This window comes from Leucoraja erinacea, chromosome 30 (genome assembly GCF_028641065.1).
Source record: "Leucoraja erinacea ecotype New England chromosome 30, Leri_hhj_1, whole genome shotgun sequence".
Taxonomy (NCBI): domain Eukaryota; kingdom Metazoa; phylum Chordata; class Chondrichthyes; order Rajiformes; family Rajidae; genus Leucoraja; species Leucoraja erinaceus.
Window position 1 is genome coordinate 16998844 of NC_073406.1, and position 72089 is coordinate 17070932.

General features: G+C 44.6%; 2 protein-coding genes across 4 annotated transcripts; one reads left to right on the forward strand and one right to left on the reverse strand.

Annotated features, from left to right (window-relative positions):
- Window positions 1–949: 949 nt before the first annotated feature.
- LOC129711707 (trypsin-like) lies at window positions 950–17511 on the reverse strand. Of its 2 annotated transcripts, none has more exons than XM_055659575.1 (4): window positions 16322–17511; window positions 6324–6717; window positions 4519–4785; window positions 950–2346 (listed from the first exon to the last, which is right to left on the reverse strand). In XM_055659575.1, the coding sequence occupies exons 2-4, from the start codon at window positions 6597–6599 to the stop codon at window positions 2200–2202; spliced, it is 690 nt and encodes a 229-aa protein (XP_055515550.1). In that variant the 5' UTR covers window positions 6600–6717; window positions 16322–17511; the 3' UTR covers window positions 950–2199. The 2 variants fall into 2 exon arrangements, with proteins under 2 accessions (XP_055515550.1, XP_055515549.1); XM_055659574.1 differs by lacking the exon at window positions 16322–17511 and having other exon boundaries at window positions 6324–6465; window positions 6567–6837.
- A 2255-nt stretch (window positions 17512–19766) lies between these two features.
- LOC129711706 (trypsin-like) lies at window positions 19767–32381 on the forward strand. Of its 2 annotated transcripts, XM_055659573.1 has the most exons (5): window positions 19767–20357; window positions 20872–21019; window positions 21109–21253; window positions 29943–30209; window positions 31653–32381. In XM_055659573.1, the coding sequence occupies exons 1-5, from the start codon at window positions 20297–20299 to the stop codon at window positions 31800–31802; spliced, it is 771 nt and encodes a 256-aa protein (XP_055515548.1). In that variant the 5' UTR covers window positions 19767–20296; the 3' UTR covers window positions 31803–32381. The 2 variants fall into 2 exon arrangements, with proteins under 2 accessions (XP_055515548.1, XP_055515547.1); XM_055659572.1 differs by having other exon boundaries at window positions 19767–21019.
- The last annotated feature ends 39708 nt before the right edge of the window (window positions 32382–72089 follow it).

The window sequence follows — 72089 nt, forward strand, 5'->3', positions numbered from 1 at the left end:
CCGTCTGCTTTTTTAATTGTCTGTGTGGTCCCCACTGATGAATGAGCTGACATTATTGATCATTCTGTGGGCCGAGCCGAGAGCTCAGCATTCTCTACGGATCTGCGAGTGAGAGGCCAAAAGCAATGCGAGTAGGGAATACTTATGAAGTCGGGATAGCATCTTAGAGAGCATTGAAGAACCAAGGGACCTTGGAGTACAAGTTCATAGATCCTTGCTGGTGGCAACACAGGTCTATACAGTGGTTAGATAGGTCTATGGGAATAGGTGATGTTTCGGGTCGAGATCTTCAGACTGAGATTCAGGGGAAAGGGGAACGAGAGATATAGACAGCACATAGAACCAATGAATGAAAGATAGAAACATAAAAATATAGAAAATAGTTGCAGGAGTTGGCCATTCGGCCTTTCAAGCCAGCATCACCATTCAATATGTTCATGGCTGATCATCTAAAATTAGTACCCTGTTCCTGCTTTCTTCCCAAATACCCTTGATTCCATTAGCACTAACAGCTCTATCTAACTCTCTCTTGAATACATCCAGTTATTGGCTTGCACTGCCTTCTGTAGCAGAGAATTCCACAGATTCACAACTCTCTGGGTGAAAAAGTCTTTCCTCATCTCAGTACTAAATGGCCTACCCCTTATTCTTAAACTGTGGCCCCTGGTTCTGGACATCCCCAACATCGGGAACAATTTTCCTGCATCTAGCCTCTCCAATCCCTTAAGAATTATATATGTTTCTATAAGATTCCCTCTCATCCTAAATTCCAGTGAATATAAGTCCCGTCGATCCATTGTTTCATCATATGTCAGCCCCGCCATCCCGGGAATTAACCTGGTGAGCCTACGCTGCACTCCCTCAATAGTAAAAAGATATGCAGACAACGACACAGAGAGGGCATTTCGAGTATAGAAGTAGGGGGGGGGGGGGGGGGGGGGGGGGGGGTGCTTCAACTTTATAAAGCCTTGGTTAGACCTCAGCTGGAGTTCTACGTGCAGTTCTGGTCAAAACCCTATAGGAAGGGTGTGATGGCACTGGGGAAGATGCAGAGGGAATTCACCAGGATGTTCCCAGGGATGGAATATTCAGCCATGAGGAGAGGCTGGACAAGTTAGATCTGTTCTGGAGCGATGGAGGTTAAGAGGGGTCATGATTGAGGGATAGAAAGGTATGACGATTACAGATAGGTGAAACTACAGGAAACTTTTCCTCATACGAGAGGCAGACATAAACAGAAGACATGGAATAGAGGCTAAAGGTGGGGGGAAGAAATTTAATGAGGACATGAGGAGAACCTTCTGCACCCAGAGAATGGTGAACTGCCTGAGATAGTGGTTAAGGTTGTGTCACGGACAGCATTTAGGAAATGTTGAAATAAGCACTTGCATGAGTTTTACATATAGGGCTATGGACCTAAGGGTAGAGGTGACAGGATTGATAAGGAAGGGTACCCACACTGGTCAGTGTGGATGAGTTGGGTTGAATGGCCTGATCCTGTGCTGTATGATTCCATGAAGAGGACAGTGGAATCCCTGTAGAATGCATCTAAGGCCCACAGTGGCTGGATGGTTAACCATTGCCTAAAAGCATCCGAACTGGGATTTAACAGGTGAACATTGGGCATCCATTAATGTGTCCATTGGCCCAGAAGAAAAGATGCAGTAAGCAAAACGGATGGGGCTTATGCTACCTGTTCAACCCATTGCAGCGAAAGATAATGTAAGCTGTAGGACATGGAGTTACAGCTGCTGAAGGTACAAAGCAATCGTGTGGTGAACTAAAGCACTAGCATGTGATGTGTATGATGATGAAAGCTGCTCCTTCCACTAATAAAAGAGGAAAAAAATAGCCTGGTCTTCAAGAGAAATTCATTCCCGAATTGACATTGGCAAGTGGAGGTTCCAAAAGTTTCACAGCAGGAGATTTCTCTTGTCAACAATTAACTCCATGGGTGTCAATTCTGTTTAACTTAATGATTATAATTAAAGACAAATTGTTAGTTGCCAGATTCAATTAATTTTTTTTTTTTTTAATGCGTGAATAATTGTGTGTTGCAATAATTGGCCCAACAACAAAAGGCAATTTTGGAAAATTTAGTGTGGATTTTAGGGCTAATATAAGCAAAAAAATAATAATTAACCAGGTATCAGCTAAAGTATTTCCATAAGTAACCAGGAATGGTGAGTGTGGCTGTACTCAAAGTATTATTTTTCTTTTAATCCACCTGATGTACTTGGCTACATTTGTGTAAACTCCTGGGTATTTGTAATGTGCACAACTGATACCCCAGGAGACAATTCCTTGAATGACTCCATCACAGATCAATGGCCCTCCGGAATCGCCCTGCAAGGTAAAACAGCGTTTAATTAGAATCCAGGTGAGAAGACATCAAGAAAGGTACAGAAGTGTGAAAATGCACACTTCCAGATTCAGGGACAGTTTCTTCCCAGCTGTTATCAGGCAACTGAACCATCATAACACAACTAGAGATCAGTCCTGAACTGCTACCCACCTCATTGGAGACCCTCGGACTATCTTTGATCGGATGTTACTGGCTTTATCTTGCACTAAACGTAATTCAAGATATTCCCTTTATCATGTATTTGTACGCTGTGAATCAAAGATCCTATAGCGAGCAAGACAGTCCACTCGACAAAAAAGACGTATTACGGTCATGGGCAGATTCATGGGTAATTTTCGGCCCCATTTCCGTCTCCGCACCAAAGCGGAGCAAAGATACTAGTGCGGAGACGGAAGCCGGTTACGGAAACATCCTCGTAAAAATAAAAGTTAGTTGGTAAAAATCTTCTCCTCATTTTCAGAATTATAATTTATTAACACAAACTGTTTCCCCGCAACGTTGATTACACTGCGAGTCGGGTCGGGTCAGGTTACTGAAATGTAGAAAAAAAGGCCCACGTTCCGCTCCGTTGCGTACTACACGTCAGCCCATTGCATTTAGCAGGAGTGGTCTATCTTGCTCCGCTATAGGATCTTTGCTGTGAATGGCTCGATTGTAATCATGTGTTGTCTTTTAGTTGACTGGATAGCATGCGACAAAAGCTTTTCACTGCTCCTCATTACATGTGACAATAAAATAATCTACACTGAACTAAACTAAACTAAATTTTAGATTTTACCTTCACCATTAGAGATCTGAGTCCGTGCAGACCAGCGATCCCCACACACTTGGGACACACAATTAGCTATTTTACCAAGCCAATTAATCTACAAACCTGAACGTCTTTGGAGGGCGGGAGGAAACCGGGGATCTTGGAGATCTGCAGGGTTTCCTCCAGGTTCTCCGGTTATCACCCACATCCCATAAACTTGTGAGTTGGTAAGTTAATTAAGCTTTGCAAATTGGCTTCCTCGTGTGTAGGGAGTGGATGCGAGTTTGGGATAACATAGAACTTGTGCGCTCGGGAGATCAGTCGTCAGTATCGACTCGATGGAGTTGAAGTGCCTGTTATTTGAGAAGATTCTACAGCTTCTTCCTTTCCCTTCCAAAAGTACCAAATCCTCCCGTTAATTTGAACAAAAATTAAAATGCTGGAATAACTCAGCTGATCAGGCAGCATCTGTGGAGCGAATGGACAACATTTTGGGACTAGACCCTTCTTCAGTCTGAAGAATGTTCCCAACCAGAAACATCGCCTATCCATTCCCCTCCACAGATGCTGCCTGACCAAATGAGTTTGCGTAAGATTTCAGCACCTGTCTTCCAGCATCTGTCTCATCCTGGTGAAATGTTGGTAGGGGATAGAACCCGAAGTTGCCGTTAAACATTATCACAGCCAATCTCCCCGTGTATGCATATTACATGCAGCGAGAAAACCTTGAATCATTTATCCTCTCCGACATTGAATCTACACGTTAATTGGAACATTTCATAGTCTAGCAACTTAGCGCAGCAGTAGAGTTCAGCCTTACAGTACCAGAAATTGGGTTCAAACCCGGCTAAGGGGGGCTTTCTATATGGAGTTTCTACATTCTCTCCGTGACCGTGTGGGTTTTCTCCAGGTGCTCTGGTTTCCTGCCACACTCCAAAGATGTACAGGTTTGTAGGTTAATTGGCTTCGGTAAAAATTGTAAATTGTCCCTCATGTGGGTAGGATAATGCTAACGGCGGGGATCGTTGGTCAGCACAGGCTCGGTGGGCCAAAGGGCCTGTTTCTGTGCTGTATCTCTAAATGAAACTAAACAAAACTAAACAAAACTAAACTAAACTATACTAAGCTAAACCTAATGCAGAGATGACCATTAGATTGCAGCAGTAATGCATTCCTCATTGGGGGTTTGCAATGTGCATTCAAATTGGAGCTAGCTTTGGTCTCTGCCACTGTGATGGATGTCCCCGACCTAGCTGTTTCTGGCTTCTGCACAATCGAACGTGATGCGTCTTTCTGTCAAACTGCAACCTGAATGTGAAACATTCTACAAACCGTGCAGATTTGCTGCCATGGTGAAAAGAGACAGTAACTAGAGGACATTTGAAAGGGCAACGTTACATACCTGACAAGAGTCCTTGCCTCCTCTGGAATAGCCTGCGCAGATCATGTAGTTATTCACTCTTCCATTGTAAGCGGAAGGTCTGTTGCACTTATAGACGGAAATGATAGGAACTTGAACAGCCATGAGCACATCTGACAGGCTGTAACTGTAAACAGTGGTGACTCCCCATCCTGACACTGTACATAACGTACCTGCAGCCACCGTTTTACGAGAAGTTGGAATCGGTATGGGGCTGATATATGCATTCTGATTTGCTGGTCTGTTCATCTGATATATTTAAAAAAAAGTGTTACATGTTTTTTATTAACCTGACATATTACATTTACTAAATTAATTTATTTAAACATTAGTCTGAAGTATCAAACAAAAGTTTGTATTCAAATAACACCCACATACAGGCTTCCGCATATGAGGAATGGTAACTCATAGCGGACGTACTGGCGATCACATGGAAGTGTAACAAAACTCAGAAGACCTGCTAACAAATCCCTAACATTGGCCTGGCCAAGCTGGCCATCTGTGAGTCACAGTGCCAGATGGAAGAGGGCTCTGCTCCAGCCGGCTGCCTGCCCCTTTTCCGGGGTTACCTCCATGCCTGGGTGGTGCTAGAGAGGGTCTACGCTCTGTCCACAGGGACATTGGGGGATTTCCAGGACCGCTGGGCATCCTGGACAAGGATTGTAATATGGTTGCTTAGTAGTTTATTTAGTATATTTGATTGTCTTGTATTATGGAGGTGGGTTCTATTTTGTTTTATTGTATTGTAAATATTATTTTAATATTTTAATAAATATTTTTGATTAAAAAAAAACAAAAAACAAGTCCCTAACATACAACATTGAAGAGTGCAGCTCAGGAACAGGCCCTTTAGGTCTGTGCAGGACATGATGCCAAGAGCTGTATAACTTCACGAGGGACATAGAAAGGGTTGATGCACAGTCTTTTTTCCTGGGGTAGGGCAATCGAGAAGTAGAGGGCAAAGGTTTAAGGTGAGAGTGGAAAGGTTTAACTGGGATCTGAGGGGCAATTTTTTCACACGGAGGATGGTGAGTATATGGAACGAGCTGAAGAAGAGGGAGTTGAGTTAGGTACAATAACAACATTTAAAAAGTTTAGAGGGATATGGGCTAGATGTGAATAAATGGGACTAGCTTCGATGCGGCATCTTGTTCGGCATGGACGAGTTGGGTCAAGAGGCCTGTTTCAGCGATGTATGACTCGACGATGTCCCGCATGGATTTAGAATGCACACAGACACAAGCAGAGCACACACAACCCACCCGTTCACCATGAATGCAGGCAACGTGACTGTGCTCTTTCCCTCTCTCCATTCACCTTTAGACTTTCGAGATACAGCACGGAAACAGGTCCGTGCCTACCAGCGACAGTCCTGTACACTAGCACTATCCTACATTCTGCGGACAGTTTACAATTTACAGAAGCCAATTAACCTCCAAATCTTTGGAGTGCGGAAGGAAACCGGAGCACCCGGAGAAAACCCACGCAGTCACAGGGAGAATGTACAAACTCTGAACAGACAACACCCGTAGTCAGGATCAAACCTGGGTCTCTGGCGCTGTGAGGCAGCAACTCGACCGCTGCGCCACTGTGCCACCCCCTCCCTTGTTAGCCATTCCCTCTTGCCTTGAATCCTCTACCACCATGCCCCCCCCCACCTCCCTCTCCCCACAGCCCCCACCCTGCACGTTAGCTCTTCTCTAAGTGGGACTGCTGGGCGCTGGCATTTTCAATTGCTTCCCCATCAGGCTTGGCCCCCAGCACAAGCCCACGTCAAAATAACTTACCTTCAGAAGCATGATGTCGTGTTTGAACGTGGCCGGTTGGTAATATGGAAATATGATAAGCTTAGCGATTCTGTAGTACTTCTCATTGCCATCAGACTTAGACAAACTGTGCTCTCCCAAGACAATAGTGATGAGGTATGGACTAGGATGACAAAAACAACCACAGGTTACGTTGTGCAGCCAGAGGCTTTTAAAATTGATTTCCCACTTAAATAGATGTGATTTATGTTGGAAGGAACCTACGGTTTCACACAGTGAGCTGCAGAGAGGATCCATCTGCGGTTAATTAAACTTCCACTGCAGTAATGCACGGATCGTATCTGCAAGGAGGCTTGATATGGAATAGAGTGAGGGGCTGCCTCAGATCCTCCAATAATTCTGTCCTGGGCCAGACCTGGCAAAAGGAAATAGAGTAATACAGTGTGGAAACACCCTTCAGCCCGACTTGCCCACACTGACCAACATGTCCCATTTACACGAGTCCCACCTGCCTGTGTTTGGTCCATATCCCTTTAAACCTGTCCTATCCTTGTACTTGTACGTACTTGTCTAAATGTTTCTGAAACATTGCGATAGTCCCTGCCACAACAACCTCCTTCATACACCCACTACCCTTTGTGTAAAAAAAAGTTGCCCCTCAGGTTCCTATTAAATCTTTCCCCCTTCACTTTAAACCTATGTCCTCTTAGACCGGGCAAGAGACTCTGTGTGTTTACCCAATCTATTCCTCTCATGATTTTGTACATTATAAGATCACTCCTTAACCTCCAAGGAATAGAGACCTAGCCTGCTCAACCTCTCTTTATATCTCAGACACTCGAGTCCTGGCAAGAATCTCGTAAATTGTTTCTACACCTTTTCCAGCTTGATACAAAAAAGGAAATATCTCCAACAGGCTGAGACCAATCTTGCTCTGGGGAAAAGTTGTTGTTGGTTGAGTGAAATGGAGTGAAGCTGTGAAAGGCAGAGGTGTAGGAAATGGCCTGAAAGTCTGGTTGTGTGAGTGGAGAGAGAAAGACTGAGCCCATACAAGGTGTGGTCAGCGACAGACAAAGCAAGTTTACAGAATTGTTGAAGTCAGCCATGAAGCTGAAATGTGCCTAGATACTTGGTATTGGTTTATTATTGTCACACATAGCGAAAGACAGTGAAACACTTTTATTTGTGTACTATCTCGTTAAATCAAATCCTTCTATAAATGAGTACAATCACGCCACACCAGGTAGTGCAAAGAGTAAAATACCAGAGCACGAAATATATTGTCATAATGTATAGCATTACAGTTACAGAGAAAAAGTCCAAGGTTCGCAATGAGGTAGGTTGGAGGATTGGGACTATACGCTGATTTATAGGAGAACCATTTAGTAGTCTGATAACAGCAGGGAAAAAGTTGTTCCTGAATCTGGCAGTACCTGCTTTCAAGATAGTTGATGCGCTGTTGTCTACTCCAAGAGCCCTCAATTAATTTACTGACCTGCATGTCTTTGTGGGATGTGGGAGAAAACCGGAGCACAAGGAGGCAACCCGTATGGTTACAGGGAAAGCATGCAAACTCCACGGGCAGCAGAAGAAGTCAGGATTGTATCTGAGTCTCTGGCACAGTGTGGTGGTGTTATAATAGATAAATGATTAGCAAGTTCACCTCAGTCACTGCAATCTGTATTGGAGATTTTATGTCATGGATTCATGGATATGCGTATCCATAAATCTAATTAACTTAGTGGATAATTCTTCTGGGAAAATGGAATGGGGAACCCCAAGGTGAAGAAACAATTCACTCATCTTTTTTACATGTTGTGATTGTACCTGTCTACCACTTACTCTGACAATATACAACTACAATTTGACTTGTATGTTGTTAGCAAATCAAAATAAATCTATTGCATCCGCCACCTTCAATGTGATTCCACCACTAGTCACATCTTCCCATCTCCACCCCATTCTGCTTTCCGTAGAGACTGCAACTCCTCAGTTCACTCATTCCTTCCCATCCAAACCACCCCCACTCCAGGTACATTCCCCTTCAACAACAAAGATGTAACACCTTTCCCGACATCTCCTCCCTCACATCCATCCAGGGAGCCCAGCAGTCCTTCCAGGCGAGACAGAGGTTCATGTGCACCTCTATTAACCTCACCCACTGCACCCATTGATCCAATGTGGCTACCATGACATATGGCAAGACCACACGTGTTCAGGCCGCCAAGGGCTGCTGGATCACCTGGTTGTTAACCATTTTAACTTGCCTTCCCATTCCCATACAGACCTTTCTGTCCTGGGCCTCCTCCATTGTCAGAGTGAGGCCACATTCAAACTGGAGAAACAACACCTCACATTCCACTTTGGTAGCTTACAACCTAACAGTACAATCATTAAATTCGTCACTTTCAGATAACTAACCTACAAACAATCCCCCCCCCCCCCACCCCAACCCCATTTTCCCCTCTTTCATTCCCGTTCCCCACCTGGATTTGCACCCGTTTCTCTTTCACACTTCCGTATCCCCTTCCACCTATGTTCCTTCCTATGGATTCACAATTCGTATCTCTTCTAACCTTATCTCACACGTTGTCTCTTCTTCTCAGGCCTTTGTCCAACCTTCTGTCAACCTCCCCCCCCTTCTGACCTGTATCCACCCATCACTTGCCAGTCTTTGTCCTGCCCTTCCTCTTCCAGCTTTCACCCACCTCACCACAATCAGTCTGATAAAGGGTCCCAACCCAAAACGTTGCTTATTTATGTTCGTCAGAGATGCTGAGTTACTGCAGCATTTTAAAAAGAAAAATTGTATCTGACATTGACTCTTGTAGAACAGTTGTAGGTAGTTGCTTGTTGGTCGACAATGTACAAGTGCTCTATATTCCGAGGTTTATCTCCCAATGCCCAGTAAATACACAAGGGAGCATTGTGTCAACATAGACTCATAGAACAATATAGCGTGGAAACAGGGCCTTTATCCCAACCCGTCCATGCTGACCAAGTTGCCCAACTAAGCTGGTCCCAATAGCCCGTACCTGGCCCATATCTCTCCAAACATTTTCTCCCCATCTAACTGAACAACAGTCTTTAAAATGTCATAATTATACCTTCCTCTGACAATATATGATTACATTATGACTAATGTATTGCAAACAAATCCAAACAAATCTATTTGAATCAGACATTCAGAAAAGTTGCAGATATGAATAGATGTTACTTGCTTGTTGTACAATGTACAATGGGTTTTCACATGCCTGGTACTACACATGTGAGACCACAAATAACATTCACTATAGGTTCACAAAATAGGAAGATAAGAATAGGTCTCAGTTGAAAAAATGTTATCAAACAAAATTGTAAATTGTAAAGTGGCTAAACGTCTGGATGTAATTTTTAGGAAAATAAAGCTGTTGTTCAGGTGAAAGTTGCCTTACTGTTATATTCTGGCCATCGTCGCAGAAACAAAATCTGATGATTTGATCTCAGTTACTTTGACTGCGAGACTTCTCTGTTTAATGCAAAGTGAACATTGGACAATAAGCTTGAGCAGTAGCAGATAAGTGTTGTCCTTGGTCCTGTTCCATATCGCTGATAAAACCAACTGTTGCCTCATCTCCACCTCGGAGTAGAGCATTTGTAGTTATATCAGCCACCATCTCCGAGCCACCACAATTTCTGACTGGACACTCCACGCCCCAGAAACCTACATCAATTTCCCCACTTTTCTCATTCCTTTGGACTTCTGCAGTGATACATAATATTTAGTGATGTGTTAATCCTGAGTGCATTGATCATCAAATTATGTTTTCTTAATCCATTATACTCTTTGTTCATTCATAGGTGGGATTTCAACTCACGTATTCGTTTTTTACTCATAGAGTGGTAGGTACAAGGAACATTACGATAGTGGCAGTTAAGGGGCTTTTGGGTAGGGATATATAGGGAATAGATGGCTGTGGAGGTGAAGTCTTTGGGAATTTTTAAAGCAGAAATTGACCCATTCTTGATTAGTAAGGGTGTCAAAGGTTCCGGGAAGAAAGCAGGAGAATGAGAGGGAAAGATAGATCAGCCATCATTGAATGTTGGAATAGAATTGATAGGCTGTATGGCATAATTCAGCTCCTATGATAAACATGACCTTATGGAATGAAGAGATAAGGATTCAGTGCAGGCGGCAGAGATTAGTGGAAGGTGGTATCATGTTCAGCACAGAAAGTGTTCCTGTGCGGTGCTATTTGTTCTATGTATGTGTTCTATGTCCTTGCATCAGTGGCTCAGACCTCTGGCTATTAGTTCAAAAACCTAACCATTATACTACTAGGCCCCTCACAGATATTGGCAATATCTGAACAGACCCCACTATCCTAGGATATTTGAACGTAGGACACTTAAGGGCCTGTCCCACGAGCATGCGACTCCATGCGGCAAGCGTGACCTAAAGGGCCAGTCCCACCAGCATGCGGCAAGCGCGACCAAACCAGAAGCAGGGGCCGCGCGGAAGTCGAGTGAGTGACATGAAGTGCGAGCGAAGTCCGCAGGAAGTTCGGCGTGACATACGGCGCCGAGGCGGCAGGCCGTTGCCGCGCAGAATTTTTGAACACGGTCAGTTTTTCGTGGCCCCGCGCGATGTCGGGACCAGCTCCACACAACTCCATACGGCTCCGGCGATCGAAGTGGGACCGGCCCCGCGAGGCCGTATGGCTCAAGCGACCACGTTAAGTCGCGCTTGTCGCATGCAGGCGCATGCTGGTGGGACTGGCCCTTTAGGTCGCACTTGCCGCATGCTCGTGGGATAGGCCCTTAAAGCTCACGATGTCCGTGCCAAACATGATACAGAGTTAAACTAATCTCATCTGTCTGCAGGTAGACACAAATGCTGGAGTAACACAGCGGGACCGGCAGCATCTTTGGATAGAAGGAATGGGTGATGTTTTGAGTCGAGATCCTTCTTCAGACTTGACATCTGCAGTCTCATCTGCCTGCAAATTATCCATATTCCTGGATATTTATAAATTGAGTTGAAGCAAATATTGTTCTTTCCCTGTTTCTTATGAAGTTCTTGGAAGTTTGACAAAAGTATTTTACTGGTTTAAAATTCTATATATCTTTGCAGCCCTTACCTATCTAACCCTAATGTTCTGTCATCTTTGTAGCCACGTTCCTCTCGGGCACTTCTATTTTTGGGGTTCAGTTTCCCTTTGACCTTCACCATGCCAAATGCACCAAGTTAAAGTTACTGTTCCAATCCATCAGCTTGGGTGCATTCCAGTGGGCTAACACATCACAGAGAGAATCAGTAACATTCCCTGAACTTTGGATATTGACTTGACATAGAGCAGGTGCCGGGTCCCATCTCCTTCAAGCAACAGATCGTATTCCCAATGACTTTGGTACCAGTCATTGGTACTAGAGATCAGACAGTTTCTACAAGGATCTAGGGTCCCTCAGGGGAAAGTCTCTTTCTCTGCACATGCAACATCCTTTAACCTCACACGTATTGTGACAAATAAAAATAGCCCAACGACATGAGGGTTGAGATAATTCTAAGCACATGTAAAATATTGCTTCTGTTTAGAAGGAAAGTCTTGATGGAATGAAGCAGCATTGGTGTGCAACAGGTGGAGCTACTACTGCTCCAGTGACTCAGATTCGATCCTGACCCCGGACGCAGTATGTATGTGGAGTTTGCACGTTCCGGCTGTGATTGTATGAGTTTCCTCTGAGTGCTCTGGTCTTATCTCGCACATCGCAAAGTCCTGGATGGTCGATTAAATGACTGCTGTAAATTACTCCAAGTGGGGTGGGTAAGAAGATCAGGTGAGAGTTGGAAGGCAAGTGGCAGCTAATAAATGACAGAGAAATAAATGGTGGAGGGGGCAATGGGATTGGTAGGATTGCTTCAGGAGTCAGCAAAGAGTTAATGGGCTGAATGGCCTTCTTCCATATCGGAGAAAAATATAAGAATGCCATTCAACATTAATATGTCCTTCACCAGGTCCCCCTCAGAGGGCAAGGATCGACAAGGCACTGGGAGCATGTTCCTCAAAACTGGTAGGATTTAAGGGAAATGCGTTCAGGTTTGAAAGGGAGATGTGCGAGAGTGCGGGCGCTGGAACCTGAAGATCTCGACCCCGCGAAACGTCCCCTGTCCATTCCCTCTCCAGATGCTCCCTGATGCGCTGAGTTCCTCCAGCACTTTGTGTTCTGCTCAAGTACAAAGGCATGTGATTTCCCTTTCAGGCTCATCACCAGCAGACACATCTCAAACCCAAGGGGATGCTTCCCTGGAAACTCAGTAACACCTGGAAACGGTTGAACAGTGCATCCAGAGCATTTTCTTGTGGACTGGCAGGAGTTTTGAAAAGTTTTCTTTATTTCCAAATGTCTGCACAGCGGCGCAGCGGTAGAGTTGCTACCTTACAGCGCCAGAGACTCGAGTTCGATGCCGACTACGGGTGCTGTCTGTACGGAGTTTGTACGCTCTCCCTGTGACCGTGTGGGTTTCCTCCAGGTTCTTTGGTTTCCTCCCACACTCCAAGGGCGTACAAGCCTGTAGGTTGATTGGCATGTGTAGGATAGTGTTAGTGTATGGGGCGATCGCTGGTTGGCGGGGACCCGGTGGATCGATGGACCAATTTCCACACTGCATCTCTAAAGGCTAAAGTCCATCTTGCCAGTGCTGAATACATAAGGATATTTTTTAACCTCCTTCATCCTTTTACCTTTTAATGCCATCCATCTACAACCTGGGAAGACCCCCTTAGATCCATCTGCTAGGGAGCATCTCTATTCATTTTATTAAATTAACATGATTATCAAATGTATCAGCCTTGAAACTTTGGTTAAGTTCCAATACAATGGACTATTATTTCAAAAATTCACGTGACTTCAGTTTGGTTGTGGATTTCAGAATAACCTTCTCCACACATATTTCAAACTATCCAGTTTGTTCAACATGAAGCCCACCCTTGCACGTGGAAGCAATTGGTACATTGTGTCCCTTCCAACTCCCACTGGAAGTTAATGGTCTCAGCACATTTTCTTTCCCCGATTTAAAGAACGAACTGCAGGAAGAACTCAACGGGACACTGGGGACTCATCCACTGAATGCCAAAAACCATTTGCTTTTTTGCTCTAGAGCCCAGCATCTGTCGTATTTTCTTCTTTCCCCGATATTCATTATTCCTACATTATAAATAACTTAAACGTAATGGGCATTTGCAGTAAAGCAGTTCACATCCAAATAATCGATGGCAAAACAGCTTCAGTCTTCCTCATGAGTTATCAAACTGGAAAATTATCAAAAGTAAACATCCAAATGGGTTCCTGGTTGGGGATAGAAGCATTTCAAGGAATGATTCCAGTTTGCAGTCCAGTCAAAGGTTTGTCATTGATCCCACTTGCGTGACAGTGGTGGTATTGGCATTCGAGACACAAGAAAGAACAGATACTGGTATCTTGAGCAAAACACAATGTGCCGGAGGAGCTCAATGGGTCAGGCAGCATTTGCGGAAGGAATGGACCATTCCCCCTATAGATGCTGCCTGACTTGCTGAGTTAATCCAGCACTTTGTGTGGGTTTATTATTGGTTTATTATCGGTTTATTATTGTCACATGTACCAAGCTGCAGTGAAAAACGTTGTTTGCGTGCTATCCAGTCAAATCATACTATACATGAATACAATCAAGACATATACGAGTGAAACAGTTAGTGTGAAGGGAAAAATAACCTTTTGTATCTTGTGCCCGAAGAGAGAGAAAGAAGAGGGAGAGCCAGTGTGAAAATAGTGGACTCATGGGCAGCACGGTGGCATTGCAGTAGAGTTGCTGCCTTACAGCGCCAGAGACCCGGGTTCGATCCTGACTATGGGCGCTGTCTGTACGGAGTGTCTACATTCTCCCCGTGACCTGCGTGGATTTTCTCCGACATCTCCGGTTTCCCCCTCACACTCCAAAGATGTACAGGTTTGTAGGTTAATTGGCTTGGTATAAAATGTAAAATTGTCCCTAGTGTGTGTAGGGTAGTGTTAGTGTGCAGGAATCGCTGGTCAGCACGGATTCGTTGGGCTGAAGGGCCTGTTTCCGCGCTGTACCTCTAAACTAAACTAAACAATCTTGGCGAATGCAATATATATTAGCTTCAGGCGGCTATGTCCTCAGGCATATCTGAAGACACTTCCCTGACCATGGAGCACTGCTCAGCTGCAATGGACTCTTGTTAAACAGATTTTACTACAGCAAAGAATACCATTTCTACAAGAGGGAATAAGTATAATTGCCTTTGTAGATTGCAGCAGGAACGAGTGTCTTAAGGCAAACAATCTAATGGTTCAGGCAAAGCGTAACTTGTGCTGTTGAAAACAAGCTTTTGGACAAGTAGGGGAGTGAAAGCTTATAAGTTTCACTTTTGTTCATCAGGCACAGTGGCGCTGCTGCTAGAGCTTTAGTCACTCAGCACCAAAAGCCAGGGTTCGAACTTGACCTTGGGTACTGTCTGTGTGGAATTTGCACGTTCTCCTTGTGACCGTGTGTGTTTCATTCGGATGCTCCGGATTCTTTCCACATCCTAAAGACACGGATTGTCGATTAACCAGCCTCTGTAAATTGCCCCTCGTGTGTAGGGAGTGAATGAGAAAGTGGGATAACATTGAATTAGTATGAACGTTTGATCGATGGGTTGGCGTAGGATCGGTGGGCCGAAGGGCCAGTTTCCAAACTGTATCTCGTCACTAAACTAAAGTCTGTGCTTGGAGCAATTGCAAAATACACCTTCCCTTCGAGGCTTGGCAGATTTCGTTTTTTATTGGAATTACCTAACTCTAACAGTCCACCAAAAGTATTTTCCTTTGAAAGTAACTAAATTCATGAATATGTTCACTCCACTGACAAACAAAAGTCAAAGATCTTTCATACTCTTTAATTTCCTCATTCTTATCCATGTAACATTACGATAAGTGATCATGATAAATGAAAGTAGATACGATTTATCGATGATACTATCATTCATAAAATGTCTACTCGTGTCCCTTGAGTTTTACAGCCACATGGGACTGCAAGTGCTGGAGGAACTCGTCGGGTCAGGCAGCATCTGTGGAGGGAATGGACAAGCGACAATTCAGGTCAGATCAGTCTGAAGAAGGGTCTGGTCTCTCCATTGATGCAGCCCGACTCATAGAATTTCTCCAGCACTTTATTCTTTGAACTGTATTTGGGGCAGACCTGTATGTAATCAGTTAAAATCACTATGAATGCCTAGAAAGAAACAATGTACGACACAAAAAGCTGGAGTAACTCAGCGGGTCAGACAGCATCTCTGGAGAAAAGGAATAGCTGAGGCTTCGGGTGGAGACCCCTCTTCAGACTGAAGAAGGGTCTTGACCCGAAACCTCAGCTATCCCTTGTCTTCAGAGATGCTGACTGACCCGTTAGCTTACTTCAGCCTTTTGAGTCTATCTTCGGTTTAAACCAGCATCTGCAGTTCCTTCCTACACAAGAAACAATCACATATTTTTTTAATGTGGAAGCTAATAAAAAATAAAAATCAAGTTTTGCCAAGCCTTATACCACAGTGTGTAGGACGGAACTGCAGATGCTAGTTGAAACCGAGGACAGGCACAAAAGCTGGAGTAACTCAGCGGGTCAGGCAGCATCTCTAGAGAGAAGGAATGGGTGACGTTTCAGGTCGAGACCCTTCTTCAGACCGGTTAGGGGATGAGCGAAACGAGGGATATAGACGATGATGTGGAGACATAAAGAACTGAATAAAAAATATGCAAAATCCCTGGTAAGTTAAGGGCCCGTCCCACTTGGGCGTCATTCGCGCGTCATTTACACGTCACGATGCACGGCGCGCGTGTTGTGGCGCATGGCGTGCATTACATGCGCGTGGTGACGTAGGCAGCGACGAGCAGTCGCGCGCGGCGTCCCAGGATTTTGGAATTCACAAAATCTTCGCCCGCAACCTGCGTGACGTGCAAATGACGCCCAAGTGGGACAGGCCCTTAACCCTTCTCCTTACCTTGTGCAATACCCATTAACACCAGAGTCTTTATGTATATAAAAGTTCCCATTGTGTGGTATCTGCAACAAAGACAGAACAGAAATGTTTAGACACTTACAGCTAGCTGTCTCAGTAGCTCAGCAAGTTCATCTGGAAAGCAGTTGATTCATACACACCAGTTAAGCTTTTAAACCCTATTCTTGTTCTCACTCCAATGCAATGCCGTACAATACCATTTATTTGTCATTTGAACCTCACATGAAGTTCAAACAAAATTTGGTTTCTGCAGCCATACAACAAGAAAAGAACCAAGACACACACCAACACAATTTACACAAACATCCATCACAGTGAATCTCCTCCTCACTGTGATGGAAGGCAAAGTCTTGTCTCTCCCCTGCTCTCTATTCTTCTCCCGATGTCAAAGTCAAAGTCAGATTCAGACCAGTGACTTGGTCTGGGAATAGGGCAAGTCAAGAGTGTTTAATTTTAGTTTAGTTTCGAGATACAGTGCAGAAACAGGCCCTTCGACCCACTGAGTCCATGCTGACCAGTGATACCTGCACACTAACACTGTCCCACACACTAGGGCCAATTTATAATTAGACCAAGCTAATTAACCTACAAGCCTGCACGACTTTGGAGTATGGGAGGAAACCTGAGATCCCGAAGAAACCCCATGCAGGTCACGGGAATAACGTGCAAACTCCTTACAGACAGCACCCATGGTCAGGATCAAACCCGGGTGTCTGGCGCTGTAAAGCAGCAACTCTACCGTTGTGCCACCGTGCCACAATACAGAATTGTCGTATGTACTGGTAACGGATCAGTGAAATGCTTGCTTTCTACAGTTTAACAGGCCCGTAAACACAGTAACAAACAGATAAATATATAATTATCAATAATACAATACATTCTTCAGACTGAAGAAGGGTCTCGACCCGAAACGCCGCCCATTCCTTCTATCGAGAGACGCTGCCTGTCCTGCAGAGTTACTCCAGCATTTTGTGTCCATCTTCGATTGAAACCAACATTTGCAGTTCATTTCCTCAGCATTGACTGCCGTGGATCTCAACAAACCCCATCAAATATGCCAGAAGCAAACTTGAAATGAGCCATAAAGAGAGCAGAATGACTTAGTGAGTCAACGTTTACCATGCCCTACTTTTTTTAACCATTATAACACAACTATATTAAATTAATCTCCATCTAAATACTTTCTTGTTTTCCAATGAGATAGACATACCTTAAGAAAAGGTCGACGTTTTAAGGACTGACCAACCAGTGTTGCACTCTTTGATCCAGTTTGATGGTTACCCTAATGCTAAAACTGACAAGCATCATTCTTGCTGCCATTATATATGCCGGTAACAAGACACTGCTGCATTACCAGGGTAATCCTATTGTTCCTGCTCTGTCCAAGGCTAGCCTGAGGGCTAAAGGAACTCAATTGGACCCTCGTAAATGTATGATTTTCTGAACTAATTCTAGAGTTACGTCCTTTATCATGAGTGTGAGGGCGGGGAATCCAATTCCATTGTATTATTCCGGAAAAAAATAAGGCGTATAATAGGCAGGCACCTAGCGATTCTATCATGCGATGCTTCTGTGCCCTGCTCGATGGAAGGTCTTTGGAGAATCAGCAATTGGGGATTGATCGCATGAGATTCATAGATTCATAGTCATAGAGTGTCGAAACAGGGCCATCAGCTCAACATGTCCCATCTACACCAGGCCTACGTGCACTGCAAACCTATCCTATCCATGTACCTGTCTTAATGTTTCTTAAACGTTACAATAGTACATGCCTCCTCTGGCAGCTCATTACATAAACCCATCACCCTTTGTGCAACAAAGTAACCCCTCATATTCCTATTAAATCTTCCCCCCGACCCTCACCTTAAATCCATGTCCCCTCAAGTTCACTTCTTTCCTTCTGACTCACGAATACGTGGAAGGGTCCAGACAAACATAGCCATAGACTCACAGAGTATACAGCATGGAAACAGGCCCTTCAGCCCAATCTGTCCATGCCGTCCAAGTTGACATCCTGGGCTAGCCCCATTTGCCTGCATTTGTCCTCTGAACCGTTCCTTTCCACATTGTCATCCACTCATTCCTGGAATAATTCTTGTAAACCTCCACTGGACTCTCTCCAGAGCCAGCACATCCTTCCTCAGATATGGAGCCCAATATTGCTCACAATACTCCAAATGCCGCCTGACCAGCGCCCTATAGAGCCTCAGCATTCCATCCCTATTTTTGTATACAAGTCGTCTCGAAATAAATGTTAGCAAAAAAAACTGTTTGAAAAACTTGCTTGCACATTTCCTTTAAACTTTGTCCCTCTCACCTGAAAGCTAACCCTCTGGTCTTTGTCAATTCTATCTGGAAGAAAGATTCTGTCTATCCTATCTATGTCTCTTATAATTTACAATTTTCTATCAGGTCTCCCATCAGCCTCCGACGCTCTAGACAAAAAATATCCAGCTTTGTGCAACATCTGTGGTTGGGTTTGTTTGGAGAAGGTCGACTCAGCCAAAACTTTGCTGTGCTTTGGGCGGCTGCACCGACTGTGTGAAAAGGGAGGCGGAAAGTGCAGTGAGTAGTGCAGCTGGCAGCTAGAGAGGGTACGGTGGGCAGTGTAGGGAGCAGGAGAATTGAGAGGGAAAAAAATGGGTCTGTGAGGAAGGAGATGAGTGGAAAGGGAGTGAACAGAATTGGAGAGAGTTTAAGGGAAGAGGGAAACTGAGGGAGAAGGTTGAGGAAATGTGTGTGGGTAAAACTGGTAATCAATGACATTTATGTATGGTGATGGAGTGTGCGTGTGTCTGTTTATACTGGTACGATGACACACCACTAAAAAGAATAGCAAAGCGATCAGTACAAATGTAATCAATCCACAATGTCAGTTATATGCCCTTATTAGTCAAAGTCTACATTGGAGATACGAGATACTGCGGATGCTAGAATCTTGAGCAAAACACAAAGAGCTGGAAGAACTCAACAGGTCAGGCAGCATCTGTGGAAGGTAATAGACAGACCACGTTTCGGGTCAGAACTCTTCAAGATGGGTTTAAGTAATATTGTCTGGATATTTCCTTCCACAGATGCTGCCTGACCTATTGAGTTCTTCCAGCACATTGTTCATTCTTGCCTCATGTTAACATTCTACTAAAATTGTTCTGCTTTGTTGTGACTTCTGGATTCAGGTTGACCGAGGCCTGCAGTTCCGGGAAAGAAGCAAGTTACCAGGGCAACTGCCTCAATTGCCTTGGAGTTAGTCTGTCCCATGTATACTGTTCCTTCCTGCTTTGTTTTGACCCAGCTTGTTTAGAAGGTCAAGGAGATGCACCCACCTCGGCGCCAATCCCCACTGCATGCGGACGGGAGGAAGAAAGTACAACCTGTCTCTAAATGAATGGACCTTATTGCAGTTGTTGTGTTTCAGGCTTCGGTAGAAGTTCTGCCATCCGTACCTTTTGAAATAACTTCCGTTAGAAATCTCTTGAAATTAATTAATTTATTCCGTAACAGGAGACAGGTGATTCGAAGACAAAGCTTTTCTTCACTGAGTTTCATCTCTCAGAAAAAAAACGACTGTGGCTAAATGTGTGCACTCAGCCTGCAAGAGCGACACACCCCTCGATTGCAAACTCTTCTACTTTGCAAAGCTTTGAACATTTGGCACGCAGAATTAAATGGGTTGCTGCCAAATCGAAGCAGTGGTGGAGGATGTAGATGGGGAAATGAAACATTATCACTTTCACCTCAAACAGGGCCAAGCAGCTACATTTGATCCACGTTGGTAGTGCCTAATTGCGATTTCACTGATTCCCATTTAAAGTTAATTACAATATATAATGTTACGAGTGGAGCTACTGTGAAAACTCAGTAACTGGATAAAAGAACACTTGACATGCCGTTCCCAGACAGTGAGTTCAGTATTAAGCAGCTACAGGTAGTTTCAATCGTGCCTCTCCTGAACACAAAATGAATGTCTCCAACCTCTACATCCTGTTGCTCTGCCTCTCAAAGTCACCATCAACTTACGGTGAGTGTCTGATCATTAACATCATACATTTCATGATTTGATAAAACTGTACGAGTCCAGATTGTAATACCGTGGTCCATTTCTAATTGGGAGTAAAATACATCAACTACTTTCACATTTCCGTGTTAACATTGTTGTCTATAATTAAAGCTGTGTCAAGAAATTGTATATCATATATACTGGAAGATCAGTTGCTGCTTAATTTTCCCCAGAGCTAAAACTTCTGATTAGATACAAATAATTGCTGTAATTTTGGAATAGCAAATAATTTAACACTCCTTCCCATTGCTGCACAGAGTTTGTGGTGCATTGTAATCAGCTGATGTAAATGCATCTGTAAATGATGTAAGAACACGATTAAACGATATGATTTGGAGAGAGACACAAAAAGCTGGAGTAACTCAGTGGGTCAGGCAGCATCTCTGGAGAAAAGGGAAACGTTTCGGGTCGAGACCCTTCTTCGGTGTCTGTTCCTTCCTGCACAGTATAATTTGGAGGTTTGTTTCAACTCTAGGGCAGTCGCGCATTGTTGGTGGGTACTCAGTGTTGCCTCATTCCATCAGATACCAAGTGTCTCTGAAGAGACCAGGAGGAGTTCACTATTGTGGAGGGTCTTTGATCCACCGAAGATGGGTTCTCACAGCTGCACACTGCAAAGCTGGGTTGGTAGAATTCCCTGTCAAACATCTTCCCATTCCAGTAATGAAGGGACGGCGTTAATGCATAACTTTGTGTTCCTGCTTCATTACAGAGGCGCTGAATCTATACAGATAATTGCAGGGGACCACTCATTAAGCAGATATGAAGGGACCGAACAAATGTTTTACCCAACTAAGATGATTCCCTATCCTCATTACAACCCAGAGAGCAAAGATTCTGACATCATGTTGATTAAGGTAAATTGTCGTTCGTGTAAACATTGAACCTTAGCAAGTGTTAATCTGTCAACGACTCTCACGTCTTCTCAACGACGAAAAAAACCACTCAAAGTTATGTAATGTATCCATCAAGCAATATCCTGATGCAAAATAAACAATTTTCCTTTAATATTCACTCATATTCCCAGTTCACTCATCCACGGAGAGTTCTATTGTAAGACTGCTCTGAGCCTACATATGACTGGATAAGTGGATTTGAATGCATCTTTAACCAAGCAGGGATTTTGTAAGCAAGTATAACTTTGGAGTGCGGTAGCTGGTAAAACCTTCCCAATGCCCTCAAAAGATGAAGGAACAAGCAACCGGTTCTGCTGACCTATTTAGAGTGTAATTAATCCTTGTGGTGCATTATGTTTTCCCTCACTGAAACAGCCCTTTCAGCAAATATTTCCACCGACTCTCTGTACAACCTTGGATCCAAGAGTGCAAAATTAATGAGTTTTAAAACATGAGTTAATAATGTCTGTGGCAATCAGGTAAAGTTCACAAAGCCAAGGACAATGCCTTAAACTAGCACCACCTACATTTTAGGAGATCCGAGTCAAATACCCATTTCACTCTTTGTTGACAATTAAAATCAGTAACGACTTTTACACATAGTTGGCAAGAAAAATCCATGCGTCCTTGTAACCAGAGTATAGAGATTAATAATTTAATAATTTGTTTAAAGATCTCCAAATCCGAATCTGGATTCGTATTATGTCCGCTGACGCTGACAAATGCACAAGATATACAAAATAATTCAGAATTTTTTCACGTGCGGCATGTGTGTTCCAAAATCAAAGGTAAAACTCATCGCAAAATATAGTCCCACTCACCAGCCGCTGCTTCCAAGACCAAAGATACACCTCATGGCTAGATGGAACTGCATTCGGAGGATGTCTCCTATTTGCCTTTGTTCAATCACGGATGCCCACTGTCTTATTTAAATACAATAACTTATTGGTTGTTGGTCAGGCAAACATATCCAATGTCCGTAAAGGTAAGCACGTGCCTGAGGCCCAATATATCCAATGTACAGCGTTGTGCAATGTGCCTGGCTTGAACCATGCCAACTAACTTCAGATATTTCCTCATGACAAAGAAGGATGTCATTCGGCCCATTCAGTCTATGCTGGCTCATTGAGTAATCCTCTTCTTATTCCCTCGTCATCTATTCACTGGGCGGTAAGATGGTGCAGCGGTAGAGTTGCTGCCTTACAGCGCCAGAGACCTGACCACGGATCGACCCTGACCACGGGTGCTTGTCTGCAGAGAGTTTGCACATTCTCCCCGTGACCAACGTGGGTTTTCTCCAGGTTCTCCGGTTTCCTCCCACACTCCAAAGACATACAGGCTTGTAGGTTAATTGGCTTATTATAATTGTAAAATTGTCCCGAGTGTGTGTAGAATAATGTAATTGTGCGGGGATCGCTGGTCCGCGTGGACTCAGTGGGCCAAAAGGCCCGTTTCTGCGCTGTATCTCTAAACTATTCTCTGCCGCACGATCCCTCCATTTGCTGCAAATCCATGTGCCTATCTAAAAGCTTCTTAAATGCCTCTTTGTATCTACCTCCACCACTACCCCCTGAAAACATTTTCCAGGCACCCACTACTCTCTGTGTATCAAAATAAACGTGTCTACAGATAAAGGTGCCTAAACTATTCCCCTCTCATCTTACACCCATGTCCTCTGGTTTTGACATGGACACAGTGGGAAAAAGGTTCTGATAACCGATCTATGCCTCTTATAATTTTAAATACTTCTATTAGGTCTCCCCTCAGCTCCCGACACCACAAATATATATACATTAAATTATCCGTTTTTCACCATAAACCAGGAGATTATCACCTGATCCATTTTACATAGAAACACATAGAAACATAGAAAATAGGTGCAGGAGTAGGCCATTCGGCCCTTCTGGCCTGCACTGCCATTCGATATGATCAAGGCTGATCACCCAACTCAGTATCCCATCCCTGTCCTTCTCTCCATACCCCCTGATCCCTTTAGCCACAAGGGCCACATCTAACTCCCTCTTAAATATAGCCAATGAACTGGCCTCAACTACCTTCTGTGGCAGAGAATTCCACAGATTCACCACTCTCTGTGTAAAAAAGGGATGATTTCTCATCTCGGTCCTAAAAGACTTCCCTCTTATCCTTAAACTGTGACCCCTAGTTCTGGACTTCCCCAACATCAGGAATAATCTTCCTGCATCTAGCCTGTCCAACCCCTTAAGAATTTTGTAAGTTTCTATAAGATCCCCCCTCAATCTTCTGAATTCTAGCGTGTACAAGCCGAGTCTATCCAGTCTTTCTTCATATGAAAGTCCTGCCATCCCAGGAATCAGTCTGGTGGACCTTCTCTGTACTCCCTCTATGGCAAGAATGTTTTTCCTCAGATTAGGTGACCAAAACTGTACGCAATACTCCAGGTGTGGTCTCACCAAGACCCTGTACACCTGCAGTAGAACCTCCCTGCTCTTTTACTCAAATCCTTTTGCTATGAATGCTAACATACCATTTGCTTTCTTCACTGCCTGCTGCACCTGCATTCCTGCTTTCAATGACTGGTGTACAATGACACCCAGGTCACGTTGCATCTCCCCTTTCCCAATCGGCCACCATTTAGATAATAGTCTACTTTCCTGTTTTTGCCACCAAAGTGGATAACCTCACATTTATCCACATTGTACTGCATCTGCCATGCATTTGCCCACTCACCCAACCTATCCAAGTCACCTTGCAGCCTCCTAGCATCCTCCTCACAGCTAACACTGCCCCCCAGCTTAGTGTCATCTGCAAACTTGGAGATGTTGCATTCAATTCCCTCATCCAGATCATTAATATATATTGTAAATAGCTGGGGTCCCAGCACTGAGCCTTGCGGTACCCCACTAGTCACTGCCTGCCATTCTGAAAAGGACCCGTTTACTCTTACTCTTTGCTTCCTGTCTGCCAGCCAGTTCTCTATCCACATCCATACTGAACCCCCAATACCATGTGCTTTAAGTTTGCATACCAATCTCTTATGTGGGACCTTGTCGAAAGCCTTCTGAAAGTCCAGATATAACACATCCACTGGTTCTCCCTTATCCACTCTACTAGTTACATCCTCGGAAAATTCTATAAGATTCGTCAGACATGATTTACCTTTCATAAATCCATGCTGACTTTGTCCAATGAGTATTTTCTCCAATACTTCATGCCTCTCAAATCTGTGAAGAGTCCCAACTGCATCTTTCCATTACCTCTGCAGATGCTGATCGACCTGTTGAGTTCCTTCAGTGTTTTGCTTAAGCTTACAGTTAACAATCCAAGTTTATCCGAGCTCTCCTTACAGCTAACACCCCATTGGATGTCGTTTGGCTCGGATGCTACCTCTACCATTGTCCAGTGCTTCGCTAATTCTCCCTTTCCAGGCATACAGATGCTGATTGTTCCTGGGGAAGAGGGCTAATGGGCAACATCCACCTACAGATCCACACCCCTGCTTCCAATGAAAGATATAGGAATGCAGGTGAAAAGCATCTGCACAAATTGGGAGGTCCTCACCTCTCCCCCGGCATGGAACTGGCATCTAGGATTCTCCAAACCATCCCGTGTGATAACATAGAAACATAGAAATTAGGTGCAGGAGTAGGCCATTCGGCCCTTCGAGCCGCACCGCCATTCAATATGATCATGGCTGATCATCCAACTCAGTATCCCGTACCTGCCTTCTCTCCATACCCCCTGATCCCCTTAGCCACAAGGGCCACATCTAACTCCCTCTTAAATATAGCCAATGAACTGGCCTCAACTACCCTCTGTGGCAGAGAGTTCCAGAGATTCACCACTCTCTGTGTGAAAAAAGTTCTTCTCATCTCGGTTTTAAAGGATTTCCCCCTTATCCTTAAGCTATGACCCCTTGTCCTGGACTTCCCCAACATCGGGAACAATCTTCCTGCATCTAGCCTGTCCAACCCCTTAAGAATTTTGTAAGTTTCTATAAGATCCCCTCTTAATCTCCTAAATTCTAGAGAGTATAAACCAAGTCTATCCAGTCTTTCTTCATAAGACAGTCCTGACATCCCAGGAATCAGTATGGTGAACCTTCTCTAACATGATGCATTCTTAGACTGGAATATTAGCCATGAAAGTGTAATCCTCCACACTGGGCAAACTATAAGGCCACTGATTATAGCAGCTGAATATATCATCAGACCAGGTCTGAGAGGGAGAGGGTGGCAGGAAGTATCGAAAGTGAACTCGAAAAGCACATTGATCATGAATGTGTCACGACTGTGTTTGTATGTTTCTCGGGTAACATGCTGCTTTTACATATAGGCATCAAAGAGCATAAAGATTATGCACAAAAAATTAAATATCTTGGCAGACTTTTGGAAGTTGTAACAATATTGAGAGATGAGAGCACACAGAGAGAATAGTTAGAAGATAGCCAGAGTGAAGATGGTTTTGAAGTGAGTCCAACTGTTGTTCACAAAAACTCACCATGAGATGTACCTGACGTTGTCTCACCTTGACTCTCGCTATGTTCAGAGGTGGACAATTAATTCTACAACAATCCCTGTTGAATCAAACTCGAGGATCTGCGTTTCTGCTCATCCCAATGCAACTGGATCCCTGACTTCCTCATCGGCAGATCACAATCTGTACAAATAGGTAGCAACACTTACTCCTCAAGAACCATCAGCATGGGAGCACCTCAGGGCTGTGCTTGTTCTACTCACTCCATGCCTGTGACTATGTAGCCTAATACAGTTCCAACACTGTCTTACAAGCGGGGAAGAAGGTATTGGCTAAGGAATATTGAATATGGAAGATTGATCAAGCTGTCCATGAGATATTGATCTGCAACACTTCTCCTTAGCTACAAGGCAAAATCGCACCACCACAGGATAGACCCCAGGTGAAACTTTGCTGACCATACCACCATTGTCGGACAAATAACGGGTAATGGGTGATGATTAATCACAGTACAGGAGGGAGGTTGATAATCTGATTGAATGTTGCCAGAAGAATAATCTAGTTCTCAGCGTCAGCAAGACCAAGGAGTTGATGGTTGTCTTTAGAAGAGGAAAGCTGATGATCCACAAACCTGTCTTCATTGATGATTTAGTGGTGGAGAGAATCAAAAACTTCAAGTTCCTGTGTGTGCATATCTCTGAAGGTCTGTCCTGAGCCCAGCACAATGTTGCAATCGTAAAGAAAGCTCATTAACACCTCAACTTCCGCAGATGATGGAGGAAATTCAGTATGATGACAAAAACTCTAACTTCTTATTGAAACATATAAAATTATTAAGGGTTTGGACACGCTAGAGGGGGGAAACATGTTCCCCATGTTGGGGGAGAATCCAGAACCAGGGGCCACAGTTTAAGAATAAGGGGTAAGCCATTTAGAATGGAAACGAGGAAACACTTCTTCACACAGAGAGTTGTGAGTCTGTAGAATTCTCTGCCTCAGAGGGCGGTGGAGGCCGAGTCTCTGGATACTTTCAAGAGAGAGCAAGATAGGGCTCTTAAAGATAGCCAGGGGAGTCAGGGGATATGTGGAGAAGGCAGGTACGAGGTGCTGATTGGGGATGATCAGCCATGATCACATTGAATGGCGGTGCTGGCTCAAAGGGCCAAATGGCCTACTCCTGCACCTATTGTCTATTCTACAGGTGTATGGTAGAGAGCATATTGACTGGTTGTATCATGGCCTGTTTTGACAACTCGAACACCCATGAGCGAAGGAGATTACAGTGAGTGGCAGACACAGCTTGGTCCATCACAGGTACTGATCTCCCCACCACTAAAGGAATCTATAGGAGGCGCTGCCTCAAAAAGGCATGAAAGACCCACACCACCCTGGCCATGCTCTTATTTCACCCCTACCATCGGGAAGAAGGTATATGGTTCTGAAAACCATGAGCACCAGGTTCAGGCACAGTTTCTTCACAACAACCACCCTGCTCTGGAACACTGCTTATCACTAGTCTCAACTACGATCCATTGACTGACTTTTCTTGTAGTAAGAACTTTGCACTTTCTTTTTGCACTACTATTGCGGTTATTATTGAGATTTGTCTATTCCATTATCTATGGACTGTGTTTACATGCCTGTTATGCTACTGCAAGTAAGAATCTCATTATTCTGTTGGTGATACACATAACAATTAAACACTCTTGAGTCTCAACTCCAACACCACAATTCAGATTCAGATTCAGATTCAGAAAACTTTATTGTCTGTCGTAACAGAAAATCTTCTTTGACGTGGCTCAACATACAGACAGGACAATGTACTGATAAGCAGTCATACAACACAGATTTCTGCGAGTACACACAGTGTGTATCGATCTTAAAAGCAAATATAAAGATTAAAAACTGTAAAAATAGACAAGATAAAAGTTGTGGATTCTAGCACAACCTGAAGATCACAGCCAACTCGGTTCAATCGGTAAAACATGTAAATACATTAAATACATTTTTGCTTTATTCTTATTCAAAGAAAGTATTAGAGAAAGTTGTGTGATATTGATAGTTCTGGTTTGAACACTGATTGGTTTCACTAAAAGATTGTCACTCGTCTCAGGATTGGGTCTTGACCCTTGAATGAGTCGCCAACTTTCTCACTCCCAAATAAGGGACAAAAGGTCAAAATAAGGGACAAATTCCCGACGGCAATTCGTTGACCAACTTGGCCATGGCTGCTTGAATGATGAGTTGGCCCGGGTGCTGGACTGCTCACAAAGCCCAGCCGGTGGGCCAGCTGAGGAGTTTTGGCCCGGGCGCTGGACTTTGCGCCTGACATCACGCGGCCCGAGTCAAAACGCCTCAGCTGGCCCACCGGCTGGGCTTTGTGTTCTGCTGCACGCAAAGTCCGGCACCCCATCCAACTCATGAACCAATGAGAAGGAGGGGTGGTGGTGTCGGCGGTAAGCGAAGGTCCGAAGGTCGGACAGGTGGCTGGGCTGCCAACTGACCGGGACCACGGGCGAGGCACTGCTGCTGCACTCCATGGGCTGCACTCTGTCGGGACGGGTGAGGCGGGGCCGGACACGGTGCTCTGACCCGACAGTCCTCTGGACCCGAGTAGTAGCAGTCAAATACGGGACAAGGGCTGTCCCGCATGGGACAAACCAATTTGGCCAAATATACGGGATGTCCCGGCTAACACGGGACAGTTGGCAACCCTACCCTTGACTCTTGACTGTGTCTGGTGACTAAACTGCTCACTGAGTTGAAACAACGTTTTAAGGGGAGTTCCAGAATCGGTCTGTGAAGACCAGATGAATTGTTTATTTGACTACACAGTTTATTTGAGCTACTTAAGTATCACATTGCGAGACTCCACCCTCTGCTAATGACTGTAGAAAACCCAGGGTCAAAGCTTGAAAGATTTAGTTGCCTAAAGTTTCCTTATAAATTGTTTTTGTCACTGGCCGTTAAAGCACACACACATTGAGGATAAAAGGGGATACTGTGGATAGGGTGAGTTGCTTTAAATATCTGGGAGTCCACATCTCTGAGGATATGACATGGACATCACACGCTGCAGCACTCGCGAGTAAGGCAATGCAGCGCCTTTACCACCTCAGGCAATTGAGGAAATTCAGAGTGTCTCCGAGGATCCTCCAGTGCTTCTACTCAGCGGCTGTGGAAAGCATCTTGTCTGGAAATATTACCATCTGGTTTGGGAATTGCTCTGCTCAGGACAAGAAGGCTCTGCAGAGAGTAGTGCGTTCGGCCAAACGCACTATGGGAACTTCACTCACCCCCCTGCAGGAACTATACATCAGGAGGTGCAACTCCAGAGCCAATAAAACCCTTCCACCCCTGCAACGGACTGTTCCAGCTGCTACGGTCAGGCAAACGCCTCCGTTGCCATGCTGTGAGAACGGAGAGGTTGAGAAGGAGTTTCTTCCCAGAGGCAATTCGGACTGTAAACGCCTTTCTCACCAGGGACTAACTCTACAGAACGTTTTTCCTTCTATTATTTATTATGTAAAAGAATATGTGTGTTATGATTGTGTTTATAATTTGTTTGGTTGTTTTGTTGTTTGTCTTTTGCACAAAAGTCCGCGAGCATTGCCACTTTCATTTCACTGCACATCTCGTATGTGTATGTGACAAATAAACTTGACTTGACTTGACTTGACTTGGAAACAAGGGAGAAAAGGAGTTTCTTCCCAGCGGCCATTAGGACTGTAAACTCCTCCAGGGACTAACTTTTACTGTACCACTACTGCTTTTTTTTTAAATTGCTGTTTTTTTTCCCTTTTTCCTTCCGCCCACAATATTTAATATGTAAAAGAATATGTGATTCTGTTCCATTCTGTTTGTAATTTGTTTGGTTGTTTGTTTGTTTGTTTGTCTTTTTGCACAAAGTCCGCGAGCATTGCCACTTTTCATTTCACTGCACATCTTGTATGTGTATGTGACGAATGAACTTGACTTGACACACGCAGATGCACACATACAAACACACATGCACGCATGCACACACACATTGTGACCGATGTGCATAAGCTTGGCCACACACATGCTCACCCACATGTGCGCACACACACACACACACACACACACACACACACACACACACACCTACCTATTACTAACACCAGCTAAGTGTGATGTCTACCACTGACTGTGCTCTGTGCTGCATCTCAAACAGCTCTCACGACCTGCCAGACTGAACTATTTTGTGGGTATCGTGCCCCTACCCCTTCGAAGCTCGCCGCTGAAAGCAGACACGTTATGCCGAGTGTCAGGATGGGGTTACATCAATCCTAACGGGAATGTGGTGCCAAGGAAGTTGAGGGCAGTGCGAGTGCCCATCGTGCCCAATGCACGGTGTAACCAGCTTGGCTCCTACAATGGCAACATCACCAAGAACATGATCTGTGCTGGGTTCCGAGCAGGCGGCAAAGATTCCTGCCAGGTATTAAAATCTTTACTTCATAGAGTCAATACAGTAGATAAACTTCCCAGGGCACACAGCACAAGCCATTAGTTCAATGTCCGGGCCACACAAACGCTCCTTCACCGTGATGTGACCAGGGTTGTACCGACCACTGTCACTCTCTCTACAGTTCCAGTCCACCCAAACAGTCAGAAAGCCGTCCACACTCACACTAGACTCCGGGATGGTCTCATGAAGCCATGTCCCCGCAAAACACCGAGATCACTGCACTCACCGCACTCCCTCCGGGTCCTCACCAGCGCAGGCAGCACATCCATCTTGTTTTTTCGCAACCTCACATTCCCCACTGTGATGGAAGGCAAATAACTTATACCTTCTCTCCTCCTTTTCTCCCGCGGTCGGGGCAATCAAAACTTCCGCATCAGGGCTGTCGATCCTCCTGCGGTTGGAGCTCCCGCAATTGATCCCTAACAAAGGGACCGGCAGCCCCACGATGTTAAAGCCGCAGTGCAGATGGATATATGATGAAAGTGTTGCATCTCCGTCGAGGAAAGAGTTAAGAAAAAAGGTTCCCCCCAGCAGCGTAATGGGCGATTTGCTACCTTACAGCGCCAGAGACCCGGGTTCGATCCTGACCACAGGCGCTGTATGTATGGAGTTTGCACGTTCTCCCCGTGACCGCGTGGGTTTTCTCCGGTTTCCTCCCACATTCCAAAGACGACTTTCTGCAGCTTGTTATGGGATTCGCCCCTTGACTAACACCCTGCAGAATGTTCTCCCCACTTTGTGTCAGAAGCTAACTCACAAGCAAGATGCGATCAGGAGATTTGCAAAAGCAAGTCCAATCTTTGCGCATACGGAAGTTTAGCTTAGTTAGGAGATACAGCGCAGAAACAGGCCCTTCGGCCCACTAGATCCGTATCGACCTGCGTTTCCCACACACTCACACTATCCTCCACACACTAGGGACTATTTTCGATTTTTCCAAGCCAATAGACCTACAAACCTGTACGTCTTAGTAGAGTGGGAGGAAACCAGAGAACCCGGTAAAACCCATTGGGAGAAGGTACAGACAGCACCCGTAGTCAGGATCAAACTCGGGTCTCCGGCGTTGTAAGGCAGTAATGCCCCTGTCCCACTTAGGAAACCTGAACGGAAACCTCTGGAGACTTTGCGCCCCACCCAAGGTTTCCGTGCGGTTCCCGGAAGTTGCAGGTGGTTGCCGAAGGTTCCAGGTAGTGGAAGCAGGTAGGGAGACTGACAAAAAACTCCGGGAACCGCACGGAAACCTTGGGTGGGGCGCAAAGTCTCCAGAGGTTTCCGTTCAGGTTTCCTAGGTGGGACAGGGGCATAACTCTACCGCTGTGCCACCCTGTGTAGATTACAAATGCTGCCCATTGGTGTTTGTTATGCTCTAATACCTGTTCAGGATCCTGCCTATTAACTATTTTTCTTTGACAGGGAGATTCCGGTGGCCCTTTGGTTTGTAAAGGCAGAATATATGGAATAGTATCGTGGGGCAAGCTCTGTGGAGACGGTAGTTATCCTGGGGTATACACAGCCGTGGCAAGGTTCCGCAACTGGATCATTAGAAACATCAACCGATCATAAGGCAATTTTCTCCTCCTGATCATTTTGTTAACTTTTTCGCAGTTTTATCCAGCCAAAGCATTTACAAAATCAAACTGGTGAAGTTTAATTGCACAACTTGATAGTACAAGTTTATCATAGATCAATTCAACTTGCATGGAGCCAATTCAGGCGTTTGGAGGCGAGACTGATGGAGACACTCAAGATGTTAGAGTTTTCCTTGAGGCTGAAATAGTTGGAAAACTTTAATCCAAATTATGTTTGGCGGTACCAACTAAAGTACCATAATTCTGAAAATGTGCGTTGGTTGGGCTCAAAGCAGACTTCAATTAAATTTAACTGAAAGTAGAACATTTACATTTGACTGAGAAAGTTAACCAACTGTCTTAAGATTGTCTAATGTATAGCTTAATGTTTAATTTCAGGCTGACTTTCTTAATGAAAATAAACTTGCTGTTACTTGTGAATTTGATAGAAACTTTTCATTTATTTCAAGTTCTACACAAAGTAGTGTTCACCTTTACTAGTTTGTTGTGTTGCTGGATCTACAGTATGTAAATCAAATATTCTCTGTAATGACAGCTATTTCATATTAAAATGCAGGATGATTTAACATCACAACAGTTAAATATTTATTTGATTTCTTGTTTCTGTGGAGGCATGGATTATGGACTGAAGTGCTATTAGTATTTTTTTTTAATTTGGTTTAGAGAAACATCATGGAAACAGGGCATTTGGCCCACCATGCAGCCCATCAATCACCCGTTCACACTAGTTCTATGTTATCCCACTTTCTCATCCACAGAGGGCCAATTAACCTACAAACCCACATGTCTTTGGAATGTGGGAGGAAACCGGAGCACCCGGAGGAAACCCACCGATGATGTGCAAACTCCACATATACCCGAGGTGCACCCTTGCCATAATGCCCATCTCGAGTCTCTGCCATGCTGTTGTGAAGTCTACTGTACTAAAACACATTTGGACATCCTGGAAATATGTTTTCACTAAATTTACTTTCGATCCTGGAACTCTAAAGAACTCAAAAGCATTCCAAAGGAGACTATGTGGTACAGAGCCAAACCAATTTGCCAGGTCCAAAAACACCGTATGCAAATTTCCTCTCTCTTGAGCTTGGCTGTCTGAATCTGGTGCCAAATTAGGCTAATGTGTTCTAAGCAACTTGTAAAACCCCAGATTCCTGCCTTCCGCACTGTGGTATCTATTAACCTTTCTAAATAAATTCTCAGCCTATGTGCCACTATACTAAAGAAAATCTTGCCTCCTACATTTAGGAGACATGAGTTAACTGAAGACTCTTTCTCCTTGGGAATGAGTATTCCCCCTGCTCTACACCAAACCCTTGGTATGGCCTGTTTCTCCCAAACTATTTGCCACTGTTCATCATTAACGCGTTAATCCTACCACTAGTCTAGTCCATGGTCTGTAGCCGGGTAATCCACCTGTGAGTTTTCTTCCACCCCTGTTCTTGAAGACTCTAGGGGTATCTGTTGTAGCTTTTTAGGGGTGCAGTGAGACCATTTACAATCTATGCCTCTGCTACAATGAGGTGCTAACCCATAGCAGCTCCAGCAGGGATCTATTCCCTCCTGTCCTGTCAGCTGTCACATGGACTTTCCCTAGCTGCTCTGCTCACAGCAGACACTAGCTGGGCTAGATGTTAAATTACAATTAAAACACAAAGTACATGCTATAACACCAGGATAAGTGCTCAACCAAGAAAACCAAAGTCAAAGTAGTATCTAAACTGATTATACCAACTTGTGCTAAGGACAAAAATTAACTCCTTATGCAATAATCAGCTAACTCCATGTTAACAAGCTCGTTAAAAAAAAACCTGATAGTGCAGATGTGCGTATATCATTGGGGTGATCAAGTGGGCACCTCCCTTCACTGGTGTTTGGTTGAGTTAGGCCCACGACACCTCAGGAAGGCTCAACAGTTAGTTCTGGTGTCACAGAACAACCCCCCTCAATACCTGATCTCACCACCTATGCTACCAGTATCTACTAACTAAACGAAACTGTGGACAGTTAACTCACTCTAACAAATGCTAAACACTCACATCCTATCTTCCACTTATCCCAACCCATCATTAAACTCTTAACGCCACAAATATCAACCTTGCATAAAACCAGGATACACTTACACAGAATACACTTACAAGGAAATACACATACCACATGTTATACAATCCCTTTTTGCCCCCACCTGACATTATTTCTTCTCCACCAAATCCATCTTGTTCTGTTGCCTCTGACGTCTTTACGGCCTGACGCAAACTTTGTCCGCAAATTCCTAGTTCTCCAAGTAGCGACGTGGTCAATTACACCATGAAACGTCTGCTACTCTTGCACTCCAACCTCGCTGCTCAACTTCTGTTGCCAACTCTATAGATCTAAGCCTTTTCCTTTCAGAAGCCTCGTCCTCCAAAGCACCGTCATGTTCTATAAAATACACTATCCGCTGACTAACTGACCATAACACTACATCAGGCCTCGAACTAGTACTAATTATTTCCTGCGGAACAACAAGCTTTCCTCCCAAATCTACCCGCATCTCCCAATCGTTGGCTCCCCGTAACTGGCCTAACTCATGCCTGTCTGAAAACTTCCCTCCTCTACCTTTCCCCTCACGGACAAAATGAATCGCTACACTCTCAGTCCTGATGCCGACTGAATTCACTTGTGCTCTCCTCCTCCCAATTGCGGCAGCGATACACTTCAAGACCTGGTAATGCTGCCAAGTATACCGACCCTGAGAAAGACTAGCTCTGCATCCTGACAAAATATGCCTCAATGTTGCCATCTCTGAACACAGGGGACACGCTGGGTCCCCACCCACCCATTGAGGCTCTGCGGTGATGACAGCACATCATAAATAGCCCCTCTAAGGAAACTGAAATGACCCACCTCCATGCACCACAGCTAAGCCTCTTCTCTTCTACACTTTCCCAATTCATCTACAGTTCCTCCTTAACCTGAGCTACTGCCCTTATGCATCTCACTGCTTCCTCCTGACACCATACAGTACCTGGTCTATAACCAATGAGTGTTTAATAAGTAGACACAAGGAACTGCAGAGACCCGAAGCTTGCATAGAACACAAAGTGCTGGAGTAACTCAATGGGTTATCTCATAAGGTCATAAGTGATAGGCGCAGAATGTTGCCATTTGGTGCATCAAGTCTACTCCGCCATTCAATCATGGCTGATCTCTCTCTCCTAACTCCATTCTCGTGCCTTCTCCCCATAACCTTTTGACACCTGTACTAATTAAGAATGTCTGCCTTAAAAATATTCATTGACTTGGCAAAGTATTCCACAGATTCACCACTCTCTGACTAAAGAAATTCATCCTCATCTCCTTCCCAACGGAACGTTCTTTAATTCTGAGGCTATGACCTCAAGTTCCTAGACTCTCCCACCAGTGGAAACATCCTCTCCACATCCACTCTATCCAAGCCTTTCACTGTTCGGTAAATTTCAATTAGGTCCCCCCCTCATCCTTCTAAACTCCAGCGAGTACAGGCCCAGTGCCATCAAACGCTCATCATATGCGAACTCACTCATGCCTGTGGTCATTCTTGGAACCATTCTCTGGACCCTCTCCAGAGCCAGCACATCCTTCCTCAGATATTGATGGGCGACGTTTTGGGTTGAGTTTGAAGAAGAGTCTGGACCTAAAACATCGCCTATCCATATCCTCCAGAGATGCTGCCTGACCCGCTAAGTTAATGCCGTGTTTTGTGTTCCGTGTATAATAAATATTCCCAGATATTCTACGATGACTTGTGTTGCATTATGCAAACAGTGACGCTTACATCTCCACAAAAGACCCAAGACTTATCGAAGTGCAACACATTTTACAGTTTCAGTGAAAGAGACAGGGACTAAATTCGGAGATTGACAGATTCTAGATTAGTCCGAGTGTCAGGGGTTATGGGGAGAAGGCAGGAGAATGGGGTTGAGAGTGAGAGATACATCAACCATGATTGAATGGTGGAGCAGACGCGATGGGCCGAATGGCCTAATTCTGCTGCTATAACTTATGAACGTGAACTTATGAAAACCTGCCACTGGTATTTGTAGCAGACCAATGTAAGCTGCAGTCATTGCAAGATAAGGGCTGAAGCATCCCGGCAAATAAAAATAACAGGGGACAGATGGAGTCATTATTCTTTTGGCAAAGATGATATTTGCCTTTTTTAAAGAAAAGAATTGGCCGACAAATCTTTCAGTGCAACCCTCTACTCTTTGGCAGAACCGCTCTGGACACACCCTCTCAATGAATCAGTTTTACCTCGTATTTATTGTTGCATAGGGTTATTATCAGAGACACTTGTGAAATAACAAGCCATAAATGGCACAAAATCTGTTCTGAAAATACCCCCCCGAGAAAACAAAGCAACAAAGCAAGCTGTAAATTTCCACACCTCCTTCTCCCTAATTGAAAGTCTAAGGTTGCAACTGATAGGATTCTTAATTAAATCAATCCTTGACGAGTCATATCACTCTCTGTGTCAGTGCTTTTGTATTCCAGGATTTCTAAATACAACACAAACTCACAGACTGCACTTTTATCTTTAAATAGTGCTGGGATAGGATTTCACAAGAGTTTTCTTAACTGAAGACACCTGATCCAATGGACGATCTTTTGTTGGTCTGTAAAGACACAAGTCTTTCAGGAATTCAGATTACTGAGTTGGTTTCAAATCAGCGAAAATAGACACAAAGTGCTGGAGTAACTCAGTGGGTCAGGCAACATCTCTGGGGAAAAAGGATGGGTGACGTTTAGGGTCGGGACCCTTCTTCGGTCCTTCAGTCTTAAGAAGGGTCCTGACCCAAAACGTTACCCATTCCTTTTCCCCCAGAGATGCTGCCTGACCCGCTGAATTACTCCAGCACTTTGTGTCCATCTTCGGAATAAACCAGCATCTGCAATTCCTTTCTACACACTCAAAGAGTGAAATTCTATATAAGATGATAACGATATACAAAATACACAAATCCCAATCCTCCCAACAATAATAATTCAATAACAATTAAGTGAAAATGAGAAAAAAACAACTGCAGATGCTGGAAATCTGAGTCTAAGGTTGTAGTATAGTCTGAATATAGTCTGAGTACAGGAGACTGATAACTGTGACCACCAGGTTGAAGAACAGCTTCTTCCCAACAACCATCAAGCTGATGAATACCACACAACGTTGATCTTCAATGGATTGTCTTTGATTGCACTAAGGACTTAATTAGTTCGGGTGTCAAGGGTTATGTGGGGAAGGCAGGAGAATGGGGTCAGGAGGGGGAGATAGATCAGCCATTATTGAATGGCGGAGTAGGCTTGATGGGCCGAATGGCCTAATTCTTCTCCTATCACATGACCTTATGACTTTGATTTTATTTGGACTCGTATTGTGGTTATTAATCGTTGATTTTTTCTTTGCTAGATATTATCCCTTTGCATTGTGTGTAAAGGCCTTGCCCGTGAGACCTCCCTTTCATCTGTATTATAATTCTTTTTAAAATTGAAGCATGATCTCACCTAGAATCATTGAATTAATCACAGAAATTCACACTCGCTCTGAAAGAGGCCATTGGGCCCATCTTGTTTATGCAAGACAACAAGGCACTTTAGATTGATCCCACGACCCAGCCTAGTCAATGGCACAGCATCCACTCAACTCATTTTGGCTCACTGTGTCTTCTTCTGACCATTCTAAGCTCATTATCATGTGCAGATTCAGAGAGGCCTGAGCCTTCTTTTGTCTTGACTAATGCTTGTCTGAATGCTTCTTGAGTGGTGTGAGGATATCTGGCTCCAACATCTCCTCAGACAGTGTGTTCCAGATCCTAACTGCTCACTTTGTGAAAAATGGGAAAAACCCTTGGAAAGAGACTTGCATTCACTCACTCCATCCCCTTCATGATTTTAGACACTTCTATAAGATTACCCCTCAGCCTCCTGTAATAAAATCTTAGTCCCAACCTCTCCATATAGGTCAGGCCCTTGAGTCTTGACAACAGCCTTGTAAATTTTCTATGTACCTTTTCCAGCTTAATTCCAGGCCTCATTCCTGTAGTAAGGTGACACAAACTGAACACAATACTCCAAGATTTAGATACAAGAATACAGTATGGAAACAAGCCCTTTGGCCCATCAAGTCCATGTTTAAAATTGATCACCCATTTGCACTAGTTCTATGTTATTCCACTTTTTTTGCATCCACTCCCTTTTGCATCCACACTAGGGGCAATTTACAGAGGGCCAATTAACCTACAAACCTGCACATCTTTGGGATGTGGAAGGCAACTGGAGCACGCAGAAGAAACCCAAGTAGTCGCAGGGAGAACGTTCAAACTCCACAGTGACAGCACCCAAGGTGAAAATCGAATGAGGCTGTCTGGTGCTGTGTGGCAGCAACTCTATTGGTTGCCATGTGCACTGTCCAAGTGCAGTCTCACCAATATTTTATCCAACTGTAACATAAGGTCCCAACTTGGATACACAATTCCCTGACTGCTGAAGGTCAGCGTGATCAGAGGACTCTCATCTTTCTATAGCTACCTCGAAACATCCAGCCAGGACGTTTAGATGATTACAATCCAGCATCAGTCCCTCATCAGTACACAGGGAGTCCCAAGAAAAGGGTTTGGCTAGGACCTTGGTTTTGTTTGACAAGGGAGAGGACAATTTTGTCATAATAAAGTCCTGCATAAATGGTGGGAGGCTGTGTTTTGACACAATTTGTGCCTTTGTGTCATATGTTTAACAAACACTTGTTGATACTGGTAAGCCCTCTTTAATGGGTGCTTTCTGAAAACAGAAAAAGCTGAGTTGTCATAGAGATGTTCCCATTAACAGACCTCTATTATCTCACTATAATACAGCACAGCAGACTGGGTCTGTTCATTTAAGTCAACACAATGCAGGCTCTAGCCTATTTACAACAGCTGTAATGAGCCATTCTGAACAGGAGTCAGTCACCCTCAACCAGTAAGCTGCTGCAACTCCTGCCTTCCATTTACAAAAGTTCATTTTAGAGATATCGTGCGGAAACAAGCCCTTCGGCCCACCGAGTCCACAATGACCATTGTAATTGTAATTGTAATTCATTTTATTAGCCAAGTATGTGAACATACAAGGAATTTGATTAGCCGACAGTCATACAAAAAATCGACAAGATACATAACCACATAAAAATTAAACATCGACTTAAACAGCCACCACAATGGTGTGTGAGAATCCCCAGGGCACACAGCATAAACGGAGACCCACAGCCATCAGTTCGATGTCCAGGCCACACAAACGCTCCTTCACCGTGATGTGACCAGAGTTGTACCGACCGCTGTCACTCTCTCTGCAGTCCCTGCCCACCCAAACAGTCAGAAAGCCGTCCACACTCGCACTAGACTCTTGGAGCAATGTACCCGGAAACACCGAGATCAGTGCACTTACGGCACTCCCTCCGGGTCCTCACCAGCGCAGGCAGCACGTCCATCTTGTTTTTTCGGCGACCTGCCAGTCCCCACCGTGATGGAAGGCAAATAACTTATACCTTCTTTCCTCCTTCACTCCTGCGGTCGGAGCAATCGAAACTTCCGCAGTCGGGGCGATCAAAGATCCCGCGATCGGGGCGGTCGAAGATCGTGCAGTTGGAGCTCCCGCAGTCGATCCCTAATAAAGGGACCACCAGCACCACAATGTTAAGGCAGCAGTGCAGACGGATATACGATGAAAAAGTCGCATCTCCGTCGAGGAAAGAGTTAAAAAAGGTTTCCCCCCACCACCACAGATCACATACACTAGTTCCACATTATCGCACATTTGCATCCTACACACTAGAGGCAATTTTCCGACACCGATTAACCCACAAACCTGCATGTCTTTGGAATGACTCTATCCGGGGAAAAAGTCTCTGTGCAATCACCCTACCTATTCCCTTTATGATTTTAGACACGTCTATAAGATCGCCACTCAGCCTCCTGCACACCAAGTAATACAGTCTCAGCCTGTCCAACCTCTTCCTGGAGCTCAGGTTCTTTGGAAAATCTCTTTAGTTTTAGAGATACAACATGGAAACAAGATGAATGAGTCTGCGCCGACCAGTGATCACCCCGTGCACCGGTTCTATCCTAGACACTAAAGACCCAATTAACCTACAGACCTGCACTTCTTTGGAATGGGGGAAGAATCTGGAGCACCCGGAGAAAACCCACACGGTCACAGGGAGAACGTGCAAACTCTGCACCGACAGCACCCGTAGGCAGGATCCAACCTGGATCCCTGGCGGCGTGAGGTTTCAGATCCACCGCTGCGCCACCGTGCCGACCAACAGTTGTGAACGTTTGGGAACAGGGGAAACATTCCTCGGTATAAAATCCGAATCCAGAGCTCCCCAGATCTGACGATGGACACGCACAGCAGATGCTGAAACTCTGAACAAAAAAACAAAGTGCCGCGGGAACTCAGTGGGTCAAGCAGCATCTGTGGTGGGAATGGATATCGGGCGTTTTGGATCAGGACCCTTCTTCAAGGACCCCAACCCAAAATGCCATCTGCCATCCTTCAGACCGATGGAGTGGGATGGGGGAGAAAGCTGGAAAAGAGAGGTGCGGGCTGAACAAAGTCTGGCAAGTGATAGGTGGATACAGGTGAGGGGGATAGATTGGCAAAGGGTTGGATTAAATAACAAAGAGATCGAGAAAGGGGAGAGAGGAATCAGAGATATGCCTTTGTCCGAATACCTTTGTCATACAATCCAGCCCCTCTGCCAATCTATTCCCCTCACCTGTATCCACCTATCACTTGCCAGACTTTGTCCCACCCCCACCTCTCATTTCCAGCTTTCTCCCCCATCCCACTCCATCAGTCTGAAGGAGGGTTCCAACAGGAAACGTCGCCCATCCACTCCCTCCACAGATGCTGCCTGACCCTCTGAGTTGCTCCAGCAGTCTGAGTCTCGCTGAGGACACGATTGATTAATGCTAACACGTTAGGATTGTGCTGAAAGTCAATTGCCAGCCGTCAACCTTGATTTGCTTGTTGACTATTTTTACCGACACAAGCCTGTGACCATTTGTGAAGAGTTAAACGCAGCGGGCAGCCTGATTGCTGGAGCTCCGCACAGGGTCTCAGGTGACACCTCTATCACTTCATAGAATGACTGTATTGACTTAAAGCAACTGACTTAACTGAGAGCCCTTGTTCTCAAGGTATCCAATATCATTGATCTTCCTGGCTAATGTGTACAGGTCTGAATATAGAGTGAGGGTGGGCATGGAAATGACGCAGAGAGAGGATCTTGCTTTGTGTGCTGAGGTAGAATTACGTTACAGTCTCCAATGTCTTGCTTTGAAACTTGTTTCAAAAGAATGGCTTTTTTTGGATTCCCAAATGAAATGACTCTTGGGTCAGTTTTAGTGATGTTTGGATAGAAAATTAAATGTATATCAGAAGCCCTCCAGTCTCAGTGTAGAAGTGGAGAGAACATGGACCCTTTATAGGAAGGTCAGACAAAAAACACATTTGCCAGCACAATGATCTATTGGTGTTGGTTTGTTATTGTCACGTGTACCCAGGTTTGCGTTGCGTGCAATCATACTATACATGAATACAATAAGTCATGCACAAGTATAATGGATGGTGAAAGCATAATGGATGGTGCACAATACAGTGGTACAATGTTATAGCATTACAGTTACAGAGGAAAAGTGCAAGGCCTGCAATGATGTTGGCTGGGAGATCGGATCTTTTCTGATGAGAGAACCGTTCAGTAGGATGATAACAGCAGGGAGAAAGAATTTCTGGTGTTACGTTTTTTTCAAATGGTTACTCAATGTAATTCCAGTTTTAATTCAATGTATTCAGCTAAACCAAATCCTCTTTCCCAATATCAAACCAACTCACATTGGTGAAGTTCTTCTCATGTACCGCAGCACAGTGGCGCAGCGGTAGAGTTGCTGCCTTACAGTGGTAGAGACCTGGGTTCGATCGTGACTAAGGGTGCTTGTGAGTACGTAGCTTGTACGTTCTCTCCGTGACCTGTATGGGTTTTCTATGAGATCTTCGGTTCCTCCCACAATCCAAAGACGTACAGGTGTGTAGGTTAATTGGCTTGGTATAAGTGTAAATTGTCCCTCATGTGTGTAGGATAGTATTAATGTGCAGGGATCGCTGATCGGTGCGGACATGGTGGGTCAAAGGGCCTATTTCTGTGCTGTATCCCTAAATTAAACGATAAAACTAGAAAGCAGCCACAATGTGCTTCTCTGAGGAGTGATCAGACCACGATAGACTTCAACCCAAGAGGAAATGAAGCACTATAATAGTCATAAATGATACAGTACAGAAACAGGCCTTTCGGCCCACCTTGTCCATGCTGACGCATTATTGTTAATCCCATTTACCTCCATATTGACCATATTCCCCTAAACACTTCATATCCATAGAACATAAAACATAGAACATAGAACAGGCCCTTCTGCCCACAATAGCTGTGCTGAACATGATGCCAAGACCAATGTATATCTGCCTCTCTCAGAACGATGGCCTGTATTTGTTCATTCGGTTTTTCATTCACTTTGTCGATAATTCCACACACTGCTGTAATATAAGTAATGGTTGCATCTGCGTTTATAGCTTCCTTTGGCAGCACATGCTTGATACAAGTATATAGTCGTGGACAGCACCCAAAAACATCAATCATCCGTAAATTCCATGTAAATTCTAAACAATAGTGAAAAGAAAAAGATTACATGGAGGTGGTATGGTAGTGTAGTGGTAGAGTTACTGCCTTACAGCACCAGAGACCCGGGTTTCATCCAGTCTGTGGATGCTGTCTGTACGGATTTTGTACGTTCTCCTCGTGGGTTTTCGACCTGCGTAGGTTTTCATTGAGATCTTCGGCTTCCTCCCACACTGCAAATACCAACAAGTTTGTAGGTTAATTTTCTTGGTATAAATGTAAATCATTCCTAGTGTGTGTAGAATGGTATATGGGGGATCGCTGGTCAGGGTGGACTCAGTGGACTGTTTCCACTCTATATCTCTGCATTAAACTGCACACAATTAGAAAACAACCCCATGGTATATAGTATATAGTGCAAGAGGTGGTCCATTGTGTTCCATTGCTGAGATGGGATTAGGATTAAGGTAGGACCAACATGTTGCCTCCTCGCCTCTGCCCTCCTTTCCGTGGTGGGAACATGAACCCATGGCAAAGCTCCTATTCACCAGCAGGTTCTCTGTCTTTCAGGACAGTGTGACTAATAACAAATGCGGATGCTTTGTTTGAGGTTTTCCAATGGGACTCTTGATCTTCCGGCTCCGGGACAATGGACCATTACTTATATTACAGCAGAGTGTGGAGTTAAGGAGTCATAGCAAAAAAACAGAATGAACAAATACAGGCCATCCTTGCGATACGGTGCCAGACTTATCAAATCCTGCATATGACCGAGCTGCCACAATGTTCAAAAGTCCGGCATACGTGCATGCGTTTGTTCCTGCAAACGGAACCATTAGCTTCCTCCCTCTCCACCTTTAGCAAGTGCACATAGAGCAACATGACATGGGACCAAGGAAGAAATCGGTTCATTCCGATTCAGATTCAATTTTAATTGTCATTGTCAGTGTACAGTACAGAGACAACAAAATGCATTTAGCATCTCCCTGGAAGAGCGACATAGCAAATGATTTGAATAAATAATAATAAGTGTCCGGGGGGGGGGGTGGTGATCGGCAGTCACCGAGGTACGTTGTTGAGTAGAGTAACAGCCGCCGGGAAGAAGCTGTTCCTCGACCTGCTGGTTCAGCAACGGAGAGACCTGTAGCGCCTCCCGGATGGTAGGAGGGTAAACAGTCCATGGTTGGGGTGAGAGCAGTCCTTGGCGATGTTGAGCGCCCTCCGCAGACAGCGCTTGCTTTGGACAGACTCAATGGAGGGGAGCGAGGAACCGGTGATGCGTTGGGCAATTTTTACCACCCTCTGCAATGCCTTTGAGAGGGGCAGCACGGAAAGGTACGGCAGTAGAGTTGCTGCCAGAGATCCAGCTTTGATCCTTGATGCTGCCTGTACAGAGTTTTACATTCTCTCTCTGTGACAGTGTGGGTTTTCTCCGGGTGCTCCTGTTTCACCGAGCACTTCATGGACATACAGGTTTGTAGGTTAATTGGCTTTGGTAAAATTGTAAATTGTCCCTTGTGTGTAGGATAGTACTCGTGTACAGAGTGATCACTGGTCGGTGCAGGTGCGTTGGGCTGAAGGGCCTGTTTCTACCCTGTGTTTCTAAAGTCTACATTCTAACGTCTAAAGGAACAGAATCCCTGCGTCCTGCAGGGACTGCCTCTACATTGGACGTATGTCACCATTACACTGTAGTGAATGCAGTCGTCAGATTTGTGTGCACCAAGCTCCCACACTGGGTATTATCAGATGTTTTTTTGATTGTAACAACCAAAGGGGCCTGTGGAAGATCTGGCCACTGATGATGAACCAAACACAAAGAGCTGGAGGTTCTCTCCATGCGCTTTACAGGTGCTGCCTGACCCGCTGTTACTCCAGCACTTTGTGTTATAGCAGGATTCCAGCATCTGCAGTTCCTTGTGTCTCCAGCCAAGTGATGGGTGGATATAGGTGAGGGAGGTTTGATTGGAGTTGGTGGCAAAGGCTGGGGATGAATAGGAGACATAAGGGCGTTGGATAAGTAGAGGAGAAGTGAAGTGTAAATTGTAAAGGGAGGGATGTGGGTGGAAGGGATGGGGATGGGGGGGGGGATGGGGGTGGGGGGGGTGGAGGTCAGGAAAGATAGAGAATAAAAGAGGAAGATGGGACTCGGTTTTGGGAGATGGATGAGGGAAGAGGAGCACTGTAACGGTGGGAGATGGTGGGAGAAGTCGGAGTGCACTGGAGTGGGTGACAGGGGAAAGAGAGAAGAGGTTGAGAGGTATTATTTACAGTTGGGGAATACACTGTTAATGCAGTGTTATTACAATTGACTGCTCTGGCTTGTTATCAACGCCCTCTGGTGGATGAGCGAGGAAAGAAAATATCAGCTCGGTGAAGCTTCACATATTTAATTTACACGAGTTGTGACTAGATTTTGATTTTACTTAATGTTGAAATACATTGAACAAAGCTGTGATAAGAGTGATTAGCAAGCATTACTGTGGACCTGTGGTAGATTGAGTGAGGGGAAAGATATTGGGGGAGAATGAAAAGGCAGGAAAACTAAAAAAGAAATTGAACATTGAACATATACACAAAATGCTGGAGTAACTCAGCGGGACAGGCAGCGTCTCTGGAGAGAAGGAATGAGTGACATTTCGGGTCAAGACCTTTCTTCAGATTATAGAACATCATAGCACAGGAACAGGCCCTTCAACCCACAATGTCTGTGCTAACATGTTGCCAAGTTGAAGTAATGTCCTCTATCTGCATGTGATCCATATCCTTCCATAACTTACGGGAGGAGTGTTCTGTAGTCTGAAAACAGCCGGGAAGAAGCTGTTCCTGAATCTGATGGTCTGTGCTACCAGGTTTTTGTATCTTCGGCCCGATGGCAGAGGAGAGACGAGAGAATGACTGAGTATGAGTGGCCCATGAAGACAAAACACAAAAATAAATTGAGTCCGTCTTTATAATAATAATAATAATAATACATTTTATTTGTTGGGCGCCTTTCAGACATCTCAAGGACACCTTACATAGATTAACAGGAATATAAACATATAATCAGAGTAAAATAAATAATAAAGACACCACAGAGACACAAACTAAAAACAGAATTCAGTCCAAAAACAGAAAATCAAAAACACAAAAACACAAAAAATATTACTTAATTGACTATTTACAGGAGGGGGTGTCTTATAATGTTACCTGTTCCTTTTCTCCAGAGATGCTGCCTGACCCGCTGAGTTACTCCAGCACTTTGTGTCTATCTTTCGCAGCAGTAACACATCATTGCCTATCTTCATTTAATTAACAATTCAAGTTACCATTTTTTTCCAAGTATAAAGTCGCACCAATCTTTATGTCAGCGAACTCCATTGCTTACTAAAGTCAACACTGTGTAAAAACCAATCTCGTTTGTACCACATTAGCTGAACCCACATGTTAGATGATCTTTGGACTTTACTTTTGACTATAGAGATACAGACCCTTCGGCTCACCGTGTCCACATCAAACAGTGAACATCCTGTACACTAGCACTATCCTATACACTAGGGTCAATTCACAATTTTACTGAAGCCAATTAACCCTCAAACCCAAATGTCTGGGTCTTTGGAGTGTGGGAGGAAACCGGAGCAGCCGGAGAAGACCCACGCAGTCACAGGGAAAACCTACAAACTCCGTATAGACAGCACCCGTAGTCAGGATTGAACGATGCTCTCTGGGGCTGTAAGACAGCAACTCTACCTAGATAGGAAAGGTTTAATGGATATGGGACAAACACAAGCAAATGGGGCATCTAGTTTGGCTGCGCCAGTGAATAAAATGCGGGGAGAATAAATGGAAATAGTAAACCCCATCCGTAAACCCCAGCAGGATGAACACAAAACTCCCTATTGTCTTTGGTGAGAACTTTAATGCATATAGTCATACAGCACAGAAACAGGCCATTCAGCCCATCGTGACAGCATTGACCATCAAGTGCAAACTTATACTAATCCTACACTATTTCCATTTATTCTCCCCACATTTTATTCACTGGAGCTAGATTCCACCACTCACCCACACACTGAGGACAACTTACTGCCACCATCATTAACTTGGACACTTTCATATCCTTGGAAAGTGGGAGGAAACAGGGGCACCCATGGGGTCACAGTTAGAATGAGCAAACTCCACACAGAGAGCACCCGAGGTCAGGATCGAACCTGGCTGCATGACTGTTCTGTCCATGTACAAAAATGAAGTTTGAAAATATATATATTTTGTTGATGGCAATGATGGCAAAATTATTCTGTGAAATCCAGCAGAGGCCACTCTTGTAGCGTTTGTGTTGAAACAGCAGGTCCCTGGCCCGATGCATTAACCTGTTTCAAGTGAGATAGTTACTGTGGAACCAAATACAGCGGATGCATTGTAGTTTAACTCACAATCTTCCCAACCACTCATGAAATACAGAGATCAATGTGCTGATCAGCGATATTAAAAATGACTTTTATTCATTTTTATTCAGTTAGTCGCTCATTGCTGATTAGCAGCAGTGAAGTGGAATTCAATGGTTCAAGGGATCATTATTGTCGCATCTGCACAGCACAGTGAGATTCTTTTACACAACCCACATATGCACAGTCGCCATGTTCTGTAGCTATTTATAAAGAAAAAGCAAAACTCCAAAGTCCGGTCCACAAGCTGGGAGCACTGGAGCTCCCCCGATCCAGGTAAGCCCAGGTAAGCTGCTGCAGGCCCGTGACGCAACGTCCCTCTCCTCGCCCTCTTCGACCGCCTCTGTACCCTGGGCCGCCTCCTGCAGCCGACCTCAAATACCTCGGTCCCTCTCCTATCGGCTCACTCCTCACGTCCCTCACTGCCAGTGGCTCCCTCCTCGACTCAAACAGTGATTACCGTTGAAGAAGGGTCTCGACCTGAAACGTTACCCATTCCTTCTCTCCAGCGATGCTGCCTGTCCCGCTGAGTTTCTCCAGCATTTTGTGACTACCAGTGATTACCGTACAATGCTGCAAATATCAGCCCACAAGCCAGGGTTTTTACCTTCATGAAGATGCTGCAGTTATAACCCTCCTCTCACACTTATTTTAGTTTAGATTAGAGATACAGCTCAGAAACAGGCCCTTCGGCCCATCGAGTCCTCGTCGACCAGGGGTCCCTGAACACTAATGCTATCCTGCACACACTAGGGACAGTTTACATTTTACACCAAGCCAATTAGCCTTCAAACCTGTACATCTTTGGAGTGTGGGAGGAAACCGGAGATCCCGGAGACAAGCCGCGCGGTCATGAGGAGAACGTACAAATTCCGTACAGACCGCACCCATAGTCGGGATCGAACCAGGGTCTCTGGCGCTGCAAGCACTGTAAGGCAGCAACTCTACCGCTGCACCACCGTCCCGCCCTTCTTTCCTGGTGTCATTCTGTCTCTGTGTGTAAACGTGCGGATTTAGTGGGCCGAAGGGCCTATTTCCACGCTGTATCTCTAAACTAAACTAAACTAGTAGGAGCAATTTACAGAGGTCAATAGTTTTGGGTGAGATAAGGAAAAAACAAAACAGCTTCCTAGAGCTTAACTCTAATTAAAACGAGGACCCATAATTCTTTTATAATTCAGTGGTACAGCTGCAAGAACTGCTGGCTCAAAGAACCAGAGACTCAAATTCAATCCTGACTACGAGTGCTGTCTGTGTGCAGTTTGCATCTTCTCCCTGTGACTGCGTGGGTTTTCCTCAGGTACTCAGTTTTCTCCCACATCCAAAGACGTGCGGGTTTGTCGGTTACTTGGCCTAAATCGCCCCTAGCGTGTAGGGAGTGGATGAGACAGTGTGTTACAAACAAGTACTATGAACAGGTGATCAATGGTCTGCATGGACTTGCTGGGCCGAACAGCCTGTTTTTTTCAGTGATGCAATGAGTCAGATAGACATGTTCTTCGGAATGCAGTACTCAATTCTGGTTCAAAACTCATTAAAATTAATAGGTGACGAAAAATTCATGAGATGTGAGGGGGACATAAACCAATTGGAAAATCAACAGAGGATGGAGATCTCTTCTCTGAGTAAGTGGAGTGACCACAGCACAGTGTCTTGGAAATGCACAGAGAAAATGATTTCACTTGTCAGGCAATCTAGAAACAATTCTCCATAAATAAATAATAGTCACTAAGGTGTCCAACAGAGATTGCAGTATAAAAAGCATAACAGCGTGGCAGAAGTAGGTCAGAGAGCCCTCATGAGCCTTTTCCACCACTCAACAAATACGGTCACTCTGCAATAGGAAGGATGCCGTTAAAAGATTTACGAGGATGTTGCCAGGACTCAAGGGCCTGAAGTATTGGGAATGAGTTGGACAGGTTAAGATTTTATTACTTGGACTTCAGGAGGCTAAGGGGCGACCTGACAGAGGTGTATAAAATCACGAGGAGAACAGATAGGGTGCACGCTTTTCCCCAGGGTTTCCTAATCTTTTTTTACTAAGGTTGGGGAATCAAGAACTAGAGGGCATTAGGGTTAATGTGAGAAGGGAAAGATTTAATAGGAACCTGAGGGGCAGCCTTTTCACACAGAGGGTGATGGGTGTATGGAACGTGCTGCCAGATGAAGTAATGGCGATAAGGTACTGCTCGAGCTGTTTTCAACATTGAAAAATGAGCATTAATAAATATTTCCAAAATGCATCACCACAATCTGCACCTGTGTGTGATCCTATCGCTTTTATTCACAAAGCAATCTCTGCAAGTCTCTTGCCCAGAGTAGGTGAATGATGTCCAGAGGACTTGGGTTTAAGTTAAAGGGGAAAAGATTTAATAGGAATCTGAGGGGTAACTTTTTCTCACAAAGGGTGGTGGATGTGTGGAACAAGCTGCCAGAGGAGGTAGATGAGGCTGGGACTATCCCAACATTTAAGAAGTAGTTAGACAGGTACATGGATAGGACAGGTTTGGAGGGATATGGACCAAATGCTGGCAGGTGGGACGGGTGTGGCTGGGACATGTTGGCTGGTGTGGACAAGTTGGACTGAAGGGCCTGTATCCACGCTGTATCACTCTGTGACTCTAATCTTCCGTTTGTCAACACCCAAAGTGCCTAAGACATCTATTACCATTGGAGCTGGGCTGAGATGGGCCGGACCTTAAGGGGAGACATGGCAACCGTTCGAGAGCCGCTCTGGTGAGAATCGCAGCGTAATTTCCACTTCACCGTGCTTTGAATTAGACAGGCAGCGGCATGGGCTCCCGAACGATGGAGAAGACCAACCCTCTTGTCCTTACCACAGGTCAAATGGTTCTGAAGAAGTGCAGGGCCTGGCACGCTGGAACCATGGGTGGTATCCCTGCCTTGGGTGGTCTGGCTTTCTCCAACATCCTAAACACCTGCAGGTTTGTTGGTTGAAGCACCTCTGTAAATTGCCATTGATGTGCAGTGAGTGGATGTGAAAGTGGGATAATATAGGACTAGTGTGAACGGGCGGTCAATGATCGGCGTGGACTCGATGAGCCAAAGGGCCTAATTCCATGCTCTATCTCCAAACTAGAAACATCAGACCACGGATGAACACGGAGGGGAGGCTGGCTGGACTATGGTGCCTTCCTCACCTGGGTGCCATTTATGTTATGTTGTGGACTTTATGTGTTTGTGCTTTTTTTAAAATTTTTAATTCAATTTCAATTTTATTTTTAATATGTTTTATTATTTATTTATTATTTATTTTTATTATTTTTCTTGTGATTTGTTTTTAACGATACTGCCTGTAAGGGAAATTCATTTCATTGTCTCAAATTGAGACAATGACAATAAATTTGAATACAATACAATACAATACAATCAGACTCTCTCTATGTAGGATGGAACTACAGATGCTGGGTTACACCAAAGATAGACACAAAATGCTGGAGTAACTCTGTGGGTCGGGCAGCATCTCTGGAGAAAAGGAATAGGTGATGTTTCAGGTTGAGACCCTTGCCTGACCCATTGAGTTACTCCAGCATTTTGTGTCTATCTTCGGAGTCTTTTCTGTGTAGTGTTCCAAGTCAGCAATGGAACACTACAGACTACCTCTTGAACGGTCTTGTTTTTGCACAGCCTTTTTTTCTTTTCACTGTCCTGGAGAATTTATGTGTAATCTTTGCATAGTTTGGTCACTGTATGGTGTCTAAAAGGGCTGGCCCACTGTACGAGCTAATTCAAGAGTTCTCCCGAGTTTCCCCGGATTCGAACTCGGAGAATTACGGTAATAGCCGCTCGTAGGTACTCGGGGCTCTCGTGGACATTGTTCAACATGTTGAAAAATCTTCACGAGTTTACCGGGTTTCCTGAGTACCTGCCGCTAGCGTTACGAGCCGCTAAGAGATGTCCTGAGCTCCAACGTACCCACTACATACATTTTACATGCTTACCACGAATTGGATTTTTTTTTTTAAACTCGGGAGAGCTCTTGAATGACCTCGTACAGTGGGACAGACCCTTAGGTCTGTGTGTTGGTGATACTTGTGCAAGCAGGATTCTCGTTGTCCCTGTACCTCACTGTACTTGTGCATATGATAGTTTGCAGGGTGAAATTGTCAAAGACTAGGGCGCGTAGCTTTAAGGTGCGAGGGCCAAAGTTTAAAGGGGGTGTGTGGGGCAGATCTTTTATTCAGAGGTTGGTGGGAGCCTGGAATGCACTGCCAGAGGTGGTGGAGGAGGCAGACATGGATTTAAGAGTCTTTTAGGTAGACACATGGATATACATTGAATGGTGGTCTATGGATCAGGTTTAGCTGGATTAGTTTAAGTTTACTTCATGTTCTGCATAGACATTATGGGTCGAAGGGCCTGTTCCTGTGCTGTACTGATCTATGTTCTATAAACTAAACTTGACTTGGCCCCATTTAGGATGGGCTCAAGCAGTATCTCCTGTTGGCGTTGAAAATCTTCCTCAAAGTGCAAAATAGTATTTGGTACAACGGCAATATGGCAGTTTCTGGAACTAAATTTGACTTATTATAAAATCTTTATTGACAGCGTCTCTGTTGTTTCACAGAAGCTTGTGAATGTAACAGTGAACAGGCAAGGGCTGCTGTTAGCTTGCCTGGATATAGATCTCACACTGAGACTTCAGCAGCTGAGACATGGTTCCTGCACCTTGCTGCAATGTTACACGTAGCTGCTACATTCTGCTCCCCTGATGCACACGAGGACAGTCATTCTGCTGACGGGACAGTGGTTTATGGTTGGAAATCTGTCTCTGGGCCCGTACAGAGTTGGCATTCAAACACTTGGCAAAACCTCTTTATGAACAGGTAATTTATTTTCCAAGGAGCATGAAAATTCTTCCCTCTCGGTGGCGCAGCAGTAGAGTTGCTGCCTTACACTGAATGCAGCGCCGGAGACCCGGGTTCGATCCTGACTATGGGTGCTGTCTGTGGAGTTTGTACGTTCTCCCCTTGACCTGCGTGGGTTTTCTCTGAGATCTTCCTCCTACACTCCAAAGACATGCAGGTTTGTAGGTTACACAAAAAAAAGCTGGAGAAACTCAGCGGGTGCAGCAGCATCTATGGAGCGAAGGAAATAGGCAACGTTTCGGCCCGAAACGTTGCCTATTTCCTTCGCTCCATAGATGCTGCTGCACCCGCTGAGTTTCTCCAGCTTTTTTTTGTGTAGCCTTCGATTCTCCAGCATCTGCAGTTCCTTCTTAAACACAGGTTTGTAGGTTAATTGATTTGGTATAAATGTAAATTGTCCCGAGTGGGTGTAGGATAGTGTTGATCCACGATAGCAGGGATCACTGGTTGGTGCGGAACCCGGTGGGCCGAAGGGCCTGTTTCCGCACTGTATCGCTAAAACTCAAAACTCTACCTTTGGGCAGCTGATGCAAACGTTTAAAAGCATTTCCCACCAGATTCAAAAACAGCTTCACCTCTTGTTGTTATCAGATTCTTGAATGGACCTCCCATATGCTAAGGTTGTATTCTTGATCTTCCAATCTACCTCATGATGGTCTTTGCACTTTTTTAAATCTGCATTTTCTCTGGCAGTAACACCATAGTCTCCACTTGGTTGATTTTCTTTTATTGCATGACCCGATGTCTTTTTCTTATTTTAAGTCCTGTTAAAAAATGTTAGTTGGAGGTCTTTTATGTGGTGGGTGGGGGTGGGAAAGGGGGAAACTTTATTTCTTAATCCCCTACCTGGTCGGAGAGGCAGCATCCGTCCGAGCTGCTTCTTCGCCCTGTCCTCGCGGCCTACCATTGGACTGGAGCGGCGTTTCCTATCGGGACCGGCCGGGACTACAGCTTCGGCGGCGGCGGAGCGCTGGGATACCAACAGGGAGCGGGTGATGCCTTACCGGGTCGCCATGCGGTAAGCTCCGGAGCGTTGTTGCCGCCGACTCCCAACATCGTGGAGCTGGGGCTGCGGGCGTCCGGCCGCGGGCGGCGCTGGATTTGGAGCGCCGCGGAGCCTGGGTTCGAATTCGCCGGGGTCGGAGCTCCAACCGGCGCGGCCTGAGGACTACGAGTGCCCCGGTCTCCGGGGAGGAGGCAGCCGCTCCAGACTTTCCAAGCTGCTGAGGAATGTTTCACCCGACGCCGGAGTTCCATCTTCACGGCAAGAGGGCCCTGAAAATCATCAGACTGGCTGCAAGGCCACAAATGGGCCCCGACCTCGGGTGTTTCACAGAGGGAGAGGACTTAACTTTCTGGTGGCTTTCCCCACAGTGGAAAATTTTGATTCTGCTGTGGGGGGCGTTTGTGTTGAACTCTATAATGTGTTGTGTCCATTTTCTTTATTTTTTTAACATTTTTCTATGGTTTGTATGGAAACATTATCTATTTTATGTAAAGCACTTTGGTGTCAATGCGAGGACTTAAAATGTGCTAAATAAATACAATTTACTTACTTACTTACTTACTGATGTATGGTTTAATTACACTCATGTATAGTTACAATCAGCCTGGAGGCTATGCAAAACAAATAGTTTCACTGTACATGTGAGAATAATAAACCAATTCCATATGGTTATTCAGGAAATGGAGAATATGGATCAGGTGCAAGCAGTAGAGATTAGTTTAATTTGGCATCATGTTCGACACAGTGGGTTGAAGGGCCAATTCCTATACTGATCTATGTTCTATAATACCAATGCCAAATTGTTATTTTGATGTTCAATACCAAACTTTAATCAGTCTGGCCCAGCGCGATGCCGTCGGCTCCTTCCTCCTCCATGCAGCTGCGCTCGATCCGCTCAGACTGCTGCACCAGCGGCTGTTCCGCCCGCACACTCCGCCACCGTTTTTTTTCAATACAAAATTTAATTTATTTGATTATTTATGTTATTATTTACAAAACAAACAAAGCACCCACCACCATAATACAAACATTGCCAAGTATTCTTACCACTAAACATCAAATTAGTCCTGATTCAGGATACAGTCAATGCCCCGCAACGCCCAGCAGTCCCAGAACTCCTCCATGGTGGCCATGGACACTGCGTCTTCTTTGACACGGGACAGCTGGGCACAGACATAAACCCCGGAATAGGGGCAGGCGCCCACTGGCGTTTCATCTGCCGCCTCCCACTGCCGCTCCTCTGCTTCCCTGCACCGAGGCGCCATGTCCCGCTTGAGGAGGAGTGTCGGAACTTCAGGCCTCTCTTTGAAGAGCGCAGGACGTGATCTCATAGACAATTCACAGCCACCAACCTTCCAACATGCCAGTTTACATGGAACATAAAACAGAGAGCAGTACAGGAACAGAAACTGGTCCTTCTGCCCACAATGTATGTGCCAAACATAATGCTAAGACCAACTCTTATCTATCTGTACGTGATCCATAATCCCTCTCTTCCTTGCATAACCATGTGTTTATCTAAAAGCCTCATAAATCCTGCTATTGTATCTGTCTCCACCACTACCCCTGGCAGCGCATTCCAGGCAATGACACCTCTGTGTGTGTGTGTAAAAAAACTTGCCCCGCACATTTCCCTTAAACTTTACCCCTCTCACCTTAAGGCTATTCCATCTAGTATTTAATGTATCCATCCTGGGAATGAGCGTTTGATTCTCCAGGAAGACAAAGCAGGCACAAAATGCAGCCCCACCACCATTAATGAGTTGCATTCAAAAGCATCTTGTATGCCTCAGCGTAGCGAAATAGCTTTAATGTAACTGGCAAAACATCTTGAACAGATTGTCGTTGGCGGTGGAACTCTTTCAAAATCAAAAATAATGTGCCAGAAGCAAATGGAACGGCAGCCAACATCTGTAAGGAGAAAGGCAAGGCCATAATTCAAAGGCCCATGAATATTTATCTGATCCCCCTCCAGGATACGTTTCCCAACTCCTTTCTATTGGAAATCACTCTCCAACAGTTCTGTGCACAGGGAGCAGTTAGCCCTGAAGTCAGTGACCAGCTTTAATCTTTTCTTGAAACTGACATGAAACTTTTTGCAAATGTTATCTACTTGCACTGAAACTTTCAAGGAGTTATATATTTAACACCAACATCCCCCTTCCTTGGAATACAGGAGGCTGTGGGGGGGGAATCAAGAGGGGAAAAGACAATGGAATTTGGGCGTCAAATTCAGATGCTGTGTTGGGGTTGTATAAGATGTTAATGAGGCTGCATTTATAATAATATAATAATAATAATAACTGTATTTATAGAGCACTTTAAAAACAACCACTGTTGCCACAAAGTGCTGTACATGACTAATCATGGACAAAAAATTATTGCACGACAATAAAAACACTAGAAGAGAAAGTAAAAACAATAAAATTAAAAACATTAAAAGCACTAAAACAGGAGCAAAGTCTCAAGCAGGGTCAAAAGCCAAGGAATATAAATGTGTTTTAATACTGGTTTTGAAGATGGACAGTGAGGGGGCCTGTCTGATGTGCAACGGCAGAGTGTTCCATAGCGCTGGAGCAGCAATTAGAGTATTGTGTTCAGTTTTGGCCACCCTGCTCTAGGAAGGATGTTATTATGGTGGAAAGCATACATAGGAGATTTATGAGGATGTTTCCAAGACTCGAGGGCCTGAGCTATAGGGAGAGGAGCAAGGGGTGACCTTATAGAGGTGTATAAAATAATGAGGGGAATAGAAAAGGTGAATGCCCAGGGTAGTGGAATCAAGAACTAAACAGCTAAGGAATAAGGGAGGGATTTAATTGGAACCTGAGGAGCATTTTTTTTTTCTCACTGAGGGCAGTGGGTGTATGGAACCAGCTGCCAGAGGCAGGTACAATCACAACATTTAAAATACATTTGATAGGTATGGGGATATCTGTGGAATCCTCTGCCTCAGAAGGCAGTGGAGATCAATTATCTGGATGCTTTCAAGAGAGAATTACTCGAGTTCATTCCAAGAGTTCTCCCGAGTTTAAAAAAAATCACACTCGTGGTAAGCACGTAGAATGAACGTAGTGGGTACGTCGGAGCTCGGGGACGTCTCTTAGCGGCTCGTAACGCTAACGGCAGGTGTTCGGGAAGACTCGCTAATGGCAGGTAAGCTTGGGAAGACTGGTGAAGATTTTTCAACATGTTGAAAAATGTCCACGAGAGCCCCGAGTGCTTAGGAGCGGCCATTACCGTAAATCTCAGAGTTTGAATCAGGGCAAACTTGGGGAGAACTCTTGAATGAACTCGTACAGTGGGACAGGGCTTTAGGATAGAGCTCTTAAAGATAGCAGAGTCAAGGGATATGGGGAGAAGGCAGGAACGGGGTACTGATTTTGGATGATCAGCCATGATCACAGTGCTGGCTCGAAGGGCTGAGTAGCCTACTCCTGTACCTATTGTCTATTGTCTATTGATAGGGAAGGTTTAGAGGGATAGGAGCCAAACATAGCAAATGGGACTCCCTTCCTCCAGCATCCTTTCATTGCCGTGTAAATCCACTTGGCTTCAGCCATTGCAACATATGCTCAGCCCACTACAGACTGTTATGTCGTTTTCCCCAAAGTGGGGACAAATAGTACAGACAGAGGATATTTGGCCCAACGAGTGCTTGTCTCTTTTTATGCACCACTCAATGCTCTCTCCAGTACTTTCTCTACTACATGTATCATGTGCAGCTCCCGGCTCCCCTGTGTGTCTGTCTAATCCCCGACTCACATACAATAATAAAAAGTAACAGCTGATGCTGGTTTACGCCAAAGATAGATACAAAGTGCTTGAGTAACTCGGTGTTCTCAGGCAGCATCTCTGGAGAAAGATCCAAAAGCTGGAGTAACTCAGCGGGACAGGCAGCATCTCTGGAGGAAAGGAATAGGTGTTGTTTCGAGTCGAGGCCCTTCTTCAGAGAGTTCAGGGGGGAGGGTAAACTAGAGATATGAAAAGGTACAGACCAAATGAATGAAAGCTATGCAATCTTTTCCAAGTCCAAATCCAGGTCAGCATCGATGATTGAGGAAAGGTGGGGCCCACAATGGTCCAGTGTTGGCTGTGGAGAACATGATGCAAACAGTGAAACTCAGCAGGACGGCAATGAAACTAGAGGGACCACTAAAGTGGGGGAGGAAAGGAGAGGGAGGGAATGCAAGGGTTACTTAAAGTTAGAGAAACCAATATTCATGCCACTGTGTTGTAAGCTGCCCAAGCGAAATATGAGGTGGTGTTCTTCCAATTTGCATTTGGCCTCACTCTGACAGTGGAGGAGGCCCAGGACCGAAAGGTCAGAAAGGTAATCGCTGGAGAAAATAGATAGGGGACGATTCGAGTCGGGACCCTCTTCACTCATGTTTGTCCATTTCTTGTGATTATTGAAGACGTGCCTCTGCTGTAAATAAACGGGAGCCAAAATATTGACATTTACAAAGCCTGGCAAGTGATAGGTGGATACAGGTGAGCGGGTGGTGGGTGGGGTAGGGTTGGAGAAGGGGAGTGAGATTAACCTTTCTCTCTTACTCCATACATCTCTCAATCAAATCCCCCTTCACCTGGATCCACCATTAACTTGCCAGGCTGTGCCTCCTCCTCTCTTTCCCATCTTTCCCTCCCCACTCATCTCCCACCCCAATCAGTCTGTAGAAGGGTCCCGACCCGAAACGTCACCTGTCCACTCCCTCCACATAGAAACATAGAAAATAGGTGCAGTAGTAGGCCATTCGGCCCTTCGAGTCAGCACCGCCATTCAATGCGATCATGGCTGATCAGCCAAAACCTGTACCCCGTTCCTGCTTGTTCCCCATATTCCTTGATTCCGTTAGCCCATAGAGCTATATCTAACACTCTTGAAAACATCCAGTGAATTGGCCTCCACTGCCTTCTGTGGCAGAGAATTCCACAGATTTACAACTCTGTGAAAATTTGTTTTTTCCTCATCTCAGCCCTAAATAGCCTACCCCTTATACTTAAACTGTGGCCCTTGGTTCTAGACTTCCCCACATCAGGAATATTTTTCCTGCATCTAGCCTGTCCAATCCCTTAAGAATTTTACATGTTTATCTAATATTCCCTCTCATCCTTTTAAATTCCAGTCGACTCATTCTTTCACCATATGTCTGTGCCTCCATCCCGGGAATTAACCTGGTGAACCTATGCTGCATTCCCTCAATAGCAAGAATGTCCTTTCTTCAATTCGGAGACCACAACTGTACACAATGCTCCAGGTGTGGTCTCACCAGGGCTCTGTACAACTGCAGTAGGACCTCCTTGCTCCTTGACTCAAATCTTCTCGCTATGAAGGCCAACATGCCATTTGCTTTCCTCACTGCCTGCTGTACCTGCTTGCTTACTTTCCATGACTGATGTACAAGGACACCCAGGTCTCGTTGCACCCCCCTTTATCCTAATCTGACACCATTCAGATAATAATCTTGTTCTTGCCACCAAAGTGGATCACCTCACATTTATCCACATTATACTGCATCTGCCCACTCACCTGCATGGATTGGCGACTGCCTTGGTGAAAACACCACACGATCACTGCAATAATCTCGGAGATTTCCCAGTTGTTAAGAAGCATTACATAAACCCAACTTGTAGGAAGTTCAAGTGTTCAAGTGAGTTTATTGTCATGTGTCCCTGTATAGGACAATGCAATTCTTGCTTTGCTTCAGCACACAGAACATCGTAGGCATTTACTACAAAACAGATAAGTGTGTCCATATACCATAATATAAATATATACACACATGAATAAATAAACTGATAAAATGAAAATAACAGAAAATGGGTTATTAATAATCAGAGTTTTGTCTGAGCCAGGTTTAATAGACTGATGGCTGTGGGGAAGTAGCTATTCCTGAACCTGGTTGTTGCAGTCTTCAGGCTCCTGTACCTTCTACCTGAAGGTAGCAGGGAGATGAGTGTGTGGCCAGGATGGTGTGGGTCTTTGATGATACTGCCAGCTTTTGAGGCAGCGACTGCGATAAATCCCCTCGATGGAAGGAAGGTCAGAGCCGATGATGGACTGAGCAGTGTTTACTACTTTTTATAGTCTTTTCTCTTGTCAAGTTCCTCTTGTCTCCAGAAAATAAAGGTGTCTAGTATTCTTTAAAACACCGATTCCCAAGTTTCTAAAGGAAGCCGTTTGTTTTCTTTGCTGTCGGCAGATATTTGAAAATATAATCTTGCACATTTATTAAAGATTCAATGTAATTAATAGAATAATTCTGTGGCAAGATAATCCTGCTGTGAAATCTATTTTTAAGTGAACGGTAGATATTCTGCACATTCCATGATTTGATTTGGTTTGACTCATACTAACAAATAATATGTAGGAGTTATCGGCAGTACTCTCAGGGAACGTGGGAGTTTAAACCTGTGTTACATTTTAAAGGCTCTGATTTTGCAAATAAATGATTTAACTTGCCGCATGTTGAAATGCATGTCCTAAACTGCCTCTGTCTTTCTACTGATTTAAACAGCGGAGATTGCTGGAAATGTTCTTCAGTAAAGGTCAGTAATGGTCCTTGACAGGAGATATTATTCTGGATGCGTTGAGAAAGCTCAGCTCATTCTTTCAACCTTGCGGAGATTGTTACGATCTCAGGTCAGCATGACATGAGCTAAATGCTACTGCATTGGTTTGCATGGAGAGTAGGCAACAAGTGGAATTACATTATCTGCCTGACATTTACTCTGACTTTAGGCCAGAGTGGGTGGCTGATCGGAATCTTAACCAAGTCAGGATACCAGCAGAAGTTTTAATAATTCCCATCGCAGTAAATTAATTATCTGATCTTTAAGGGATCATTTTACAATGTGCCTGCCAGTTCACAAAGAATTCAAATGAAAGGAAAGATATTGTCAAGCTTGAAAGGGTTTAGAGAAGATTTACTGGCCACGCCATTGTAGAATTATGATGCTCAAGGAGGCCATTCAACCCATCGGGTCCATGGTAGCTCCCAGCAGAGTAATCCCATCAGTCCCGTTATCCTTCACCTGTAGCCTTGCAGCTTGCTGTCCCTCACACGCCACTCACACACTTAGGGAACTCACTGGTAAGTGGCGAGTCTCTGCGTGCTTAGTTTCATTTAGTTTAGTTACGGGATACAGCGTGGAAACAGGTCCCTTGGCTCACAGAGTCTGCGCCGACCAACGCTCACACTATGCTACATAATCTAGGGACAATTTACAATGTTACCAAGCCAATTAGCCTAGAAACCTGTACGTCTTTGGAGTGTGGGAGGAAACCAGAGCACCAGAGAAAACCCGCGTGGGTCATGGGGAGAACGCACAAATCCGCACAGACAGCACCCGTAGTCAGGATCAAACCTAGACCTCTGGAACTGTGAGGCAGCAACTCTACCTCAGCACCATTGTGCCTGTTCCAGAAGAGGATCTATTGTACTCATGTACAGCATGATTTGGACCGGATCACATGCAGAACAACCACTTCACTGTATCTCTGCGCACGTGACAACAAATAAACTAAACTACATATTGGGTGTCAGCACTAGCAGCTACCAAGCAGTTTCTAGATTAGATGCCCGGTCCGTGCTGATGTGACACTTCACCGGGCTGGTTGCTGGAATGACAGACTGGGAGATGAGAAAAACACAGCTGCCGCCCTGTGTGCAGCTAGGACGGGATGTCATGGTGCACATGCACACAGCAGGTAGGGAGGGATTTCACGGTGCACATGCATACAGCAGGTAGGGAGGGATTTCACGTCGCACACAGTAATGCACATGATGGCTAAACGCACCAGCTGACTCATGAAGCTGCTTCTAGGCCATGGTGAGCACCAGACAATGTTAGTTAATCCAACCCAAGAAGCAAATCAGTGCATATCTTGAGCGTTGATCGCAGTGTTTGGAAGAAAACAAATACATAGCACGTAATGGCGACACAAGGAACTGCACATGCTGGAACCCTGAGCAAAAGACTAAGTGTTGGAGGAACTCTGCGGGTCAGGCAGAGTCTGTGGAGCGAAGGGGCGCACAACCGTTTTGGTCAGGGACGCTTCTTTGGGCTGATGAAGTACGGGAGAGAAAGTTGGATGTTGAAATACTCAAGCAACATGGAACAGCAACTACAACGTTCAGTGAAACGTATTGATCTTTCAGTGTCTAATCACATTTGTGAATGGTTTAAGTGGATTGATCATACTTAATCTTATTCTGCTCATCTGCTAGAAAAGGACCTCTCTTTTCTAGCTTTCTCCCCCCTACTCCACCAGTCTGAAGAATGGTCCAGACCTGAAATGTCATCTATCTATTCCCTCCACAGATGCTGCCTGACCCGCTGAGTTCCACCAGCTGTTGTTTGCACATGGCAGGTAATTTTAGCCTGTGCTGCATTGCACCACAACTTGCTCTACACAATCCTGGAGGTCATACAGTCATATAGTGATACAATGTGGAAACAGGCCCTTCAGCCCAACCTGCCCACATCAGCCAACAGCCCAGCTACACTAGTCTCACCTGTCCACATTTGGTCCATATCCCTCCAATGTACCTGTCTAACTGTCCTATTCATGTACCCATCTAACTGTTTCTTAAACGTTGGATTAGTCACTGCCTCAACCACCTCCTCTGGCAGCTCGTTCCATACACCCACCACCCTTTGTGTGAAAAAGTCACCCCTCAAATCCCTATTAAATCTTTTCCCCTTCACCTTAAACCTATGTCCTCTGGTCCTCGATTCACCTACTCTGGGCATGAGACTGTGCATCTACCCAATCTAATCCTCTCATGTGTAGGAAGGAACTGCAGATGCTGGTTTAAACTGAAGATAGACACAAAAAGCTGGAGTAACTCAGCTGGACAGGCAGCATCTCTGGAGGGACGGAATGGGTGACGTTTCACGTCGAGACCCTTCTTCAGACTGGTTAGGGATAAGGGAAACGAAATAAATAGCTGGTTAGGGTCAAGGGAAACAAGAGATATAGGGACTGGTTAGTGATAAGGGAAACAAGAGATATAGGGACTATATCCAGAGATGCTGCCTGTCCCACTGAGTTACTCCAGCTTTTTGTGCCTATTCCGCTCATGATTTTATCCACCTCAATAAGATCACCCTCACCCTCCTGCGCTCCAAACGTAAAATAAAATAGAAAATGTTGGAATTGTTCAGGCAGCACGAGTGCAGACAGGGAGGAAGGCCAATGCCTAAGGTTAGTGCTTCCTGACGCACATAACCTATTGCCTCTGGTGTAAATGTCAATGAAATTATGTGAATCCCAATCAGTAGATATTCTCCATTTTAAAAATAGGTTCAGACTTCGGGAAGCAAAAGGAGTTAAGTCCTACTGATCAAAACAGAACATAATTCTTGTTAATGAAGCCTCGATTATTTATTTTTTTGAGTGCTGTTATTTTCAGGTTCTGCTTTGAACTAGATGCTTGAGACGTTCGATGTCAAATTGCTGCATTTCAGATAAGTCATCCGTGTAGTCACTGCACATCTTTACTCTATGCATTTACAATTTAATAAAATCCCAAGGCAGGACTAAAAGCTTTGAAGAGCACTTGAATGCCATCAGTTGTCACAGAATAAATTACCCACAGGTAATTATTCGTGATAATCAGAGGTTTGATTTTATGCTTCTTAACTCCAGCGTTTACCAACTCCAGTGATTAGACTTTTATTAGCATTGATTTGATAAGATACCGAGCCTTTTACTCTATGTGGGAAGATTGTTGTGGAGAAGGACTGTGCTGTGGTTGGGGAAGAATCCTGAGGTATAAGGATAATCTTGCTCCTATCCTTGCTGGAGTCACTGGCTCTACCTGAGGGGTAACTTTTTTTACAACATGGAACAGAGGAGGTAGATGAGGCTTTGTTCTTTGTTTTAGGTCCTAAGGCAGGCGGGACAAGTCATTTGCAGAATAATTTTCTCGAATCTATTTTGGGAGTAGTTGCGTTAGTTCACAAGTCGTATATGGGGGAAAGCAGAATTAGACCATTCGGCCCATCGCGTCCACTCTACCATTCAATCATGGCTGATCTATCTTTCCCTCCAAACCCCATTCGCCAGCCTTCTTCGCATAACCGTTGACACTTTTACTACTCAAGAATCTGTCAATCTTTGCCTTAAAAATACCCAATGACTTGGCATCCACACCACCTGTGGTAATGAATCCCACAGACTCATCACCCTCTGACTAAATAAATTAATCCTCATCTCCTTTCTGAAGGTATGCTCTTTAATTCTGAGACTGTGCCCTCTGGTCCTAGACTCTCCCACTAGTGGGAACATCCCAGAGACTCACCACATCCACTCTATGCAAACTTTCACTACAGTGACTGAACATCCATAGTAAAGATGAGGGAGTGGGGGCAGAAGAAGGGTCTCGACCCAAAATGTCACCCAGTCCTTCTCTCCAAAGATGCTGCCTGCCCCCACTAAGTCACTGCAGCCCAGCTTCGATTTAAACCAGCATCTGCAGTTCTTAACTCCATCTCACGTCAGCGTTTACAGAGTTTTTCCAGCATTTTCTAAATACTCCAATTTAAAAAAAGAAGTGATATGAAGCCTAAACTGTTACAATTTATTCAAAAACCTATTTTACGGACATCAATAACTTTACAACATAATTACCAATTATCCCTGTTTTGATTAGAAACAATGGGCCATTGTGGGCTTCACGATCCAGAGATATCGCTCATTCATTTGTTCTATGCCTGACCCCTGGGCTCCCCTTTTCTGAGTTACCTCCAGCTTTTTGTGTCCCCGCTGACCTTTTGTGTGTCTACCTTCAATGTAGGGTTGCTTTGCAGTACTTACCCTGATAATCGGAAATAACAAAGGCATAGATAAAGAAAGTAATGAAGGGTGAATGGTCTATTTATGTGGCTCGCTGGCTTCCTCACTGCTGAGCATTATTAATTCCCTGTGATCAGCTTTCACTGACAGGTTTAGTTATTCCATCTCAATGCCGATAGCATGATGAATGATTTATCAATCAGCTTCTTCATAATGCTTTCAAACCACGAACTACAAGATTACTGAGCAACTACTTACGTGCAGCATTCACTTTGAACCTCAATCTATGCCTTTGACTTCCTGCCAATACTTTTGCAGTCCTGGGGGATTGAAGTCAGCTCATGACAGGTTGCCACTGTTATACTCAGAAAGAAAGAACAGACATCAGTTAACTGCTCTTGCCAGAGTGTGTAATATTCAGCACAATCCATATTTGGTACCCACATATAAAGGCCGTGTAAGAATGGAAACAAGAACAAGAATTACTATTAAATTTGGACTTTCTTCGATTTATACTTATCACAGTAAGTCGGCATTGGGTACATTAGGTAGGAGTGGAGAAACAAGACTTTTGCTCCATCTGGTCGATGGTGGTCTTTATGGTCCACCCACCCCACCCCTCCCCACCTGTGGCACCATCAGTTCATGCCGACCTCACTCACGGACTTGTTCAGTGGAACACAGTTGGAAAGTGTGCGATGAAGCTTACTATCTACTATGATAATAAATAAATTACATAATTCCATTAATCTCATTTCATCTTGTATCAATCTGCCATCACCTTGATGAAGTACCACTGGGTCCATTTTCAATGTTACTCATTTTAGAGTCAAGAGTCAAAACTGTTTAATTGTAACAAGAACACAGAGTGCTGTAGAAACTCAACAGGTCAGCCAGCATCTCTGGAGAACATGGATCGGGACTGAAGTCTGAAGAAGGCTCCCGACTCGAAACACTATAGAAACAAATAAAACTCTCAAAAGGATAGATGCAGGAAAAATGCTCCCGATGTTCGGGGAGTCCAGAACCAGGGGTTACAGTTAAGAATTAGGGATAGGCCATTTAGGACTGAGATGATGAAACATTTCTTCACCCAGAGAGTTGTGAATCTGTGGAATATTCTGCCACAGAAGGCATTGGAGGCCAATTCTCTGGATGTTTTCAAGAGAGAGTTACTGAGCTCTTGGGACTAAAGGAATCAAGGGATATGGGGAAAAAGCAGGAACGGGATACTGATTTTAGATGATCAGCCATGATCGTATTAAATGGCGGTGTTGGCTCGAAAGGCCGAATGGCGCACTCCTGCACCTATTTTCTATGTTTCTACGTTTCTATCTTTCTCCAGAGATGCTGCATGACCCATTGAGTTACTCTGGCCTTTGAGTTCTAAACCAGCATCTGCAGTACTTTGTTTCTGCCTTCTGCCAAGTGGTCATGGGAGTGGAAGGCAACCTCATCTCCATTACACAGCTACATCTCTTCACCAGATAAAAGCTGTCCAGGGTCTGACCTCCCCAGAGGAGCGTGGATGGGTGAAACTCAACAGACTTGGTACTGGAGTTGGGCGTTTCAATGCCAGCGTGTGGAGATGGGGGCTCCGCCAGAGCCCAGCCTGTGAATGCGGAGCAGAACAACAGACAGCCAACCATGTCATCTCTGGGTGCCCGCTCTACCACCCACCCAATGGAGCTCAGGTCCTGGCAGACATTGACGCAGGGACAACAACCTGGCTGCTCAACAACCGGCTTGAGATCTAACTATTCCTTTGGTTAATGTTTCATTCGCTAGAAGAAGAAACCTTCCAATGTTTAATTGTCCTATATGCCGACAACAGAACAATTAAATTCTTACTTGCAGCAGTTTAACAGGCCCATAAACACAATACGCACAGAAAAATCAAAATCAAAAAATTCAAGTACTGTAATACTGGTGCAAAAACCCAAAGTCCGTAGTGCATACGATACAATAAACTGCAAAGGCAGCATCCATGGAAGTTCTTAGTTGCTGAAGTTAGTGTTGTGCATTATTCAAGAACCTGACGGTTGCTGGGAAGAAGCTGTTCTTCCCAACCTCATGGTCAAGGTTTTTCAGGCTCCTGTACCTTCTTCCTGATGGAAGGAGTGAAATGAGACTGGGCATCCACAGTGTGGTGTGGGTCTACAAAGGTGTGGGTCCACAGTGTGGTGTGGGTCTGCCTCTTTCACTGAACAGATCAGTACCTATGATGGACAGTGTCCACTGTTCTTTGTAATCTCCTTCGAGCCAACAGACAATAGGCAGAGAATAGACAATAGGTGCAGGAGGAGGCCATTCGGCGCTTCGAGCCAGCACTACCATTCGATGTGATCATGGCTGATCATCCCCAATCAGTATCCCTGTTCCTGCCATCTCCATATCCCCTGACTCCGCTATCTTTAAGAGCCCTATCTACCTCTCTCTTGAAAGTATCCAGAGAACCGGCCTCCACCGCTCTCTGAGGCAGAGATTTCCACAGACTCACAACTCTCTGTGAAAAAAAGTGTTTCCTCATCTCCATTCTAAATGGTTTACCCCTTATTCTGGTCGTTCGAGTTTCCAAACCAGATCATGATGCACCAGGTCAATATGTTCTCTACTACACACCTGGAGAAGTTCAATCGAGTATTTGTTGACATACCAAATCTCCTTCTTCTGAAAAAGTCGAGGCGTTGATGAGCTTTCTTTGTGATTGCATCAATGTGCTGGGCCTAGGACAGATCTTCGGAGATATGCACACCCTAAACTTGAAGTTATTGACTCTCTCCACCAAAACCCCTTTAATGAAGACAGGTTCCTTGGTCTTGGTTTTTAATTTCCTCTACTTTAATGGAAGAAAACCTTGCTACAATTAGCAAGTGAACATTCTGGTACACTACATAAACCCTAATCCACTTTGATTGTAATTCTGTTCAAGTCTACTGTGGTTGCAGCAACCTCAGTATATGCGAGCACCAGCAAAGTGAGGGAGCTTAAACCAATGTGCACAATTCATGGAGTATTTAAATAGCAAAAAAACCTTTGTTGATATCTTGGAATTAACCTCAATTTGGATTACAGAAATGACAGATGCACTACATCTAGAGAGAATTAGGTTTGTCTTGAATGATAAATCGGAAAGTTTTAAAAATAATGTCTCCTTTTATTGAATTTCTTGAGCAATATAATGGAGGCAGAAAATAATTTGAAACTGATCGTAGGGCTGGGTGAACGGTCACGGACATATCTCCTCTTTTTTCTTTCTTTCCTTTTTCTCTCTCTTCTCTTTCTTCTCTTTTAAAATTAATGTTCTGTTTGAAAAATGTTATAATTGAAACTGTGCTCGAGTTGTAGAACTGTCAATTTCTTTTCAATTAAAATATATATTAAAAACAAATAAAATATATTTACAATAAAATATATATTAAAAAAACAACTTTCAGTTGAACAAGTAATTGGAAGCTGTATTCACACTGAGTGGAATGAACCGTCTGCAAACCACAGGAGGGGCTTAATACAAAACTATGAGAGGCATAGATAGTCAGAACCTTTTCCCCAGGGAGGTAATGTCTAAGAATAGAGAGCATAGCTTTAAGGTGAGAGGGGCAAAGTTTAAAGGAGATGTACAGGGCAAGTGTTTGTCACAGAGGGTGCCTGGAATTCATTGCCTGGGGCAGTGATGGAGGCAGAAATCATAGTGGTATTTAAGAGGGTTTTAGGTAGGCACGTGGATATGAAGGAAATGGAGGGATATGGATCAAATGCAGGCAAAGTAGACCAGTTTAACTTGGCATCATGTTTGGCATGGGTATTGTGGGCTGAAGGGCCTGTTCCTATGTGGTTCTGTTCTGCAACCCAAAAAAAAATAATTTGAGGTGATTACTTTATAATTATTTTACGTTGTCTGACATTTCATTATATAATTAGAGATTTACAGGCAAATGTCAATTGGAGAAGTGCTTACTGAGCAGTGGTTTTGAGTTTCCTGTGTATGCAGTATGATTGGGCACAGGTTCGAAAATCATCGCCATAGCAACATGCTTTATGTTCACCGTGAGCGCCAACATCCGGAAACAAATCCATCTCCCTTTCACGTTTGATTTGTTGACGAAAACGCAGCAAGATTTGTTTTGCACTTAATTGGATTTTTGTTCCTAAGTTCTTGCAGCTTTTAAAACTTCTGGTTATTATCAAAATCAAAACCTATTGATGTCACAGTGTGCACTGATTGATGGCTAATGGTGACTAACTTATAAGAGAGAACATTTTAAATTAGAATTTACAAGTCTCCTTCCTTCTTCATGCTTCTGTTGCTAGAATGGAGCAAGGCCATGACTTTCCAGAGATGCAGGGTGCCTGTTAAAGCTGAGTTACTCCAGCATTTTGTATAAGGTTCGGGTGTGAACAGTTTGAAGGAGATCTGCAGTTCCTTCTTTTAACACAGGGGGTGAGGAAGCCAGGGTTGTTGGTCCACCAGTAGATACAAATTGCTGCAATAGAGTGGGAAAAAAAGCATCTCTGGAAGTCAAAAGGGTGGAGCTGACAGAGGGTTGCAGTATTTTCAGGACTCTGATGAGTATTCTCAGCCTGAAGATGTATTTACATTTAATGTGAGAGATGCTTACAGGATAAGCCTTAGGTGAGCTTGGAGCAGGGAATACCACCCGGAAATCTGACGTTACTGAGATGACATGACTGTGGTTGAGGAAAGGGAAAGCTCAATGTTCCAGGGCATGGAAGTTTCTGAAGTGACTTGTGGGAGGGGCGGGGGGGGAGGGGGGGGTGGCAGCAGGAGATGCAAAGGAGAAGCAGGAGTTGGACCACCGATTGGGGAGATCACAATGACAGTACTCAGGGCGGCATGTGCCGCAGCGGCTGCGTTGCTGCCATACAGTGCCAGAGACCCCGGTTCAACCCTGACTACGAGTGCTTGTTTGCTTGTTCTCCCCGTGACCTGTGTGAGTTTTCACCGGGGTTTCCGGCTTCCTCCTACACTCCAATGCCGTGCAGGTTTGTAGGCTATCTGGCTTGGTATAATTGTAAACTGTCCCTAGTGTTTGTCGGATAGCGTAAATGTGCGGGGATCGCTGGTCGGCTAGATGAGCCGAATGGCCTGTTTCCGTGCTGTATCTGTAAACTAAACTGAACTAAATCCTAGAAGGATCATCAAATTAGGCCGTAAGGGTCGCACCTTGGAATAGGAGAGGGACAATCATTTTGCTGGGATTATACGATAGGACTCACAGAGGTTAATGGGAAATAGAGGAACAGATATTTCAGTAAACTGCAGAAAGGTCCCAGAGCAACAGGATTATAGTAGTGGGAGTGTGAGTGGGAGTGGGAGTGGGAGTGGGAGTGGGGGGGGGGGGGGGGGGGGGGGGGGGGGGTCGTAACAGAACAGTATTTATTACTCATCCTTCATTGCTTTTACACTAAGTCACTTCTTAAGCCATTTAAGAGTCAATCAGGTGGGTGAATCTGGAGTCATTTCCAGGTCAGTCTGGGTAAGGATGGCAGATTTCATCCCTGAAAGGATTAATGGACCGGGGATTTGCACAGCAGTACAGTGGTTTTGCAGTCTCCATTATCGAGACGAAACGTTTTGCCTCCTCCTCTCTTCCAGACTGAAATTAAATTCCACAGTTGCCATAGTGGGATTTGAGCTCAGGTCTCTGGATTATTGCACTAGCAATCCAATCATTGCAGCAAAGCCACACAACCACCTCCAGTCAATTGAGTAAAGCAGATGAGTTCTACTGCTTTAGTGAATAGAAAGAATATTTCTCTTAAATAGGCTTCACTAAACACAATTCCCAGCTTGGCTGTATTGGAATTCAGGACAATTGATTACAGCTTGGAAATAGGCCCTTTGGTTCATTAAGTCCACGCCGACCTGCGATCACCTGTTCACACAAGTTCTATGTTATCTCACTTTCTCATCCAGTCCTTTCACAGTAGAGGCAATTCACAGAAGCCAATTAAACCTCAACACCCACACGTCTCTAGGATGTGGGAGGAAATGGAACACCCGGAGGAAACCCACGCGGTTTCATGGGAGAACGTGCAAACTCCATACAGAAAGTGGCTGAGGTCAAGATCAAACCCAGGTCTCTGGTGCAGCGAGACAACAGCTCTACAAGCTACGCCACTGTGCTGCCCGTCGCATAGGTGAGGATTTAATAGGGAGAAGGTTGAAGGGATAACTTGACCATTAGAGGAAGGCCTACACTGGATGCACTGAAACGAGAGGGTTGTAAATACAGCAATATTTACCGCGGGATGTATGTCATATGGAATTCACCATGTTTTGGAACAAGAATCTGCTCTCAAGCAGAGGGCTGCAGGCTTTGACTCCCATCTGATTCAGCCTGGGCTCTGAAGACAAGACAAACCAGGCAGGCAACGAGGGACGTCCGATGAATTAAATTGCAATTATTGTCAATACGGAAGGCCAGATAGGTAAAGCGGATGAACCCAGAGCAAGCATGGATACATAGGATTGGGAATTACAGTCCATTACAGAAACATGGCTAATTAAGATGGTACACAAAATTGGTGGAGAAACTCAGCTGGTGCAGCAGCATCTATGGAGCGAAGGAAATAAGCAACGTTTCGGGCCAAAACCCTTCTTCAGACATCGATTTTCTAGCATCTGCAGTTCCTTCTTAAACACATGGCTAAGTAAGAGACAGGACCACTGGCGCAGCGGTAGAGTTGCTGCCTTACAGTGCCAGAGACTTGGTTTCGATCCTGACTAACGATGCTGTATGTGTGGAGTTTTCTTACGTTCACCCTGTGACCACAGGGATTTTCTCCGGGTGCTCGGGTTTCCTCCCATACTCCGTAGATGCACAGGTTTGTAGGTTAATGGGGCTCGGTAAACAATTGTGAATTGTCCTGAGTGTGTAGGATAGTGCTAGTGTACGGGGTGATCGCTGGTCGGTGCGGACTCGGTGGGCCGAAGAGCCTGTTTTCGCACTGTATCTCTAAAGTTTAAAGTCACAAGTCTTATTGTTCCACGGTACACGTGCCACAGGCGGAATGAAGATGGAGGAAAAAACGATGGGGGAGTTGCAGTTTTGATTGAGAGAACATTTTAGCAATCCAAGATGAAATTATTGAAGGATTGTCCAGTGGGGCTTTATAGCTGGAGCTGAAACAAAGGAAAGGGGTGATCACCTTGTTGGGATTGTACTAAAGGCCCCAAATAGTCAATAGGAAATAGAGGAACAAACATCCAGGAAGGTTGGGGAGAGAAGCAAAAATGATAGTGTTTTCCTGGCAGGAGACTTTAACTTTTGTAAAAGCAACTTGCATTGTTATAGTGCTGAGGGCTTAGTTTGGTTGGAATTTCTTAAGTATGTCCAGGAAAGTTTTTCCAGATAATTTATGGAGGGCAAAGTGGGACTTACTCTTGGGAAATAAAGCAGGATAAATGACTGAGGTAGAAGTGAGAGAACAATTTGGCACTATCGACCACCGTCTGTTAGTTTTAAAATAGTTACAGAAAAGGACAGAACTGATCCTCGTTGACCTTCTAGATTGGGGGAAGGCCAACTTTGACAGGAGCTTGCAAGATTTGTTTGGATGATGTTTTTGAGTATCTGGCAATAGGAGGCCGGTGAGAGTTCAATGTCTGCACATGATCGTGTTCGAGTGAAGTGCAAGGCTGGCAGGAGTAGAGAGTCCTGCTTGACAAGACAAATAGCAGTTCTGGTTAGGAAAAAGAAAGAGGCTTGGGGCAGATACAGGTAGTTAGAATTAAGTGGAGGCATGGAGGCATAAAGGAGAATATTTTAAAAGGACACCAGGAGGGCAAGAAGGGGCATGACTTAGCTTTGCCAGAGAAGTTTAAGGAAAATTCAAAGAGTTTGCAAGTATATTAAGGGGTAAACCGTAACTGTGAAGAAAATAGGACCCTGAAGTGGACATCTATGTGTGGAACCGCAGGCAATTGGTGAGGTCGTCAATGAGAATTTTATTGATTTTACCTTGGAGAAAGACATTAAGACAAGGGAACGTTAGAAAGTTAATGGGGATGTTTTGGGGATAGTAAGCATTACAGTGGAGGAGGTGCTCGACATCTCAAAATGCATGAAGGTAGATAAATCACTGGGGTCTGATCAAGTATATCCAAGAATATAGCGGGAAACAAGGGAAGAAATTACAGGAGCCCTAGTTGGGATCATCATTGGCCATGGGTCATGGGTGGAGCTGCCAGAAGACTGGGGGATGGCAAATATTGGGCTTTTATTTAAGAAGGCCTACAAAGGAAAACATGAGAACAATAGACCAGTAAGTTTAACGACTGTGGTAGGAAAGTTACTGGGAGGGATTCTGAAGAATATGCGACACATGCATTTAGAAACACAACGATTGATTAGAGAGAGAAATGCCTTATTTTTTTGAAACCGTAACCAAGAAAGTATTTAAGGGCAGGGCGGTAGATGTAATATATGTGGACTTCAGCAAACCCTT

Coding starts and splice junctions, on each gene's coding strand:
- LOC129711707 (XM_055659574.1), bottom strand. CDS start 6,829: ATGGACCAAACACAGGCAGGTGGGACTCGTGTAAATGGGACATGTTGG. Junction 6,466..6,566: donor GCAGCTCACTGTGTGAAACC/GTAGGTTCCTTC, acceptor TTGTCATCCTAG/TCCATACCTCATCACTATTG. Junction 4,786..6,323: donor ACGACATCATGCTTCTGAAG/GTAAGTTATTTT, acceptor TAAATATATCAG/ATGAACAGACCAGCAAATCA.
- LOC129711706 (XM_055659572.1), top strand. CDS start 20,724: ATGATTTGGAGAGAGACACAAAAAGCTGGAGTAACTCAGTGGGTCAGG. Junction 21,020..21,108: donor GCTGCACACTGCAAAGCTGG/GTTGGTAGAATT, acceptor GCTTCATTACAG/AGGCGCTGAATCTATACAGA. Junction 30,210..31,652: donor GCGGCAAAGATTCCTGCCAG/GTATTAAAATCT, acceptor TTTCTTTGACAG/GGAGATTCCGGTGGCCCTTT.